General features: G+C 40.3%; 1 protein-coding gene across 2 annotated transcripts; it reads right to left on the bottom strand.

The window, feature by feature from the left end:
- Nucleotides 1-7,581: 7,581 nt before the first annotated feature.
- Nucleotides 7,582-45,526, bottom strand: Ahcyl1 (adenosylhomocysteinase like 1). 2 transcript variants are annotated; one of them, XM_005338110.2, is made up of 17 exons: nucleotides 45,133-45,526; nucleotides 21,817-21,928; nucleotides 20,014-20,157; nucleotides 18,938-19,038; nucleotides 18,209-18,311; nucleotides 16,694-16,788; nucleotides 15,948-16,054; nucleotides 15,000-15,116; nucleotides 14,702-14,765; nucleotides 13,658-13,746; nucleotides 13,266-13,336; nucleotides 12,800-12,894; nucleotides 12,620-12,718; nucleotides 12,166-12,234; nucleotides 11,578-11,656; nucleotides 10,376-10,496; nucleotides 7,582-9,625 (listed from the first exon to the last, which is right to left on the bottom strand). In XM_005338110.2, exons 1-17 carry the CDS (start codon nucleotides 45,250-45,252, stop codon nucleotides 9,619-9,621), a joined length of 1,593 nt encoding a protein of 530 aa, XP_005338167.1. In that variant the 5' UTR covers nucleotides 45,253-45,526; the 3' UTR covers nucleotides 7,582-9,618. The 2 variants fall into 2 exon arrangements, with proteins under 2 accessions (XP_005338167.1, XP_077883091.1); XM_078026965.1 differs by lacking the exon at nucleotides 7,582-9,625 and having other exon boundaries at nucleotides 10,372-10,496.
- Between the last annotated feature and the right edge of the window lie 15,422 nt (nucleotides 45,527-60,948).

The following is a 60,948-nucleotide window of genomic DNA, read 5'->3' as shown; positions in this document are numbered from 1 at the left end:
CAGTATTGCAGTCAGTTTAACTCAGTCCCAGATCAAATTAATTTATAGCCTCCCAACTTTCTTACATATAATATGAAGTAGTCAAAAAAAAAAAAAGAAAAAAAAGGACCCACAAGTACATCCAATGGCTCATTTAGCCTCTTGCTGACATGTCTAAAAGGCATTTCAAACTTAGCATGTTACTAACTCTGGTTTCTCTCTTGCCCTAAACTTGCTCTTTAGCTCTTCCATGTTTCAATAAATGGTATTACCAAGCACCTATTTTTCTCAAGCCAAAGCATAGGATATATCCTTAATTTCTTTATTCATCCTTCATATCTAATCCACCAAGACTCTCACAGAGCTGACCTCTTCATGACCATTACCACTCTAGTCTTTACCACTTCCTCTCCTGCTGCCTTATAATGGATCTCCCAGCAGCCTGAGTTAGCTTTGAAACCAGGTATCAACTTAAGTTACCACAATAATGTGAAATACATATTTAGTCTTTGTCCTGTTTCCTGGCAGAAAACTCCTAAAATCTTAGCATCTTTAAAGCATTAGTGCCTTTTTATAAGCAAATGAATTGACTGTTGGCTGGCAGCCCCTAGGTAGCTTCAGGGTTGGGACAAGTCACCAAGTCCTCTGAGGCAGAGAGGGGTGAGACTTTCAGTTCCACTCACTAACCTCCAGGTAGGGGACAGGATTAAAGGTAGAGATGATCTCTAACAGTATGATTTAATTAATCATGTTTATGTAATGAAGCCTTCATAAAAGCCCAAAGGACAGGGTTCCTGAGCTTTTGGAGATGTGAACACGTGGAGATTCCTGGAGGACAGAATGTCTGGAGAGGGCATGGTTACTCTAGAAAATTGGTCAAACTCAAAGACAGGGAACACTACTGGTTGTCCAGAAGCACAGGTGAAATAACTTAGGCCTTTTGCATGGCATTGGAAGTAGGAGGCAATCTCATGGGACGGAGCCCTCAACCTGTGGGATCTAATGCTATCTCCTGGAAGATAGCATCAGAATTGAATTAACGAGTGGACACTCAGCTAGAGTCTCTGTATTGCAGCATTGCTTACTGAAGTGGGTGGGCTCACACACATCTGGTGTCAGAGCATGTTGTAAGAGAACAGTAGGAGAAACCGAGTCTGTTTTTTTTTCTTTCTATCCAGTCACTTGATCCCAACCCACCATAGTTGCCCACCTCACTTAGTTCTAAATGGGCCCAAGAGGGTTCTGCCTGAATCTTTGGCTTCATCTCCTACCACTGTCCTTTAGCTCACTGACCTCTGACCTCTGTTGTGTTGAAGTGTGACACAGTTGCAACAGGCTCTAGAGCCAAGATGACCCTTCAGAGTTGCCCATGCTGGAGGCGGGGCCAGGTCTTCACACTTCTATATGGCCTAGTCCTTGGATGGCAGGTTGTCCCTGGGGAAGGAGCCTATCTTTGGGCAAGGTAGCTCCTTTCCCAGAGGTAGTAATTGGAGAAGGATGTAGCTGCCAAGTACTAGCAGCAGCGAGTGGGAGAACAGGCAGGTCCTGGAGGGGAACCGGCTACACACCGAGTATCCAGCATACACTGTGTATTAACTTCTGTTTTGATGTAACAAATTACCCTAGAGGCTTAAAACAACAACAGTTATCATCTTAACTTCTGTAGGTCAAGAATTTGGGATTGACTTGCTGGGTACCTCAAGCTCAAGATTGTTAAAGAGAAAAATCATGCCAACAGGTTTTTTGTTTTGTTTTGTATTTTGGTATTGGGGATTGATCCCAGGGCTGCTTTACCATTGAGCCACATCTATGGGTCTATGGGTCAGAGGAGCCCAAGTTTATCAAGCTGTTGACCAGGGCAGTGGTTTCATTTGAAGGCATGACCTGGGGAAAGGAAGTTGATGGGACAGATTCAAATAATATTTTAAAGGTAAAATAGTTGGGGTTGCAGCATCTTCATTTTCACATATTTAGTGATATTTTCATATAATTCATTTAGATTTGAGAGAAAAATTAAAAAGGTTATGAGCTTGTTTACTAGTCATTAGCAAACCCACAGCACAGGTGGGAAAAATCTATAAGTACAGGTTTACTCCCCATTGTATGTGAAAAAGACAAATCCCTCTTTACCACATCTTTCCATTAGATGAAGATAAAGCAGGCTTTCAAAAGAATGACACAGACCTATCCTTTCTGTTGACAAATTGGAATGATAGCATGCAGTAAGCACTACTGGCCTTTGAAAGGTCTCCTAGAGCGTGGCACCCAGCCCAGCTCATTACCCCGTCCCCTGAGCAGGAAACACCTCTAGATGACCCTTCAACAATCATTTACTCAGATCGAAAAACAAAGGCAAGAGAGTCATCAAAAAGAATGAGCCCTTCATTTGGTCCTCTGCCCCCCACGCACTAAAGTAGTGGAATTGGTAATGAATATGTGAGAAGTTTTGTAATTAAAAAAATAATCGATTGTAGAGTTTCAGGGCCCAGATGCTCTTGGAGGAGTCTTTGGGGCCCCAAGTGTGGTATATTTGATCTAGTTTGGCCTTGGCTTGGAGAAGCAGAACTTGGTGCAGGGGAAGAGGGCAGGTTCCCCAAGGTTGTCTGGGTTTGCATTCAGAAAAGGCATAGCAATTACTGTTTGGGGACTTTGCCCACAGCCAAGTTTCTTCTGCTTAGGAAATCTTTGCTGGGAAATGAGAACCAAGGGGCAAGTACCACCCTTTGGGACCCTCAAGAATGACTCAGGAGAAAGGCCACGGGAGCCAGAAAGATGGGGGCTAAATCCTAGCTCAATTATACTGACTATCCTGGAAAGATACTGACTCCCTCAGTCCTTGTTTCCTCATGGTCCTGAGTGTGTTTCAGTAGGTCTGGGATAGGCTCCAGGAATTTTATTTTTTTGTGCTGCTGAGGATCAAACCCAGGGTCTTACACATGTTAGGCAAGTGCCCTACTACTGAGCTACATCTCAGCCCTTTTACTTATCTTTTATTTTTAACAAGCTCCACATGTGTGTGACTCATGCATAGCCTACTTTGGGCATCACTAGAACCCTGGTTTTGTGCTGTTTCCTAGAGGCCATATTGCCTAGTGTCAAGCATGGATCACTGAGCCAGTCTTAGGGTAATTCCAGTTCTTTCAACTTACTGGTTAGATAGCCTTGGGCAAGCTACTTCTTACTGCCTCAAATTCCCCATCAGTAAAATGGGGGTAATAATAGTACCTATCTCATAGGTTAGTGTGAGCATCAGGTCTGTTAATTGTGTTAAGTATTTAGCATGGGGCCAGATATACAGCAAACACTAAATATGTGTTACTATTATTATTCCAGAGCTACAATCCTTTACTCACAACTTCAAAATTCAAAAAATTTGTAAAAATCAAGTTTTCCCTCCATAAGATTGACACAAGTTAATTTGACAACAAATCCTGATTTGAACTGATGGGAAACTATCAATAGTTTTTATTGTATCTTATCCTGTAAATATTCATAAATGCAAAACTATCAACATGTTTAATCATGTAAAGAATGCTGCTCCACCCCATAGATAATAGAAAATTTTCTTTATATTAAGATATTTTCTAACACCTGAAAATTCTCAACACTTAGGTTTCAGGTAACGGGTTGTGGTATTTCACTGTGTAATCATCACCACCACATTAATGAGTGTTCCATGCATCCAGATCTTGTATTAAAGGGTTTAGTAATAGATCATGAGAACACTTGCCCTCTAGTGGTTGCAGTGGGGAACCACACCAGAAGACATCAGGTCAGGGGAGAAATGTCTGGATAAGAGGTACCTCACAATTCAGAACAATTCTTTTTAAAGGGCACTTAAAAAGGTGCACTAGGGATGCAGAGATATTACTTCAGTTAAAAAAATTAACATTAAATTTATTAAAGAAGTAAACATTGCTTAAGCTTTTAAAAGTTCTGCTTATATAGATCTTATTGTATTTATATTCCTAGCAAATGTTAATCACTTTAAAAGGGACTGTGAATAGGCTATTTATGAACTTGAGGTTTTTTAAACGTTTTCAAATTCATTTATACACTTAATATGTTCAATTTTCCTTTTAGAGCACTTAAATAGCAAACAAAACACAAGCAAGACTATTTTTATTTATTTTAAATATTTTTTTAGTTGCAGTTGGACACAATGCCTTTATTTTATTTATTGTTATGCGGTGCTGAGGATCGAATCCAGTGCCTCGCATGTGCTAGGTGAGTGCTCTACTGCTAAGCCACAACCCCAGCCCCAAGACTATTTTAAAAATTTCCTATTCTTTATATAAATTTCCAATCTTGTATGTAAAAAGAAAGAAAAAGATGTGTTAAAAGGCATTTATTTGCATTCCATTCCAAACTATTAACTGTAATGTAAATTGCAAGTTTAAATTAATTACTCTCTACACATTCTAAGTTGAAATAAAAATTTACCTTCCTGAGTAATTTTTATGTTGTTCTCTGTGATCCTTTAATCTCAGAGTGAATTTTGGCTGGGTTACAGGTAGATTTAGCATCTACTATTCAGATCCGAATATTTTTAACTTAGTATTATGTTAGTCAGCTTTCTACTGCTGTGACAAAATGCCTGAGATAAACAACTTAAAAGGAGGAAAGGTTTATTTCGGCTCATGGTTTAAAAGGTGGCTTGCCTTTATTGTCTCTGGGCCTATGGCAAGGAAATACGGTGGCAGGAGTATGTGGCAGAAAAGGCAGCTTACTTTATAGTGTCCAGGAAGCCTTAAAGGGAAGGGGCACACCCATAATGATCTAACTTCTTCCAACTTGGCCCCATCTCCTAATTTCCACCACCTCCCAATATCACCTCAGCCAAAGACCAAGGACCAAGGACCAAGGACCAAAGACCAAGGACCAATACATGAGCTTTTGGGACATTTAAGATTCCAAAATATAACAAATAACCATTCCTTCTAATGCTTTCATTCTGTCAGTTTCTACTCTGATCTAGAAACTCCTTCTTCCTGCCTAATGGAATGCAAATTAAATGCCTTCCAACACATCTTTTCCTTTCTAACACAACCTTTGTGCCTGGGATCAGCAAACCTTTTCTGTTAAAGGCCAGATAGTAAATACTTCAGGTTTTGTGGGGCATTTGGTTGCAACTATTCAATTCCATTGTGGCATAAAATTAGCCAGACATTACATAAATGAATGAGTGTGGCTGTGTACAAAACCTCCATTTTTAGGGGCTGGAGATGTGGCTTAAGTGGTAGCGTGCTCACCTGGCATGCGTGTGGCCAGGGTTCGATCCTCAGCACCACATACAAACAAAGATGTTGTGTCCGCCGAAAATAAACATTAAAAAAATTCTCTCTTAAAAAACAAAACAAAAAACCTCCATTTATGGGCAATAAAATTGGAAATTCATGTAGTTTTCATGTGTCACAAACTATCAGTCATTTTTCCTAATCATTAAAAATTTGTAAAAGAACATTCTTAGCCTGTGAGCCATACAGAAACAGGTAGTGGGCCACATGCAGCTCCTGAGAGGGCTATAGTTGCAGATTCCTGCTCCTACCCCGAGTTTCATAACCCATTAGCAGGGAGTACTGGTCTTATTTTACATTCTTTTAAAACTGTATGAATTTCTCTCTGAGTTTCCTTAATTCCTAAGTTATTTGGCAGGTAAAGGTTTATTTAGTACCTACTGCCAGGAGCACTCAGGAAGGGATACACCATGTTGCACCACCCCCCTCCTCAAAGCTTTGAGGGACAAACTTCCATCTCAATGTATCTGGAAGGTGGAACATGCAGTCAACGATCATTCTGGGGCCTTAAGATTTAATGTTTACTTTGTTGGGTTTCATCTGTAACTCCGTTTCTTCCCAATTTTCCTTTTACAGAACAAAAATGTCTATCCTATACCTGTTGATCATTGTGTTTTGGAAATCCATTAACTTGTTTAATTTCAGATTTACAGTTGGACAGCAATTGATCTCAGGATGAATCTAACCTTGAGCATGATCCATGTCTGATTTAAATGAGATCCTGGGCTTTAGACTTCTGAGTTGGTGCTGCGAGCTAAGACTAAAGGAGCTGGGATGTAACAATTTTTTTTTCATATATAAGGACATACATATTGGGAGCTCAGGTAGAATGCTATGGCCTCAATGTATTCCCCTAAATTCATCATTTGAAACTTAATCACCAATTATAGTACTAAGAGGTGGAGACTTTAAGTGATTAAATTCAAAGAAAAGAGCCTTCACCAATGGGATGAACTTCTGTCTTTATAATAGAATTAGAGGGAACTCACTAGGCTCTGTTTGGCCTTCTACTCTATGAAGATGTAAAAAAAGGTGCTATCTTAGAAGCAGAGAGCAGACTGCTCCAGACACCAAATCTACTGTTGTCTTAACTTTGGACTTCCATCTCCAGAGCAGTGCAAAATGAAATTTTGGTTACTTTATAGAATACGGAGTTTTGATTTTTTTTTAAGTGGCAGCAAGAACAAACTAAGACACATACTTTGTTGTATCAAGAGGCACCAATGCAACTTCAGAGATTGAAGCTTATACTTTGGGGGCATCCTTTATAGAAAAAGATTAAGGTATAAGGTCTCAGAAGGTGACTATGCAAATGAGGATCTCTGAAGTTTACATAGCAATTTGTTTCTTTAAAGAGAAAAAGTGCCTAGGCCTGATGCTTGGGATAGAGCAGGCATATAAAACTAAGGTATTAGTAAGTTTCCCATTACTATAATAAAATACCTGAGATGATTAACTTACACAGAGAAAAGGTTTATTTTGGCTCAGTTTTGGAGGAAGTTTCAGTTCATGATCAATTGGCCTGCTTTGGGCCTTTGGTCAGGCAATAAACACATCACGATGGGAATGCATTGTATAGCAAAACTGCTCATCTCATCAGCCAGGGAGCAAAAAGGAGAAAGGAGCCAAGGTTCCATAATCTCCTTCTCGGGCACACCTCCAGTGACCCACCTACTACGCCCCAAAGTCTGTACTACACCTCCCAGTATTGTCACCCTAGGGAACTAACTTTTAATATATGGACCTTTAGGGGACATTCACCATCTAAACTATAGCAGGACCTGGGCCACCTCCCTCCAGCAGAGCCAACCCAATGGATACTGTTGGCCAGGTTATGACCCCTAATGGATATGGTGTTCTGATTGGCTGGTTACGAGCCCTAGGAACAAGGGCTTCAACTGTTAGCATCTACAGAGAAGAAAAGCATGGTCACACTGGCAAGGAGTAGGAAGGGACTGGGTGGGGGAGAAATGGAAAAGGAAGAGGAAAAAATTTGGCAAGATAATTGTCTCCTGCTAGATATATCTTAAGATATAATAGACAGAGTGGGCATGGTGGTGAATGACTGTAATCGAGCGGCTTAGGAAGCTGAGGCAGGAGGATTGCAAATTCAAAGCCAGCCTCAGCAAAAGCGAGGTGCTAAGCAATTCAGCAAGACCTTGTCTCTAAACAAAATACAAAATAGGGCTGGGGATGTGGCTCAGTGGTTAGGTGCCCCTGAGTTCAATCCCTGGTACAAAAAAATGAGTTGTTCCATTCTAGAAAACCGTTTTGCTGTTTAACCAAGAATAACACAGACTACTAATAATCATTTTAATTGACTTTAATGATTATTGCTCATCTGCAAGGATTAATATTGCATTCATTAAAAATCATTCAATACAAAATGAACTTTTTCCTCCCAAGTTGCTCTCCACACGCTCCCTCTGATGCCAGACATTTTCCACAGTGTCCTTTGTTACATGGCTTGACAGAGACGGAGCCCTTACCTATTATTCCTATGGACACATAATAGCTATAGGATCAGAGGGCCGACCAGAGGGCAGCAGGACCTGGGCCGCCTCCCTCCAGCAGAGCTGACCCAATGGATACACTGTTGGCCAGGTTATGTCCCCTAATGGATATGGTGTTCTGATTGGCTGGTACGAGCCCTAGGAAAAAGGGCTTCAACTGTTAGCATCTACAGAGAAGAAAGCACGGTCACACTGGCAAGGAGTAGGAAGGGACTGGGTGGGGGAGAAATGGGAAAAGAAGGGGGAAAAATTTTGGCAAGATAATTGTCTCCTGCTAGGAAGCTGCAGGGTAAAAACTTTCTTATATTCCTGTTTTTAATGTCTGTTTCTCTGATCACTGGAAACAGAGAAGTGAAATTTCTAGTATCTAGCACTAATGTATGATCCAACTTTAAAGGATCACATGCTAGAACAAGTTAAGGATTTAAAATCCTGGATAATTATATGCTTAAAGCCTATGAGCATAAAGCCCATTTAACCATGCAGAAATGCTGGTAAGCAGGGTGCATGGCATGGGGATACATCTCTCTTGATCTTTGAGGGAGCCTCTCTGGGATTCTTTCAGAGTATGAGTCAGGATGTACTGATTACAATCTGCCCTTTAAGATCTTAGCTCATAAACTTTTTGTGGCATGGTGTCAAACAGAAATGGTACCACTTCTGTGAAACTAACATTATACAGGGCTTATAGTTTCAGACAAATTATATAGAGTAAGATTTCTTTTGCCTTGGCCCAATTTATCATTCTTCCATCCATCCATACCTACTCCCTTTAACTATTTTAGGTTGCAGAAGCACAGCTAACCAGAAATTTGCTCTTAAAGGATAAACCCTAAGGATAGAGCTCAGTGCTTTATACAGAGTAATGGCTCAAGAAGTTGGCCTTCAGCATAAGCTGTATGGGGCAGAGCTGAGAAAATCTGCTTATGGCTCCAGTTCACTGATGCTATAAACTAGGGGCTAGAAACAGAGGGACTTATCAGAGTTTGAGATTAGCTTTTTTCTAGACTCAACTCTGCACTCTTAGCTCCAAAGGTTCAAAAGAAGTTAGTAAAAACTAACCACCCAAGTAGTTCCTCAGTGTCAATACTAAAAACTGTGTTATTAAAAAAAGAAAGAAAGAAAGAAAGAAAGAAAGAAAGAAATGCTAGAGGACAAAATTCAATTTGGTAGAATACAGTTTAAGAACTAGAAAAATGAGAGAGGCTGGTGGGAATGGAGGAAGGGCTGTACTATAAATTCAAGGGGGCCTACTAGATCTTAACAAGCAACACTCACTAGCACACATCTTTGAACCAGACATCCCACCTTTACACAGGAAATAGGGCTTGGAATTTCTAAGGGAAATTAACATGCACCACCTACATCTAACCTACCTGACTGGTAGGTACCATCCCTGCTCCTCTGAGGAAGTGAAAGAGCACTGATTTCAGCAGCTAAGAAATGGGCTCTTTTAAGGCAATTTAGACATTGCAGATATTATCCACATAAAAGGTACCTTAGCATTTCCTATTAATAAAGTACCCAATTAAGACTAGAGTCCCCAGAAACGGTAAAGAAAGAATCACCTTTCTGGGTGGGGAGAGCAAAATCCTTCTTTAGTGACTAGGGTGAGGAACCTTGAACCTCAGTTTCATCTAAAGAGCCAGGAAGCAAGCAAGTCCTTGTATGTTCTGCAGAACTTGGATAATGACATGAGAAAACAAGAATGAAATTATAGAAAAAAAAAATCAAGAGGAAAGAAATAAAAGAAAATAAAAGTTATTTTAAAAAATATTTCTTTTAGAGTTGTGTGGTTCATGTGGACTGGTCATCGGTAATATGGTCCATTAGTATCTGTAAAGAAAGAGATTGACTGGTTAATATTCATGTCTTCCACATATCAAGTTCTTCCATAGATCAAGTTCTAGTCAAAATTACAAATCAAAGTGGACTCCAAAAGAGTCTTGTGTCATTAACATTCATTTAAGAAAAGATCCATAAAGGCCTCAAATCTTAGAGTTTCTTTCTTCCACTGGTACTAGGGACTGAAATCAGGGCCTCCCTTGCATTTTACCATTGAACTACATGCTTACTCCTTTTTAAATTTTATTTTGAGACAGGGTCTCGCTAAGTAGACGAGGCTGGCCTTCAACTTGCGATCCTCCTGCCTCAGCTTCTTGAGTTGCTGGGATAGCAGGCCATGTGCCACCATGCCTGGCTCCATATGAGAGTTTCAAGAAGAATATGAAATGGAACAACTTTTCCCAAGTCTCTCCCTGGGCAGGGTGGGTATCTCCACAGACAATACCCAGGCCATCATCTGCCCGTTTTTCCACATACTTTCTCTGCTCACCCTGTTTATTTTACACACCACTCCACCCCCTAGTTCTGGGCTTGGAACCAAAGTCCCCAAGGCCTCAGGCATGCTAGACAAGTATTCTACCACTGAGCTACATTCCCCAGCCCCAACTTTGTTAATTTGGAGCAGAGTTCTTATACTTTTCAAAATCAGGTATGGTACCTCATCTTTACTAGAGAAAGCTGGCTGGGCTGGTTGGTTTAATACCAGGGAGAAGAGCTTTTCATTGCTTTCCCCTGAGTTACCTGTAATAATTAGGTTTGAATGGCCCATTTTTGTTGAGTCCCAGATATTTTGCTTGGTCATCTGTCAGTTCTGTCAGGTGGGCATCAAATGACGGCAGGTGCAAGCTGGCAACGTACTCATCTAGGAAGAGCAAAGTGGCAGGGGGCAATTTTCTTGTCAAATATGTCTCTCAGGGCATACCCCTTCTCTGCTTTCATTTGAAGCTTTTTGAGGAAGAGGACAGCACCAGAGTAACTTTGAAAGAATCTTGAAACATTTGCTTCATTGTGGCAGGGTACTTCTCGGTCTCTCCAAAAATGCATTTAGAAAACCACTTACTAGGACAAAATGGGTCAACCTCTATCTTTCTATCCTTCTCTGGTAAAAGATTTGGCTTCACCTCAGCAGCCACACATTCCATACTACTCCCACCTTCCTGGATCAAGTTCTAGTCAAAATTACAAATCAAAGTAGACTCCAAAAGAATCTTGTGTCATTAACATTCATTTAGGAAAAGATCCATAAAGGCCTCAAATCTTAGGATCATGGATTTCTAAGATAATTTACTACCTTTCCATAGAAAAGCTTCTCTGACTTTTATGAACCTGAATTTTTGAAAAACCAATCTGAGATAAACTATTGGAGGGGACCAGAGCAAAAAATTTTTTAGCTTTAAGCCATGTATTTGGGGCTAGCCATTAAGTGATGGGAGGTGGGCTCCACTGTGCAGAAAGGCAAAGGATTTGAGATGTATTATATCACATGAACTAAGCACAGGTTGTCCTCTGGAATGACAGGAGGTTGGATAGAAGGCGATTTTCAAACCAAGACAGAAAATAGACCCTAAAACCTGTTTCTGTTTCTCTCATTTTGGTTCTAGGTTATACTCAGTTGTACTGGGACATTTACTGAACTCATAAGGCTACTTGAGAACAAGAGCACTGACCTTAAACTGATGTGCTAACTGCTGATATACTCATTAGATGGAGCTCTTACTACAATTCTGCAATTCTACAAATCTATAATCACTATTATTCTCACTTTACTGGTCAAGAAATGGAGGCTCGTGGGGATTAAAACCTGTCCTGATGTCAAACAACCAGTAAGCACTAGAGAGGAATCAGAACTTTTGACTCTAAATCTAGTGCTCTTCATGATAGTCATTTTACCAAACCATGAAGCTATCTAGGGGTCGGTATTGGTTTCACTGTTTTTCACTCACCCATTTTCTTAGGAAGCAAGTATACATCCTGTTTGTATCGTCCCTCAGGTGCATTATAGAGTTCTATCAGTGCCAAAGCCTAAGGTGGGAAAAGAGGACCAGAAAACAAAAACACTTTAGAACGGGATCTAAAAATAAAACTATGATTAACAGAACCTTAGAATCACCATAATGATCTGCCATCATGATAGCACTTAGGACTCTGCCTGGAATAAAGGCCCATACACATCATAAGAGGATTTGTTGGTGTTTTCATTTAGTACTTGACAAAAGAACACACTAAATACAACTGACCAGACGATACAGAATCACAAACTGACTAATGACTCTTTTAATTTTTTTTAAATACCTTTATTTTATTTACTTTTATGTGGTGGTGAGGATCAAACCCAGTGCCTCACACATGCTAGGCAAGTGTTCTACCACCGAACTACACCCCCAACCCCTAATGACTCTTTTCTATACTTGAGAAAGTTGAAGTCTCCACAATGTATGACGTGGGGAGTGGGGGAGAACAGGGCAGAGCACAGCAAACTTCCCCTGATTCCATAAGTCTCAGTGCAGGAAAAGTGGGCATTTTCCACATACCTGTGTGGTGGCTGTGATGGACAGAACAAAGGTGGGAACTGTGGAGCAGCTCAGATTGAGCAGACGACCCTGGAAGGAAAGAGAGTCCTGGGATGAGCTTTTGCCCCTTTCAGATCCCCATGCTATACAAGTTAAGCAAATGTAGGAAAGGACTTTATACCCCTCCCAACTCAGGTGGTAGAAGAATAATTACAGTTCCAGATCAGGACTCTGGGTTTTATCCTATTTTCTGCAAATCCACCTGAGTGTGAAAGGTTGAAAATTAGCTATGGTCAAGAAATTGTTACTTAGGCTAAATTAGATGTACCTGGAGTGCCTCTATTTTGATGGACTAGACCATTTGAGAAACAAACAAAGACAGAATTCAGGGAAACACAGGTCAAACATTTTTTCCCCACCTCCTTCATCCTATAGATCTAAAAGGACTGCTCTTCTATCAGTCTTCTGTATGTACCTCTGCCAGGAGAACAACTCGTTTGCCATCTGGCCAGATGACATGGTCCACCTGAGAACGTACTCGCTCCCATGTCAATTCCGGAGTTCGGAGGCTGGTCTGAAAAGAAGAAGGCACAGCTGATTGTGGCTGCAACAGAAAACAGAAGAAAGCCCCAGCAACAACTGAGAGAAGCCTCACCACGTCGATTTCTGTGTTGGAGTGGCCCATGTTGCAAACAATGCAACTATTTTTCATGCGGTCCAAGTGTTCCCGTGTCACTACATTCTTATTTCCTGAAAGCAAAGATGGGTGGCTGAGAGAAGAGATGTTAGGCCACAAAGGCACTGACTGGTTTTCAGTCAGAACAAGGGAGACAGAGGAGGTTTGCTGGCATTAAAATGCTTGTATGTGTTATGAGGAAAGTGTACAGCAGCTCCTTCAACATAATTATTTGGTTAAAATCAAGTGGTATGGAAAGGCATCAGGGGAAAAAGGCTCCTTCCTCTAGAAAACTCAAATTACTGTTCTGATAACTTCCTCTAGTTCTGAGACACCATACTGAGCACCGGTCTCACTGACTGTTTCTGAATGCCAGTCAGGTTACTTTCAAGATTTAGCCTTGGAGTGAACACTCCTCTATGAGTACCAAAGCACTGATACGTACCTGTGCAAGTTATTACAACATCAACTTGCCGGATGACTTCATTTAACTTCACCACCCTGAACCCATCCATGCTGGAAGAAAAGAAGAAACACTATGAGCAAATCAAGGAGGCAGTGGGAGGGAAGCTGGTCACAAAATCCCCCTCTGCAGGGATGGCAGGTGATAAGCTGTGCTAAACTACACACTGGCCTCTTCAGAGCCACATCCAGGAATGGAAAGGCCAAGAGGCTCTAGGACAGCCCCAGGATTATAATGAAGGGAACAGAGAAATCCTAGTCTTCTCCTCCCCCTGGAAAATTTCTGTAAAAGACGATTAATATAATCAATCATGAACTCTAAGAAATGTGATGTACCCAGATGAATCTAATGGATCACCATCACTCTGTTCTTACCAGGCCTGCAGAGCACAGATGGGGTCAATTTCTGTGATGTAGACGATGGCACCAAGGGCCTTGAGGGCAGCACAGCAGCCCTTTCCAACCTGCAGAACACAAGAACAGCCAGGTTGCCAGGTACATTAAGGCAGAGACAATGGGGCAGGCAGGGTCTTTGGGAGATAGAAATTAACCTTCCTGAAATCACCAATCATCTAGTGAGCACTTGTAGGGAGGCTCCAACCTCAAGCAGAGCAGAAACAGACAAGATCATGTTGTGAACCTCAGTTAAAGACATAATTAGCAGACATGTCACAGCAAGGGTGAGGGGCTTAGGATAACTGTTACTATTAGGGAAACAAGACCAAGCAAGAGCAACTGCAACTTCTAATTTTTTTTTTCCTTTTTCTTTTTGTGGTGTTGGAGATTGAACTCAGGGCTTCTGGCATGCTGGGGAGCACTCTACCACTGAGCAACATACCTAGCCCTGAAACCTCTTATTTTTGTATTCCAGAAAAACCTGATATGGGCTGAGTGGAGACGCTGCTCAGCAGTAAAACATTTGCCTAGCACACAGAGGCCTACCACTGTGATAAACAAAAACAAAACAAAAATACAAACAAAAAATTCTGATAACTCTTGCTTGCAATGTGTCATTTGGAGGACAGCCTAGCAGCTCAGGAACTTCTATGTGTCACTGCTGAAGACAATAAAATCTCCTGCAACCTATTCTAGTATACAGATTGTCAATGATATGCCACTTCAGATTTCACCTTTCAATGTACTGCAAGTCACCTGTGGGGCCATCTCATAAGAGGTTATTATTATTATGGGAGGATGATAATGAAATTTCATAAGACAAATTGGTGAAATCTGAAAACTCAACTCATTCTGTATGTCTATTCACGAATCTGAATACAGGACTTTTGTTAATGCTTTGATATACATCAAACACATCTGACCCCTGCATCAGTGACTCCGGACTGACAGCACAAGTCTCCTTTACCTGCTATTTCTAGTAAATCTATGAAAAGACAGAGACACTGAGGCCCAGCTATTTACCTCACCATAGCCACACACCACCACTTGTTTCCCACCAAACATCACATCTGTGGTCCTCTTCAGGCTGTGGAAACAGACAAGGGCTCAACTCAGTCCCTCTGCACAAAGTTAAGTGTGGGGCAATGCCCAGGAGAATTTCAATTGGAAGTTGGCTGAGCTCATATGAAATCAGCCCCTCTAACAAACTCTTAAAGGCAAAGGAAGACCAGGGGACAAGACTGCAATAACACCAGACTAACACTACAACCCAATCCAGATCTATCCCCTTTAAGTGTGACATGTATATATTTCAACCTACCCATCCAAAATGGACTCTCGGCAGCAGTACAAGTTATCAAACTTCTGTTTAGTAACAGAATCGTTGACATTCATGGCAGGAACACAGAGCTTCCCAGCTTTGGAGAGCTGATATAGCCTAAAGGGAGAAGAGGCCACAAAAACAAACAAAAACCAAGTTAGCTGGTAAAACATAACAAACGGCAAAATCTGCCTAATTCTGTTCAAGTTCCATGGTACCCTCCCCAGTCTTATTTATTGCCCAAGAATATGAATAAACATAATTATTTTCTTGTCATTTCTCCCCACTTATTTCATTTTCTTCTCTCTCCACCCATTAGTTTTGGAAGGAAAATTAAATTAAAAGCTTTCCGTTGAATAAATTTACTTCTCTTCCATAAAGGGGACATTATATCCTTAAATCAACATTTTTCCATGCCTATTTTTGATAAATAAAGATTATAATGATTCTGATACGGTTTCCTGTGTGTGTATGTATATGAGAGAGAAAGAGAGCGAGAGAGCGAGAGTGAGAGAGAGCAAGGATGTACAATGTGCCCCCAACAGAGAAACACTTCTTTTAGGTATTTCCAACAAGTTGAGAATATTTGGCAGTTTTACTTTTTGCTGTGTATATAAGATGTAGTTTTACAGATTTTTATTTTCATATTTCAAATATAAAATTGCAATACAATATTGATTACAGTTTTTCAAGATACATTCATCCCCTGCTCCCTTTCCCCAAACATTATTTTGAGAATTACTCAATGGAGTAAATGGGAGAGAAAAACGTTTGAACTAGAACCTGGAAAAATCTTCCTTCTAGGGTCACCTTGATTTTTTGAAAGTGAAAATTCAGTTTTATCCCATTTAGTTAATTCAAGTCTGAAACAGTCCTAAAGCCTAACAAGAGACCAGAAGAATTTGCTGAGGCAAGGACACAAGGGGCAGCTACTCCAGAATCTGTTACCTGTGAACACCAGTCACGCTCTCTTCCACAATGCCTCGGATCTTCTTAAACACGTTTGGATACTTCTTATAAACCCAGTGGGTTAAGTCTCCCCCATCATCCAGGATCTACAGAACAGCCAGAAGACTTCTATGGGCATTCAGGCTGCTAGAGCTAGGGGGAACTTTGAGCCCACTTTCTGCACTAGTAAGAGAGCCCTGTATATTTTGGAAGAGCATGTCTTAGAGCTCCATATAGTAGGCTTAGACAGTGGAAACAGAGTCAATTTATTGGTGTAAAATGGTTAAAAGGATCCTTAGCTTTGTTCTAGGCTACAGTGAAGAGTATTAGACTAATCACAGATTCATTTTTAGTCCAGAGTCTTGAAATACACAGCCCTTTGAACACAAAAGGAGAGCTGGGGCAGAAAGGTAAGAACCAGAATCCTACAAAGTGGGACAATGTCACTTGTTTCAATTTCGTTCTGCCACGTTTGAGCCATGTGTTTGAGCTAGTCTTGCCCTTCCCCCACCTTTCCATTCAGTACTCAGACACATTCTTCTTTTTTTTTTTTTTGGTGCTGGGGATTGAACCCAGGGCCTCGTGCTTCTCAAACCCATTGTGAATAGGTATCAAGCTAAACACTTTAGTGACAAAGTCAGTGTATAAGACCAAACATCCAAAACATGTTTAGGGAACCATGCTTTTGAGGGAAAAAAAGGAAATAAATCTATAGTCAGAAGTGTGGGATAAACATGCATTATTACCATGTTGGCCTGCCACCCATCCATGTTCACACAGCGGTCAATACACCACCAGAAGTCATCTTCTGACTCGCCCTTCCAAGCGAACACTGCAACTCCTACAGAGGCAGACATAAATCAGCTAATTCTTCTTTTGGAGAGTGACCTATACTAGCATCAATTTCTGAGATTTATATGAAGAGAAAAAGGCAAGAGAACCTATTCTGGAGAGGGAAATAGAGTAAAAGGTCAAAGTCAAAATAGTACTTTTAGTTCAGAAATTAAAAAAATTAAGAGATTTAAAAATATATTTAGAATCATAGAATGTTATTCTCTTTAAACTTAGAACTCTAAGACAACAAAATGAAGTGGAAATTAATACAAAGTTGTTCCTTAGAACATTATTTATATTAGTAAACATTTTGAAAAAACCTAAATGCTCACTATTAAGAAAGTAATGAGGTAAAATCACATGAACATATGAAAGAGTATTATATATGATGTTAAGTTTAGTGATATCAAAACTACTTTTGAAAATGCTGTATTTAGATTATAAAACTGCATACATACTAACATTTATTTCATAAACATAAAGAAAAAGAAAAGAAAGATTAGTCAAACATCTGTAAAAAAGGATTATGAATTTTTTTTGAACTTCCTAAATTTCTCCAATAAACACTTAACAGACAAGAATAAACAAGAAAGTGTTATAAAGTTACATTCTGAAGACCCTAGGAACAAAAGAGATCCCCAAAGAAACTTCATGATTTTCTTTTGAATATTTTAACAATAAAAATTATTCAATGTTTATTTTTAAGCTCACCAGTAGTTCATATATTTACATAGCAAAAATCTTTCGTGGGGAACGGTAACTTGGGATTGAAACAGTCTTAATTTTTGAGATGGTGTCTCACTATGTTGTGAGGTTGGCCTCAAACCTGGAACCCTTCTGCCTCAGTTTCTTGAGATGCTGGGATTACAGGACTAGATCATTGTGCCTGGCTTCAGTGCAATACTGAATACCAAGTAATCTAATGAACTATGAATATGAAAAGTACTACTTACTTGTATTGCTTAAAATTGATGAGACTTCTGATGAAAAGAGATTGGCTGAGCTTATACAGTTTAATAATCTTCCTCATTCATTTAGCATTAGAATTGGGCATTTCCTCAATATCCTTAGATTCTTGCTATCATTTTTAAAAAGTATTTATTTTTTAGTTATAGGTGGATACAATATCTTTTTATTTTATTTTTTTAATGTGGTGCTGAGGATGAAACCCAGTGTCTCGTATATGCTAGGCGAGTGCTCTACCTGTGAGACATAACCCCAGCCCCTTTATGTCATTTTTAATGACTATATAATATTCCATCATGCATATTAACCTTGACTTTATTATCCATTTTCTTGCTGCTGTTTTTATTATTGCCCAAATTTTAGAGTCCTTAGACATATGACAGTGTAATGATAATTTTGATATAAAAAGTTATGTTTAGATAATTAATTTGAAGCAAAGCTGGTGAAAAAGCTGAACTTACCAGCCTCAGCCAGTGCTGCAGCAACTTCATTCTGAGTTGAGTAGATGTTGCAAGCAGACCAGCGGCACTGAGCCCCCAGAGCACAAAGAGTCTCAATCAACACCTGTATGGATGTACAGGAAGATAGGGTGAGGAAGAAGGGCTACCCAGACACAGAGAGCAAACCAGTAAGAACACAATACCATAACTCTGTAGCAACAGAAGTGTTACACTGGAGAATTAGCAAAGGGTGTAGTCTATCTAGGGGTGGCAGGGCACACGAGATTTAACTATACTCAAAAGACATGTTCCTAAGTTTTGGGGTTTTTTTGGGGGGGGTATTAGGGATTGAATCTAGGGATGCTTTACCACGAATTACAACCCCAGCCCTTTTTATTTTTTATTTTGAGACATAGTCTCATGAAGTTGTTAAGGCTAATTAGTCTTAAACTTGCAATCCCTGTCTTAGCCTCCAGGTTTCCTGGGATTATAGGCGCATGGTCCTGAACCCAACCTAAAAGCCTTAATAGCACTTTAAAACAATCCTATTTTAGATCTTCCTAAGTCAGGTTTATTTTTAGCATTAAAAATGGGTTTACTTATTCAAAAAGAAGGTAAAAAATCCTATTATAGTTTCACAGGGAGGTCCCATCTAATAGCATTTGGAGGTTGGTTAGTTGGGAGAGGAAAAAAATCTGTTTCTTTCTTCCCCTTATGAAAAGTCCCTCTATTTTCTTTTAACAAACTCACCGCGGTCTGGGCCGTGATGTGTGTACAGCCCACTATTTTAGCACCAGCCAAGGGCTTCTCCCCCTGAGCACGTTTCCTGAGTGAAATCAGAGCAGACATGTCTGTGAAAGAACAGAGGATTTGAGCTAGGGCTTCACTAGCAGTACCATCCGTTCCTGCTCAGCCACATCCATGGCTGTCTGGGTCTGCTGAGACACGGCGAGGTAAGGCAGGAAAGCTTTAGGCATATTCCTTGATGACTGACAGCTTTGCTGGCAAAATAACAGTGGAGAGTTGTCATGGCATATCTCTCTTCCTCTGTTGCTTCTGCTTTATATCCAAAGGGCTGAACAGAGAATTAAGTAAATTCCCCAAACTGACTAAAATGGAGAGTGAGTCTCATCAGTCATTTGGGAGAGAGAAATAGTTTGGCACATGGACAATCACCAGACCCTGAAGAATGACTTGACCTTTAGCAGAAGCCACTTGATATCCTACCCTATCCTGTTTGGGTTCAGTCAGTCTGTTTGGGTTCCTCCATTCTCAATATAGAACTTGTCTTTAATATGAAAACAACGGAAGACTAAAGAGACCTTCCCAGGAGTGCGGCAAGGAAGAACAACTAAGACTTGACTATTGTCAGTCACTTTTACTCTGCTCCAGCAGAGGGTGCTCAGGACCAAATGAGACCCTCGGTCACCATATCCTTAGCTTAGAACCCTCCCACACCAGCTGTTTCTGAGAAATCTGGGTCTCTGGGATTGGCAGCAACAGTAAAATCCCACATAACTAACCAGTATGTAGTGCTCCAGCTTGTGCTGACTCTGCATTGTAGATCTTGGAATATGGTGTCACAGGGGAGGAAAACAGAAACTACTCTGTTTGTAATAACCACATGCTGAGTTTAGGAAGAAGGGAAAACAAGATCAAGAATTCTGAGGCTCAAGCTCCTTAGATAGAGAAGTGTTTACCCAAAAGTCCAGGAAACTGTCTTTTCCCAAGACATTTTAGGGTAGCTTTTAAGCCTTAAGTTGTCTGTGGATTCTGATGACCAGGAAGAGGGTTGCTTCTGACCTCTACCCACTCCCTTCCTTTACCTTGCTCTGCAATCTCAATCTCCCGGCGTCCAAATTCTGCCTGCTTGATGTTCTTCACACAGAAATTGCTGCTGCCCTTGGAGTTGGTTTGCTGTTTCTCCCGGGGGGAAACCTCATCATCAGAGCTATCTGTGTAAGACGCAGCTAAAGCCAGTAAAGAAAGAAACAAGGGGAGAAAAACTTCAATGGCCCCAACTCTATAGAGTGTGGCCCCAAGGGACTTTAAGTGAAGCAAATGCTGTTAATTGGAGCTCCTTTTTGTCAACTCTCAATTCTACTCTTCCAAGGTCTAATAGCTGGCGTGAATGAAATGGCTGTGGACCTCACAGTGTTGCAGTTCCTGTATCCACCATAACGAGACTCTCTCATTAGTCTGTCATTAGGGCCTGTAATTAGGAGCCACTGATCCTAATCCTGTACCACCTGCAGTGATCCCAGGTAATAACAAAGGTACTTGGTCCCAATCCAGATTGAAATGAGACCTGGCAAAAAATGGAAGAATAACTTAAGGGAGATGAGGAATGTTATTTCTACATGTCACTGGTTTTCACACTTAAAGCATCTATCAGAATCACATAGTCTGTTAAAACACAGATTGCTAAGGCCCCATGGCCAAAGTTTCCTAGTTTGTAGGTATCATGAGGCACCCAAGAACTGGCATTTCTAATGAATTCCCAGATGCTGCTGATGCTACTGGTCATTCTGAAAACCACCAATACGGAAAAAAAAAAACAGTAAGAGAGGCTTAAAACGGATTTTACTCTAGACTATGGGAAAGGAAAAAAAGTGACACAGAAGGCGAACAGATCTGGTTCTATTGCCAGCCTTGGGAAAGTCTGTTAAGATGATCAACTTTAAATAGTAACTTCATATAAAAGCTATTTATAAATTTATTTATAATTGTTTTTCTTTTCTTAAAAACATTCCTTATATGTTAAGCCTAGCTCTTAATGTTAGTAACACAATGCAAACAATATTTTGGCAAAGGACAATGAATGGCTTTTGGTACTAATCTCTTTGTTGACATTAACAGCAACTGGTGACCTTGCACAAGCCTCTTAATCTTTTAACAATGATTCTTCAGCTGAACAATGAAGAGGTTATATTAGATGTCACTAATGTTTCTTTTAGAACTCAATTTGTAAGATCTGATCTTCTCTTCCATTCTCTTCTAAACACCCTGTCTAGAGTTGGCAAGGGCATGATTCAGTAGAAACAGACTTTACTTATTATAGATGGCTAAGATTAGAGGAGAGAACTGAAAAGAAACAGCTGTAATCACTGTATAGTAGTCTGTATTTTTCCCACTCCAGAGGTTATCAGGGAAGTATACTTCAACATAAGGCAATCTAGTTAATGAAAAGAGCAGAAATACTAATTGTCATCATTACAATTTAAGCAGTCTTGGATAAGAAAGAAAGAGATAAGTGACAGTGTGTATTTTATACAAAGAAGTTATTCTTCCAAATAGTTCTTTTCAAGGCCAATTCTGTCAGCCAAAATTACATTGATTCTCTCTCTTTGCAATGTGGGTGGACAAATGTGGGAATCAAAATTGGCCCAGTACTACCAACCAGGCACTGGCCACAGACCACACACAGAGACAGCCAGGGGAAGAAAGTCTCAAGATGACAAAAGCTTCCCTAGCTACAAGCTTGGCTGGGCACATTCCCATTGCCTAATTACTAATTAACAGTTGACAGGAAGTCTTGGTATAAAGTATGTTTTCAGATTCTAGTTAAGTGAAGAGCACTGGGTACAGAACAGGGAAGAGATCAGAGTGAACATGAAGTTCACACCTACCTGAACTGTAGCTGTCAGTGGAGGACTGTGAGATGGAGCGAGACAAAGATCTTCGGCCAGTCTTTGTAGGGAATTTGGTGAATTCCTGCATGTCATCAGCAAACTGGATTTGCTGAAAGAGAAAGAAAAAATGTTGAGGAAATTCTACATATCTCTGTACCTGAGAATTCTAAGGCCATATATTATCTTCCCTAAAAGTCAATGTTACCACATGGTTCCTAATAAACTCTCCCAGTCTTCCAAGTATCCTTCAAATAGTCATCTAATTCTGAGCAGCTGAGGCTGCTCTCTGATTTCTCCCAAAATGCTAATTACTGCTCCTCCCCAAATGTTTCAACAAAATTTGGGGTTAGGGGAAAAGCTTACGGGCCAACTTTCTTTAGCATTTGCCCAATTTTATCCATCTCTCTCCATTCTATTTTCTTTCCTTGACACATTAACTTTTTACCCTCCCTCACAACTCTATCAGAAGACAGATCTCATAGTACTTCTGTTTTTTTTTTTTCACCAGAATATTCTCTTGTAGCATATTATTAATGTGAAGTTGGCTATGGTCTTGCTTTTTGAAGAATTATGAAAAGATGCCTAGAAACAGTGACTGGCATTAGATTGCCAATACTCAGAGCCCAGTCATGTGTCTATATATCTAAAGTTAATATAGTATCCCCAGAACCTTCTATAAGCAGTAAAAATTTAAAATACCAGAATATACCGATGAAAGAGAGATGAATTTAAGGAGAGAATAATGACTTGGCAAACTATTAAAAGTTTCCTTAAATAAATCAGAATTAGATGACTATTTGAAGGATACTTGGAAGACTGGCTTTAATAAATAGCTTGCAGTTATCTATAATTTATACACAAATTAATGGATGTTTCTAAAATATTTGAAAATACTAACTTATATCATGTGATTTAAACATTTCCCACGAATTCCTGTTTAAACTTTGAGGAACCCTTTCTTCAAAATCTAAAAAAGAAAAAAAAAAAAAAGAAAAAGAAAAAGAAAATTCCAAAACTTCATTTTCCTGAAATAACAGAATGGTTTGAGAAACTGAATTAAGATTCTCCTAACAATGTAACTCTTTTAAAAAAAGTTCCCATGGAGAATCCACTAAGCCAAGTCTTTAGCAAACATTCCTGTACATGTACACCCACCATTTCCAATTAAAATCTTCGATGCATAATGCAAGCAACATGGTTACAGCCACTTTTGAGACAGGAACAGTAAACTAACTATTCTTCAGTTACAGTTGTATGATCTTGCCCTCCTGCAGCTGGAGGAGCATCAACCTCTAGTGTAAGACTCAAGCTTAAATGTGCAGCCTAGGTGCAGGCAGCCATTATGAACAAATTGAAAAGTGAATTGTTGAGACTTCACAGGTCATAACATAGAAATCAGAGGAATACAGGCTCATGCTTTCAACTTTCTATCATCAATGATTCACATGAACAATGAAAGGAGAGAATGCAGTTGGACAACAGGCCAGCAAGAAAAACCTCAGTGTATTTTTAATTAAAGCTTATCTTGCTCAATATCTAACTGGGCAAGCTTTCCCCTTAGGTAACCATGTGTGAAACACCAAGGGGGCAAAGTCTGCAGCCTGTTTTATTAAGTCTAAAGATAGATTCTATGACACGGAGCAGGGTAAAGCCACTTATTGTGGTATTCAGCTCAGGGTCTTATACATGTAAGAAAGCATTCAGAAAATTTCTGTATAATGAGTAAACATTTCAAAATCCTTTCTTGTATAAGGCCAATTGAGTCTCAAAGATAAATGATAACCACAGAGACTCAAGATGAACCACATACTTTACCAGAACATGATTAACAAGTATCTTTGTCTATCCAAAGCAGAATTTTTAGTTTAGGTGCTAAAACTTTAATTTTAAATACCTTAAATGTCAAAAGCACAATAGCTTTTCAAAGAAAAAGAAAAAACCCCAACCGACCAATCAAACAAGAAAAACCTCATCTAGAGGGCCACAGGTTAGCATTTGCCCTTCTAGACAGGATTGTCTACTGCACATTCATATGACTTCTGCAGTTGGCAAAGCTATTTGACTGAAGAGATTAATCCAACACTAAGGTAATGACTTTCAATCCAGTATGAAGTTATTTTGGTAGTAGAAAAAATACACAGTGGAGAGACCACCAGTGCCTCTTAACAGTCTACAGAGGCAGCCCTTCCTCCACCAGTCTCCCTACTGTTGGCATGGGCAGCCGTTTGGAAGCTCTCTCCTCTCCGGCTGTTATGATTCCCTCTCTTATTCATTTTTTTAAAAAAGGTTCTGGGCATGTTCCCAGACACTACCTATGTGGGGGGTAAGGGTAGGGGAGGGAAGTGCAATAACATTTGCAGATTTTTAGATAAAAAAAATAAAAGAAGTGTATGTGGCAAGTTAGAAATGTCTCTTCAGCAACTTAAGAATTGAATCAATACTCCTAATCTCCCCTTGCATTAATAAGCTCATCAGCAGCCTAAAGCTTAGCAAAATCCTCCCCTCTAAAATATTAGACTGTGGCAAGCAGTGATGCTCCTGCCACCCCACCTCTCAAGTAATGATATGGTCCATATCTGAAGAGGGCAGAACATGAACCCAGGCTCTGATGTAGATGGGTGGCTGTCTATTCCTGCAGCTCTTACAGCCCAGCAACACACAGGTTCATGATAACCTTGTCTCTCTCTCAGCCCAACTATACACTGCACACAGCCCATATCCCAGCTGATGCTGCTGAGTGTCTGCTCTGCCAGTTTCCTCCAGGCCTCCTAGCTGCACCAGTTGCCTTCCCAGCTAGCAGCTCTGTTTTCCCCTAAGAGAAGAGCGTTCTAGTGTTCTTCACCTTTACATTGTAAATGAAGACCCTGCTGCCCAAAGCAACTTTTGGATGTCAGTTTCCTCTCCATTGAAATGAGACCTCAAGAATAGACCACTGATTGAGTTGGACTCAATTTGACTGCATTTAAGTCAAATATGGTTTTGGAAAAGAAAACCAAACGATGCCTGCAAAGTTGTGCTGTTTATATTACTTCCTATCACCATGATTTCTTCCACACATTGTCTTAAAGTTGTGCTTTAGAGTTTCTTCAAATCTATATCTGTAAGAAATACTAGACCTAAATACAACAGCACGGGGAAGAAGAGGAAAAGTAGATAAAGTGTCAAAAAGTACCTTGAAGTAAAAATGTCTGTTAAATATTGTTGTGTGTGTAGTTGCTCACCATCCAGTTTACAACTGAACAAGCACACTAGCGTTCCACTCTAGAACTAGTAACACATCTGAGAAAGGCTAGAAGGTCAGATTGACTCATTCTTCAAATAGCACATCCAAATACAGAAGTCTACTTGCTGTGTCTTAAAAACCCAATTAAATATCAGGCCAGTTTAATGTGCTATTTTAAAGTACCTCTTCAAATAGCTTAGCAGGTATGGTGGTTGACTTTCTTCTATGTCATACTGAGAATGTTAAAGAAAAGCTCTACTGAAGAAATAATTTGGGGTACTTTAAATCCACCATCTAGTGGTAAGCCTGCTAACAGGTGAGCCTAAAGAACTGTTATATAGAACTTACCAAATCAAAGGAATCACAGGCAATCTAAAAAAGTTCTAAACCTCAAGAGAAAAACAACTGTTGTATATTACTTGCTTAGTTGACATTAATTAATATTTGTTTTCCCATCAGAAATTCTGAGTGTACTTTCACAAACACATATCCTAAATACTCAAATGTTAACAGCTCAGCCTCCCTCCTTCCCAGGTCCTATCCAATTTTGCCTTCTCTCTCTTGATTCAGACAGAATTAAAAACTACCACATGTGGTTAACCATGTGGACTCTATGGCTAAGGAATGCTGATCACGGTAATACCCATGGTACATTATATTTTAGTCATCACATTTGTTGACTAAAGTACACTAACTTTAGGAAAGATTTATTCAAGGAAATATGGTCCCTTAAAAATCTGTAGATGTGTTTTGACTCAAAGTGTAATGATAATGCAAATGGCTTTGCCATGGAATTTCACTGCTCCTTTAGGAACATGCTAGATACTGTAGTCGTCACTGTCTTATCTGGATATTAACTTAAGCCTCCAAAAATTAGGTTAGGCCAGACATCTTATTAAACTTGTTATTTCACACGCTTATCAAAAGCTTTTAGCTTTCTCAAAAGGGTTTCCTCCTAAGGGTGAAGAACTAGACTCTAAGGTAAACATCAATTACTAGGAAACAAATCATTAAGAAAGCATACCTTAAACATGCATGGATCAGTCTTTCTTACTGCTGAGGATAATTTGAAGGACTAGTATTCCTCTTCTGGTACACTATCAGTTTTCTGGGACACTTCTAAATTCATATATTCTGTTCCATTGTCCCCCCTAGGATTCTATGCTCAGAGACTTTTTCCTGTTTAGAAATTATGGTCAGCATATTTCTTAGCTAACACTTAGCATTGAGCAAAAAAGTGACTATCAGAAGCTAGAGATTTTAACAAGGTCAATTCCTAAGCAACATGCTACAACACCTTCCAGGATTCTTACACCTTTTCAAGTTCCCTTTTCATACATCTTTCTGCTAATTTATTCTTTATTATAGATTCTATTTTCACCTACTCCTTTTTAAGAGGAAAGGAAAGGGGTCTCCAGCCAGCCTAACCAAGTGCAATACCTTTTCATGATACTTACCACCAATCAGTCTGGTTCTCATTTCGATGAATCCCAAAGAAACAGCAATAAACACCAACCTTCTTGGTACAAGAAATATGTAAGTCTGAGTATCTTTCATGTCAGGTAAAGAAGTTCCCCAAAAGGACATCCCCTTCCCAACACAGTGCTCCCACTATTAAAGAACTGAACTTAAGAGAATCAATCTCAGGCCACAGAGTCAACCCACAACCACCTTCAGCAACTTTTTCCATTCCCTGGTGCGGAAATCAGTCTTCTGAGATTGAGCAGGTTTTGGCTGTTCCCTGCCCTGGTTCCCAGTCTCAAGTTTCTTGTTCTCAGTCTCCCCATATGGAGCCTGAGTTTCTAGGGGGGAGGGAGATGGGAGGCTGACTAATCACAGCATGTATCTCCCTCCCCCACTCCACCCTTGTGTGTCTGTCTCAATAGTAACTGGATATAACACACACACACACAGCTGGAATCCAATTCCACAGTCAGAAGAAATACTCTTTTCAAAATGGGATTCAACTTGATCTTCTGTCAATGCTGATGGGAGGAAGGGATGAGGCAGTATCAGGCCCCACACTGCTGAGTCACTTAAAATTGAGAAAAAAGTTTGAAAAACTCTCTCAAAAAGCCAGGACTTTTATCTTTTCAGCAACTCTTCTCTTCATAGGAGACAAAACACTTCAGTGGCTTTCTACCATCTCCTAAAGTGCTCCAGTCAGTACAAGTAGTACTAGAACTACAGGCAAAATTAAGAGGTTTTAAAAAAATAGCATCAAGAGACTAGGGAAGGGCTTCTTAAAATTTCCCAAACCACAATTTTACAACAGAACATAACATACACCCAGACTGGTTCAATACCTGTTTAGCCATCTACCTGCTCAGGAGCCACAACTGTCCATACTTCTCTCACTCTCAATCCCAGTACCAATATTATTTAAAAATGTGCCAGTCATTTCCTCTTTTCTCACCACAATGTTTTTAAAAGGAAACCAGCAGAGGTGACAGAAGAAGTCCTGGTTCCTGGAACATACTCATTATTTTAGTGATACTGAAGTCTTCTTCCACCCCTACCCACTGCACCACTGCTGTAATAATACTTCTTTTTTGACTTTAGTATGATTATTTTTCAACATAGAAAAAAATTAAAAAGTAGTAGAATGGACACCTGTATACCCTCCACCTAGTCATTCATAGTTGCTACATTACACTCAATTATACATGAAGTGTACCCAATGCTCATATTGTCCCAAGTGGGGCCAGTGGGTACCTCTTACATAGTCTTCTATGTTCCATTTTACGTTTCTTTGTATACACACGTACATCATACTTTCATATGGTCCTAAAAAAAAAAAAAAGTAGCAAACACAAAAATTCACTAATAAATTCTTCAGAAAGCATCTTCAAAGAATAAGAATACTCTTCCTACAGAACTTTGATAGTATTATCACACTTGAGAAAATTGACAGTAATCCTATATTATCTAATGTCCATACTATCCAAACTTCCTCCATTTTCTCAAGGTTTTTTTTCACAGTTGAGGACCAACTGCCTCCCCAATCTTTCAACACAGGATGGAATAAAGGTTCATTAAATACAATAGGTTCCTTGAGCCTCCACTAATCTAAAATATTCTGCTTTTCCAGCTCATGAGTCCAGGCCAGCTCTCTCATAGAATCTCCCATTTCCTTAATTTTTCAGGTTGTTTCCTTCCTGTAAACTACAAATTCAGTTTGATTAGAGAGATTAAAATTTTGGCAATTTTAACGGTATGATATATAGATGATGTCATATATTTCCCCTTGTAGGAGGCACAGTGTCAGGTTGTTGCACCATTAGTGACACTAACATTAAACCTTGGCTAGAGCAAGACCATCAGATCTCTTCCTTGAAAGATACATTTTCTCTTCAGCAAGTAAAGGTTAATTTGTGGGGCGAAATAACATCATGGTGAATATCTTATTGTCTAGTGACTTCACTATCTGTTAATAATTCTTGCACGAACCAATTAATGACAGGGTATTATAAAATAATAATTGTTCATTTCTTCCACACACATTAGCTGGCATTCTTTTATGAAGACAGCCTTTGCATTTCCTTTTTTAGTAGTCATTCATAGTCAATGTTACACGCAATTATACATTAAGTGTACCAAATGCTCATACTGACCCCCAAGCTGGGCCAGTGGGTGCTTCCTACAAGCCAGATCTTCTGTCCTTCTGACATTCCATTTAAGCACTTCCCTCCTTTTTGACAAAAGAAGATGTACTGGGCTATAGTTGTGGTTCAGTGGTAGAGGGCTTGCCCAGTTTGTGTGAGGCACTGGGTTCGATTCTCAGCACCACATATAAATAAATTAAAGGTTCATCAACCTCTAAAAAAATATTTTTTTAAAAAAGAAGATATACCAAGTTGACTGTTCTTTCAGCCATTTCTCCAAGCTTTATTTCTTTCAGTGGGAAACTAATATCTGGATACAAGGTATGATATTTGCTATCAAAGGTCTCAAAGCTTTTAGGTTCATTTAGTAGAGAAATAAATCTTTGTTTTATTCATTAGTTCATGCTGATTTTTTATATTGATATTTATATTTCAAACTTAAAATTATCTTAAAAACTTAAATTTCCTATTTGTATTTCTTTTATGTTGAAAATCTTGGTCCCTAGTAACACTAATATATTTACTTATTTGCTATATTCTATAATTAATACATAAAATAGATTTAAAAGGACAAAACTAATCTCATTACTAACAGTCTCTTCAGTGATCAAGATTTCACTGAAATTCTTTTTGTCCTTAGACTATATTTCAGAAAGAATATATAGTCAAAGTACTAGAATACTGTATAATCAATTTGATATAGTATGCTAGATTTGATACTTTAAACTTACTTTATAAATAACTTTAAGATTTCCTTTTTTTCTCTTTGATTTAATCTTATTTCTGACATATAAAAATATTTTCATGAATCAGAAATTTTAAAGGTATACTCAGAGAAGTCTCATTTCTAGTCCTACTCCTGTAATTGTTCATGCCACATTTTCATTGGCTTCTTATTCTTTTTTTGGTGGGGGTGGTACCAGGTCTTGAGCTCAGGGGTACTCAGCCCAGCCCTATTTTGTATTTTATTTAGAGACAGGATCTCAATGAGTTGCTTAGCGCCTTGATTTTACTGAGGCTGGCTTTGAACTTGCAATCCTCCTGCCTCAGCCTCCCAAGCCTCTGGGATTACAGGTATGGGCTACCTCGCAGCTTCTTTATTCTTCCTTTGGCTTTTATAGAGGCAAATAAATATTTATTTTCCCTCTCTTTGGGAAAGACAAAGCCAGATTCCTAGGTTCACTTTGTAAGTTTGTAATAAGGAGTCATCATTAGCCTTAATCTGTGCTTCTCTTTAAAGTCAATCTTGATTTTAAATGAAGCTCTCAAGAAGTTAAACTGGCAAACCTTACTGCAAGGTATGCTGGGATGTTCTTTTTTAAGAACATCAATTCCTTATTAATAGGCAAACCTGTACTCTTCAAACGAATGTCTATGAGAAGAAAATTTAACACTGAAAGCAAACAATCCATGTATGGCACTAGAATGAAGATGGGATATCTGGCATTTTGGAAGGTAGTCACATGAATTGAGCAAATGTCATCTGTAATTTCTTAGCTTGTTATGATGGAAGAAGATTAGCAATGTACAAGAATAATTCTGCTAGGTGTGGTGGCACACAGTTGTAATCTCAGTGACTTGGGAGATTGAAGCAAGAGGACTGCAAGTTTTTATTTTTCCCTAGAGAGAGAAAGAGAGAGAGAGAGAGAGAGAGAGAGAGAGAGAGAGAGAGAGAGAGAGAGAGAGAGAGAGAGAGAGAATTTTTTTAAATATTTATTTTTTAGTTTTTGGCAGACACAACATCTTTGTTTATATGTGGTACTGAGGATCAAACCCGGGCCGCACGCATGCCAGGCGAGCATGCTACTGCTTGAGCCACATCCCCAGCCTCAGCAACTTAGTGAGGCCCTAAGCAAGGAGGAAAAAAAAAAAAAAAAAAACAAGAGGAAAAAAAAAAAAAAGGGACAGACATATGGCTCAGTGGTTCAGTGCCCCTGGGTTCAGTCCCGGGCATCAAAGTAACAAACCAAATCTGAGAGTCTAATCTAAATGAGGTCTATTTTGTTTTAAATTCATATATTTGCTTAAGTGAGCAAACCCAGTTGTGAGTCAGCACAGTATTTGGGAAGGCTAAGCTATGTCTAACTAGAGGCAAAAGAAATGGAAGTCCTTGCCAAGTAGTACATGGATAGCAGAAAAACTATAAGTAGTTCCCAATATGTGGCAGCTGAGTCTATGAAAGTCAGTGTTCTGAAACCTAGGCTAACATCCAACAAAGGCAAATGAGATAGAAACCACTTAAATTTTTAGTCACCATCCAGTTTTCCATAAAGCATAGTCTCAGGGAAGGGAAAAGTCATCAAATCTCAACAAAATACAAATCTAACTTTAAGGACCTAATGTTAAATAGCTGCTATTTAGTAACAGGTGTTGTTTCCAGAGTGGGTCAACAGGACCCTTCAGAATCCATCCTGTAGTTAGACTGCATATTTTCAAGTTCAAAGGACAAAGAGAAAGCCTTTTAAAGATCATATGCAGCTGATTTTATCCTCCATGGTTCTTCAAAACAAAACAAAAAAACATTAAGTCTCTAGAAGGAAAGACCAGACACAACATATACACAATAATCTATCAGTCAGTCACATCAAACTGATATTAAAAAATATTTTGAGTTGTAGATGGACATGATACTTTCTGTTTTTTAATGTGGTGCTGAGGATGGAACCCAGTGCCTCACACGTGGAAGGCAAGCGCTCTACCACTGGGCCACAACCTTAGCCCCACATCAAACCATTTTAAAAACACAATGGTGGGCTGGAGATGTGGCTCAATCGGTATCGCGCTCGCCTGGCATGCGTGCGGCCTGGGTTCGATCCTCAGCACCACATACCAACAAAGATGTTGTGTCCGCCGAGAACTAAAAAATAAATATTAAAAATTCTCTCTCTGTCCTCTCTCACTCTCTCTTTTAAAAAAAAAAAAAACAAAAAAAAAACCACAATGGTATTTTTCATTCCAGAGAGGTGATATTTGCCATTCTTCTTGATTCTCTACCTACCCTGGGAAGTATATATTCAATTTTAGATAAAAGACTCAGTATAAAATCACTACTTGCAAAAAAAATGCTGACTGAAAGAACTGCTAGCTGCAGCTTCTCTGGAGCTATTTAAAAACAAGAGTTCTCTACTGTTCCACGATGAATACTATACAATTCTCCATCCTGTCTACCTCCAGACCCAAATACAAAATCTGAGTTTTCCTGATCCATGAGTTTTTGAACAGCCATTTTCTAAGCAAAGTGGTCAGAAGCACAAAGCCAAAGATCTTTTGGCTCTACCTGGATGGCAAACCAGAAGTCAGAATTGTTTGTTTGTTTAAGAAAGGTTATGTGGCAAATTTTATCCATGACATTGCAAGACTATTACTGATCTAAATAGTTTTCAAATCATTTTTGTTTAACTCTTGGTATATAAAAAATAAACCTTACAACCTGAAAGCACTAGATCAGGATTTTTACTTAAAGCTGATTAGAAAAGAAGTTTAAAATCTAGACTTATAGGTATAGTAAACAAGATTCTGAATGCCGAGATTTCCCTTTTTTTAGTTTAAGTTCTGTCTCGATCTTAGTGGCTTAAGGTTTAGGGAGAATTTGTATTTTCAGAACATTCTGGAATCTTAAGTGTTGTATCTATACTTCACAGATGAGAAAACTGTACAGGGCTGGGGGTTAAGTGACTTGCTTACAGCAATTTTCCATCAACAGATTTAAAAAAGGGGGGAAAAAATCCACAAGTCTATTACTATTTTCCTTCTTTTGGCTGGGGAAATAGCTTTTCCCTGACTTTTCCAGGGGTCAGTTTACAGAACAGTCCACATTTCATTAAAGCGTTCTGCGCTTACAATATCAGAGAACATTTGTGAGCTTTAGAAAAGGAAAAGAATTCCCAAATCTTGATTAACTTTGTAAGAAGCCAAATGGTCCGGATAAAGAAGTATAATATTCTAAAGTTGCTAATGAATTGCTACTGAGAGGTACTGCTGCTTAGACTTGAAAAAGGGTGAAGGGAGAATGACAGAGTCCAAACTTGATAGGAGCAAAAAGCTGCACACTAGCACTTATTTCCATGGTCTTCTGTGGATGAAGTGGGAAGGAAGAGTTTGCACCAGCAATCTACTGCCAACTGTGTTACTACCCAAAACAAATCTACTCAGAAGTTCCTTTTTGCATTATTCTATTTGTATTTATACAAGGAGTTTTTCAATTTGGCATGGCTAAAACTGACCAATATTTTTAAAAATAAAACAGATGCCTAGGAAACTCATTGGTTGTTTTCACAAGAATTTACCATTTATTAAATGTACAATAAATAATATATTTTAAATATGTTTTAAAAAGGGGTTTATTTAATTTGTGGTGAATGGTGATGAGGAAACTTCTTTCACACACTAAAGTTAACACAATCAGAAAACATGTACTTAAGTTGAAAATATTTTACTAAGTTCTCTCTGCACCTATAGTAGCTACCTTAGATCTTACATGACATCTCCAAAACATCATACTGAATACAATGAAATAAAACACAATTTTAATTTGTCGATTATATATATATATTTTTTGAGAGAGAGAAAAAGAGAGAATTTTTTAATATTTATTTTTCAGTTTTTGGTGAACACAACGTCTTTTATTTTTATGTGGTGCTGAGGATCGAACCCAGCGCCCCACGCATGCCAGGCGAGTGTGCTACTGCTTGAGCTACATCCCCAGCCCTGTCAATTATATTTTTAAAAAGCTGAAAAATGGCCAGACACGCCTGTAATCCCAGTGACTTGGGAGGCTGGGGCAGGAGCACGCAAGTTCGAGGCCAGGCTCAGCAGTTCAGTGAGACCTTGTCTCAAAATAAAATGAAAATAGCTAGTGATGTAGCTCAGTGGTAGAACACCCCTGAGCTCAATCCTAGTTTAAAAAAAAAAAATCAACTAATGAAAAAAAAACTCCATATTTAATTTTTAAGAAATAGACCTTTCCAAAAACTGAGTAGCAGGTTTTAACCGTACAGCTTTACAAGCTTAACAGAACCGCAAAATGTTTCTACATAGTCCCATGAAGTGAGGTCTGAAATTAAGTCTGGTCATTTTAAATAGCTTCTTTAAAAACAGAAAATAAAGATAATTAGTATGTGATTATAGTTCCCTCAGCTTTAATGTATCACTTAGCATACATAAGATGTCCTTATATTAATAGCAGGATGGCAGGTTTCCTAACACAGGTTCTTCCACATGCTGGTGAGCAGTTAGAACTGGAACCACCTGGAGCTAACTTCTCAGAGGAGGGCTAGGGGCTCTGCTTGCTACTGGAATCTGACAAGGTTAGCCTGGAACAGTCTAAATACAGTCCTTATTTGGCAATCTTTTGGTACAGGTATGGAAAACTTCCCTAAGACCTTAGGCAGAACAATGAATATTCCTGTTAAGAATACAGTAAAGAGTTTTACCCTACAGTAAAGAGTTGTGGACCTGTGGTTATTTTGAGATTAGCTTTCTGAGAGGAAAAGGCAGAACTGGGCACTCACTGTGATCCAGCTTTCACACTGGCCCTGCTTTCTACATAATTCTCTCTCCCCAAGTTCCCTCTGAGCTTTCATTCATGTTTCTATAGTACACATCACACCCTGTACTAACCCTAGGAGGTCTGGCCATTCTTTCCAGTCAAACACCAACTTTTCTAGGGAAAGAGACATATTAACATTGGGTCTTATTTGACAATAAAGCAATAGCAACAGACCCTTCAAGAGTAAAAAGAGTCTTTTTTTTTTTTTGTTTGAGTCTCAAATCTGCTCTTTGGCTGGCTATCTGGCTCACTAACTTAGTCAAAGCTATCTTTCTGCAGTATGGAGATTCCTCAGAAAACTTGGAATAGAACCACCATTTGATGCAGCTATCCCACCCCTCAGGTTTATACCCTAAGGTATAAAATCAGTACACTACAATGATGCAGCCACATCAATGTTTACAGCAGATCAATTCACAATAGCTAAACTATGGAACCAGCCTAAGTACCCTTCAGCAGATCAGCAGATGAATGGATAAAGAAAATGTGTGTGTATGTGCTTGTGTGTAGAGAGTATATATAATGGAATATTACCCACCCATAAAGAAGGAAATTATGGCATTTGCCAGCAAATGGATGACACCAGAGAATACCATGCTAAGTGAAATAAGCCAACCCCCAAAACCAAAGACTGAATGTTCTCTCAGTGGATACTGACTCACAATAAGGAGACAGGGGTAGGGAAGAATAAAAGTACTTTGGATTAGACAAAAGAGAATGAAGGGAAGGGAAGGGGAATGAGAATAGGAAAGATAGTAGAATGAAATCAGACATTATTTTCCCATATGCATATATAAATACATGACCAATGTAATTCCATATCATATACAACCAGAAGAAACAGTTATACTCTATTTATGTATAGTATGTCAAAATACATTCTACTGTCATGTACAAGTAAAAAAGCAGCAGTTTTAACAGTCTAAGTCATCCCACATGGGTTGAAGCTGCATTCCCAGATTTCATAATAATTTTGGTCAGCTTTTCTAGATCATGTAAGAGTGGTTCTAAATCTGAAATCTTTTAAGTTTATCTGGAGAAGCTGTTTCAAAATGTCAACCCATTCTCCATATGCACCGTTACTCTCAGCCTCTTTGCCATTCTGATTAAGTAAGCCCAGTTTAGGTAATTACTATTTTGAAAAAAAACTCCTTAGGTGATGGATACTTTCCATTCCTCCCCACCCCATAAGAAGTGATTTAAGAAACATTCTAAGCAGGACCTGAAGAAATAAACACAAGCCCATTGAGTTTACCAGGCTCTTGATAAACTGACTCAAGGAACACGGAGAACAAATGGGTTAGACATGCCTTGTTCAGAATCAAACAAATAAGGCAAAGGAAGTAGGGATTTAAACCAATTCCATCTTGTCAGACCATCTGTCTGATGGGTCCACAAGGGGTCAGGAAAATATGACAAAGAGCCAGTCTGAGGAAAACAGACTGCATTTTTACCAAATTTTAGTTCAAATTCAGTAAAAACTGGCAATATGCTCTCATTCCAAACATGCCCAGCACTCAGCTAATCCCCTCCCTAAGGAGTCAGAAAAGAATGTACATTATTAAGAGCCCCATGCTCCCCCAACAGAAGTTCTAGTTCTTGAATGTAAGGGCTAAAATTAATCCCATCAAATATCCACACCCAGAGGCTGAGGTTGTGGCCCAATGATAGAAGAGCACTTGCCTAGCACGTGTGAGGCACTGGGTTTAATTCTCAGCACCACATATAAATAAATATAAAAAAGTTCATTAACAACTAAAAAAATATTTTAAAAAGTAAATAAATCAAGGTTCCAAATTACAAGCTAGTAGAGAAATAAAGTGCTTCTTAACACAGGTATTCTCCTTCTATGCTTTATGATTTTTAAATATTCTTTACCCCACCTCCAAAAAGAACCAAGCCTTTGCCAATCTTGATTCATTCTCAACTGGCAAAAAAGAACAGAAACCACTTCCAGAGTAAAGTTCCCAATGGGAAATCCTGGGGAAGGGGTGCAGCAATTTCAGTCCCTACAAGATGCATTTTTCTTGGACTTACAATACAGCTTATTACAGTGAGAACACCATGTCCCCAACCAACTTGGTCTCTTTTCTGTTACAAACCTGAAGTAAACAGATTCTACAGCAGCTACAAGTCTGTTACCAAGGCCACTGTATTGATCAGTATAATTAACATTCACAATTCATTTTAGTCCAGCATGACAAGCCAGCTGGGCTACTCTCCCCATAAGTGAGCACTGGAAATCTTGTCTTGCTTGCTAAGAAGTCTGGTGCTGAGAAGTGAGGTACTAAAAACTAAAGGATTAAATCAGAAGTTGGAACCACCTGGCCATCAACCGGAAACTGAATTAGTTGCCTTAACAACTGTATACATTTTCCTTCTCTACAAAGAACATATTTCATCCCAAACAGCCAAATTCTGAAAGTCTCCCTTTCCTCAATTCCCGCTGGTCATGTACTTTAAGGAAACACAAAATTTAGTGTCAACTAGAGACAGAAATTTTGTTTAGGACAGCTTTGGCCCAATTCCTAAATGGTATTTAAAAGACAAGAGCACATATGGCATTTAAGTGCCAAGTTTAGCCTCTGGATCACAAGGGGCCGTCAGGGTTGTAGGATAAGTTGACACAGAAATTTGCTTAGTACTGCCAGGCAGAGCAATTCATCCATTACTTTCAGGTCCCAACATTTATTCCAAAATCAAAGTGTTCATCATTGGCCCCCAAGGCTCAAACCCCTAGGTAAATATCTCCTGTTCCTTAAATCCAAAGCATGTGTAAACCAGAACACCAATTTCACCTTTTGTCAAAGTGTCCCCAATGCAAAGAATTTAAAATTTCTTTCCACGGTGAGGAATTTAAATCACCTTCCTCATTATGTGTAAAGAGACCTGAGCTCACTGCCTTGTGTTCTGTGCTACTGTGCTAACAGGCTGAAGGCCATGTGTCTAGTGCCCTTTCCTCCCTCACCTCTGTTTCTGGCATTATCAAGGACTAAACTGTTGGAAATTCTCAATAATTTCTCACTTGTAATTCTTGGTATTCCCTTATCCACCCATTAGGAAGGGGACTGAAGTTAGAAAAACAGCCTCAGTCTAATAAAAGGGCAAGTGAGTCCAAGTCACCAAAAGATTTCAAGTTCATTCATTTTCTCTCAGGGATGATCCTCTCATAGTATTTTATTCAATAAACTTTAATGACAACATTATAGGCAGACACAACATATAAGACGTGTGAAATTTAGTCCTAAACTTCAGTAGGTTCCATCTAAAGAAACCAAATGAGTAAGATTCAGGTATCATCAGCTCAGTTTTAAAACAGTGAGTGCTCCACCTGAAATCAAACCTATTTTTGAGAGATAAAGGAAAGCAAACTACTATTTTTTTAATTTAACATCTAGTCTAGGAAATGAGCTTCTTATTCCAAATACTCCTATGGAAGCAGCTTTAGAACTTTAGGGACATTCACATTGCATATAAACAGCAGTAGGGCTAAGAAGTTTCAAAAAAAAAAAAGTTGCTGAAATTCTGGTTTCAGTATGTGAAAGTTCCTGAGTTAAACCCTCAAGGCATTTATAATGAGTCTCTTGGGCAGCTGAGGAGCATCTCAAGGAGGAGGGTGACAACACAGTCTCAGCTTTGTTCCAAGCCACAAGGACAAACTGTATGCTGGAAACAATCTTTTTGAAGTTTCAGGACCTGCTAGAAGCCTGACAATCTAAATCAGGGTTTTTCAAACCTAGGATCCATGACTGAGTTTCAGGGAGTTCCAAATACCTTCTGAAAGTGCATACAAATTTTGGGGGCGGAATCCTGAATGTTCCTAAAGAAAGAAACAATAACTTTCATGAAATTCTTAAAGGGATCTATGACTCAAAAGATTAAGAACCACTATTCTAAAGTCTAATCCAGGACTCTGCAAGCATTCCCTTAAACATGCAAAAGTGAAGCCTATTTCAATTCTCTACCTTCCACACAAATATGCCTATTCATTTCTCTTCTGAAATTGAGAGAGAGGGAGGGAGGGAGGGAGAGAGGGGGAGAGAGAGAGAGAGAGAGAGAGAGAGAGAGAGAGAGAGAGAGAGAGAGAGATAGATAGATAGATAGATAGATAGATATGGGAGATGTGCATTTTGAAAATTCAAGACAATCGTCTCTTCCACATCTCCAAAAAAAGTTAACTATCATGAAGAGTCCAGATGAGTTTTTCTTAAAGGTTTTTGAGGAAGGAGACAAGGTAGAACTGGTCAAAGAAGGCAGATCAGAATCTCTGCCCTATTAACATTCCTAATAGGTCTCTCTTTAAAATTTCAGGCTCCTGGGACTATAAGGGAAACAGGTCACAGCCCAAAAGCTTGGACTTGAGGTCAAACCAGTTCTGAGAGGTAGGGTTAAAGTAATTCCTATTACCCTTATGAAAACATGTACCCTAAAGGTTCACCTTAAAACAGAGCTGTAGCAAGAGCTGCAGCCGTTTATTAAAAATAGAACTTTCAAAATCCTGTCATTGCTCATAACAGTTTGAACAGCTTATTAAGGAGGACTAAGTCAATAAAGCAGTTACTCTCATCTCTTCCAGGCCTTTAGTCCCTTCATTCTGCCATTCACCAATTCACTATCTAGCTCACAGAGAGCTGTGCACATTACAGATGAGCATAGCATTTTCCTTGGCACTTTAAGCACATAGCTCAGTGGATTCTAGTGGTATTATGACACACTCACAGGTTCAGAAGAGAAAAACATAGAAACAAGAGGGCATGCTCTTGCTGGGCAAGTCTTCAGACTATAAAGAATTAGGCTTGAGATAGGTCCAAGATGTACAGTGTGGTACAGTGAGCAGTTCCAAATGCCTCCTGCTTATGCCTCATTTCTATCTACAACTGAGCACAGGGTGAACTGGCTCAGGCTGATAGAGGGAAACATGCTAATAAGTCCATTAAGCCCCATAGGTAATATATGTTAACTGAGAGGCTGGGACTTTCATGGCAAGAAAGCAGGAGCATGCTCAGATAGCCTTACATTTGTGGTTCTGCCAAAGTTCTTTTCCTAAACTGTGTCCAGTTTGGGTAGTAAATGATTAAGCCCCACTGTATACTGCCAGGCAGTACCAATCATTATATATATTCTGAAATTAAAGCACCAGGCTGATTCTTCTTAGAAAAATTTAACAGAGATAAGAAAATGAAACAAGAGTTTCAACAAAGGCATGGACATTCCACCTAGTTCTGTAATTGTTGTGGAGCAAAGGGCACATACTGCTGCAGGATAAAATCAGTTATACATAACCAGGAACAGGCCATGGGGAGCAGGGAGAAACATGACTTCAGAGAGGGAAGTTGAGTATGTAAGGATGGGTGAAGGTCATCGATGATGAAGTCACAGTTCAAAAAAGTCTTTGGAATTGTTTCACATAACTCAAAGATTCTAGTTTGAGAAGACCCCCAAAACTGCTGAAATTTGAGGAAAGAAAGTTTTGGACTCAGGTTAGCCCAGGGCCTGACAAATAACCATATACTATGGGTGCATTTCATGTTATGAGGGATGGAGGTGAGGAAAGGTGAGGTAGAGCACAGCTCACTCCTATCACAAGCTCTAAACTCTCATGGTCCAGGTAATCAACAAACATTGTGTTCAACAAGTTAAAGCTCTACACAAAATAACCTGTTTGTTAGAAAAAAAAATTATTTCCCCCTTTGAAAAGACATTCCAACAGAAACATTTTGATTTTGGGGGCTCTTTGATAATAATTCTCATGGAATTATTAGGTTCTCACTTGAACTCTCATGCCGCAGTGCCCAGAGTTATCAATAGGGTAACCACATAAACCAGCATACTTTTCCAGGTGTAAGGAGGCACTGACTGAATGGCATGCAAGGATAATAAGACCATAAATATGCAGGTAAACCAGAATATACAGACACTAGGCATAAAGGAGCAAACACAGTAATTTACTAAGTGCTAATCCTCTCAACAAATCTATATAGGTCATACTACTGTTACTTCCTGGTTTACAGATGAGAGAAGATAGGCTCAGTGAAGTTAAATCCCTTGTTCAAGGTCCTATTGCTCTCAATGGTAGAGATCAAAACTAAACTTGACTCCAAAAATCAAGTGCTTAGCTTACATGTAATGCCATTCAGTTTTTGGAACAAAAAGGGGAAGTTAACAGGCCTTATGTAATAGCCAAACAACAGTGGGGATAAGAGAACTACCTGAGTCAAAGGGAAATAGGGAATCACAAGAGAAAAAGTGACCAAAATCCTAAGTGAATTTTCATTAACTGCTTACCACACATAAGGCACTGATAGTGGTGACAAGAAGTGGAAGGAAAATTTGAAAGAATCTCTTCAACTTTGGATTCTCAGATTTCAGGTTGGAAAAAACTCTGGTCTATGCAAATGTGTTGTCCTCTGTACATGATGAAGATGCTTCTGACCCACCTAAGAAGGATGTGTTTGGAATTATTATTCAGTTTGGAATCATGCTAATTTACACGTTGAGTGTAAAAATGGTGGCCCATCTTTTAAAAAATTTAATATTCACATTCCCAAATTTAAGAATCAGAGACATATAAATTATTCTCCTTTACCAGCCAATTCCTTGAAATAGCCCCAAGAGGGCATTAAAGTGCTTGTTTACAGATTATTAACTACTACAGGTAGCAGAATAAACATCAGGAGTCACAGGCAACTGTGGATCTACAGGATTCTGTGTCAAAACATCCTTTACAGGCAACTTCACAAGACATATTAGGTAACACACTAGACCCAAATGATACCTTCCTGATAAGACAAAAGGTAGACACTTGTGATCTTGCCAGCAAAGGACCTAGACAATGAACAGATTTCTCTGTTACAAGTTAAATGTCTAAAAGAACTTAAAAATAATTTGGAAACTAGAGTGTAACTAAATCAAACCAGGTAAGAGGAGGAGGAAATCAGTATCTGTGGAGAAATCTAAAAAAAGATCTGAGCTGGGAATAGCACCTACTGAGCATGCTCAAGGTCCCAGATCAAAAAACTAAGCCCACCAAAAAAAAAAAAAAAAAAGACCTCCTTACATTTTTGACTCCTGTTCAAAGACTGCCACTAAAACAGGAGCTGTCCTAGAGAGTAAGGCTGTAAAGAAGAAACAGCAACAGCAGCCCATCTCTTCTCAGTGATTTTTGGTGTACATTCTATGAAATTGTTCCAAAAATTTGCTCTAAGACAATTCCAAAGAGAAAATGAATATCCGGAATGTTAACTGGCTATCAAGTTAACACCTAAGCAGGGCTTGATGGGGCTCTGCTTGGTGTGCTTCCTATTCCTTCTGATGAACCAGTGACACATAACCTATAAGCAAAAGTAGTTTCTTTAGCATTCTTTTCCTTTCCTATATTTTGCTAATGGTAAAAGTCTGACTGCACAGGTCCTAGGTCCAATGACTAAAGTATCACTTGGGAAAGTCCTCCCCCCAAAATGTTCAGAAGTTCAGAAAACATCTAGTGTTCTGAGATAGGCATTTCAGAGAAACATGTCGATGGCAGGAAATTTCATCAACAAACTGGAGATATGGATTTATTCTATGAAAAAAAGAATCAATTTGACACAGTGTCATTTTCAAATGGTCCAAGGACAGTTATTGCCTCTGCAGCACAAAGTAGCAGAAAAAGAGGGACAAACATCCAGTGATCATGGGGAACTAGATGACTTAATTGGTTTGACTACAACTGCCAACATTAAAACTGGGATCTGCCTCAGCTGTGGTAGTATACACTTATCATTAGCACTCAAATATTCGTTTCTCATCTCAAATTTTCCTAGCTATACCATCTGAAATCATCACAAGTCTTGAACAATCTTTACCATATGAACAATAACATAGCTATCAATGTGGTCTCATGAGAATTTCCTTTAGAATTTTGTGTCAGGAAAAGTTGTCTTCCTGAAGAATTAGCATGTATTCTTTCCAGTGCCTGCTAAGGTTACTATAACTCTGTGATCCCTTCATCCTCAGCTAGGGGGATGTTTATGGTGTTGCCTGTGATAATCAAATCCATCTTAGCCCTGAGGGTTAACAATATTTTCCCTTATTTCTATAGTTTTGACTTCATATTTATATTGTAGTTATTCTGTTATAACCCACCGCAAATGATCACTAAAAAGAAGGAATAAGAGTTTTAAAAAGTTACTTTTGCCATTTTAATTTCCAACATGCCTCCATTTCTACATGTCTGAACAATAGGCATGGATGTGGTAGATGCAGAAACTGAGGCATAGAAGCCTCAAGAACCAATTTAGTTGGCTTCTTGACAGCCAGACATTTCAAGTCTTGAATCAAATTCACAAACCCTATTATGGACTGGTAGACCCCAGAGCATAAAAAACTAAGTAAGTCATGATCATAGTTAGAGAATTCAAGTACCTATGCTTTTTTCATTGATGGGCACCCATTCTTACCTCTAAGTGAATAAAAGCTGACCAGAAAATTACACTAGATTGTGATCTGACTGAGGACCACTAAGGTCACCCTGAAGTCACCTCTATCCTTCTGGCATCAGAAATGTCCTCAATTCCCAAGGGCCTCAGGGATTGGAATGATCCAAGGATTAATTGGTCCAGAGCCAGGCTGGAATCCTCGTAAAAGACCGCACCATTTGAAAAAGCCTTTTTCTTAAACACCATTCAGGACTATGCCACAGAACTTTTTCCTCTTACTTTTCTTATGCTTTCTTTCTCATATTATCAACACATGGCAGAGGTACAAGAGTGACTTTAGTCATAATGTCCAATTCAGTTGAAATTCTGAGAAATGGATTACTTAGGACTTGCTTTGTGACCTTGACTAGTCCTCAACTGATCCATTAACTAAATAAATGCCTTTTATCATCACTAGAAGATGGGTAATTAGTCATCATAAAGCATTTTAATACAAGTGCTACGTAAATGCTACACAATAACGCTCAAAAAGAACAAAATTAATAACATGGGGTCACATTTACCAGCAAATGGAAACTTACAAGAGGGTCTTCCCATACTCCTGGCAGAGGCTTGCTTCTTTTAGCTAATGGAATATGAGTCTCTAAAGTCATTAGCACTTGGCCTCATAATAATACACATTAGTAATATTCCTCCCGGGAAGAAAAGGGGAAAAGGAATATTCTTGGTGCAGTCATTTGGATACCTGTGACTGGTTAGCCAGGTGGGTAATTAATATCTGAGTACCTACTATATGCAAGGTACAGAGCCAGGCACAATAGATACAATTGTGAACAAGATTCCTGACTTTCTGGCAGTTTACAATCTACAAGCTTTGGCTTATCAGTACTGATGCTTCCAAGAATACAGGTTTACTAAAATAAAGGCAAGTAACAATAAAGATGCCTAATACTCTGAAGCAACTATACAAAAGAGGACGGGCTAAGGAGGACAGAAAGAGTTGAGGGAATTAGGCTATCAGGGATTTCCATTCTTTCCCCTAATTCATTGTGAAGTATTACCTTTAAGCATTATGCTTATAAGGACTAACTATTTGTTCAAAGAATAGCAGATTACAGTTATGGCCCCCAACAAAGCAGTCAGTTGAACTGAGAGCACTAAAACTAAGGTTAATCATACTCCTTAGAATCCAGGGATCTTTCACAATCTTTAAAGGCATTATCAGTAAAACCTTAATTTTATAAGAAAGCAGAACTAAAACATACAAGGGTGACTTGTCCTTTGAATCGTGCACTTGATTTCTGGAGAGGCAGATTAACTGCTTAAAAAAACCCTAAAAAAACAAACAAAACAACCAAAAGCCATCTCACCCACTTAGCTTAAGTATTAAGTAGTTCAGGTATAGGAGCCTCAAGGACAAGTGACTATTCCTGCAAACCTTTGTTCAGCTTATACAAGCTCTGCATCCCATTCAACACTGCAAACAGCGACAGCTCTGAAACACTCTCTTTACACTGGAGGAAAATATTTGTCCGCGTTCTCACTGGTTTCAGAAAGGTCACCCTTTGCAAAGCTTCTCTGGTCTGTTAACTGGTATGTGGAAAGTCAAGATGTGGTTGGCATTAAATGAGAACACAATCCCAGCACTCAAAGAGCTAGTTAGACTAAAATCTCCAAAGGTTGCCATTTCCAAGAGAACTGGAAGGATGTCTTGAGCTCAACCCACAGCACAATAGACTAAACTTGTTCTGCCTCCGTAAGTGCAGTAAAAGAATGAGCAATCTTTCCTTACCACCCACCCCTTCATCCCACCCAAGCTCCTTTCTGGAGCAATATCTAAGTAATCTATTCACATGACTCTAGGATCAACCTGCATCCATGACAATTTCTGCTGTCACTAACCTTTAAATATCCGTTTCTTACATATATTGGAGCAACTGGAGGACTGAAGAAGGTGAAAAACCATAGTTTGCTTTTCAATCTTACGCTGCCCTCATTGCCTTCACCTGCACTAAAGACCTCGTTCCACGCATTCTTTTCTCTTGCCTGTAAGCTATCACGCAGTTGTTGGGTAAAACGGCCACGGCTCCCAAGGATTTGCCTGAAGAAGCTCAGCTAGATTTACCCACTCACCTGGGTGGAGATCTTCTGTCCACCCTCATCCCCTGCACAAGTCACAGGGGTCAGCTGAGTTGGCTCACCCCCTCCCACTCTCGTCTTCCAAGGCCCTCCATCCAGCAAAGTCAGCCGCAAATTTAAGGCCTGGCCCTGCTGGATTTCAAAAAGATCCCCGAGGGCTCGGGCTGAGGGACAAAGGAAAGCGAGGTCAGGGGCGGCCTCTTCAGCTCGGGATAGGCCTGGGGCCGCTCACCTGCCATCCCCTCCACCACCCCTGCCGTCCCCGACCACCCGAAACCCTAGCTTCGAAGTCCCGAACTACCCGAGCCCCGGCCCAGGGTGCTCGCGCCCCTTCCGCGAGGCTGGAGCCCTGGTCCCCGCCGCCACCCAGAGCTCCCGCACCTTCTTGGGCGCCTTGGTGACAGTGGCCATGAAGGAGTACTTCTCAGCGTCCTCGATCTCCTTGGCCTGTTTCAGCTCCTCCCCGACCCCGGGCAGCGGCATCGCGTCAGGCATCGACATCCCCCGGCCGGCCCGGCCCGCGGCTGACCCGCCGCCCCCGCCTCTTTCCCTCGCTGGCGCCCGCTCGCCCGCGCGGCGCTCTCCGACACGCGCTAGCCCACTCTCCCGCCAGGCCCAGGGCTGAGCTGCGTGGGCTTCTCGTTGCTCCGACCCGCGCCTCCTCTGTTCGGCAGCCCAAGACTGCCGGACAGCGATGGCAGCCACAGCAACACCAGAAGCAGCAGCGCGCAGCTCCGACCTGCCCGCGCCGCCACCTCCGCTGCACGCAAGCACGCAAGCACGCACGCAAGGTAAGGGTAGAGGGCGGTGACGCCACGTCAAGTACTGGCAGTTCCAAGGAAGGGAAAGAGGCGGGGAGAATCAGCGTTCTGTCATGACGTCACCACGCTGGGCCGGGCCGCATATGCTGCTCCTCCTTCTTTCCTACTCGAGGATGTTGAGGGTCCGAGGGTGAGCCCTATCCTTAGAGCCACCAGGTGGCGCCATCAGCCCTGTGAGCAGCGCAAGGTTTCTGCAAGGATGCCGTGGAACTGAGGGGTCTTTGGGCTTCTGGATTCTCGGCAATGCCTCACCGGGGCATAAGAGCGATGCTTGTAGAAAAGGGCACGGCGCCCCACATAACACATCCTACAGCCATTCTTAGGAAAAATCCACGGCCCGAGACAGCCCACTCACTGCCCCCGCCTCGGACCCTTGGGACCAAAAGCCCCTTCCCAAAGGATAGTGTTTGCCTTTTTGACTTCATGGGGGATGGAACAGAGTGAGAGCAGTCAGGTTTCTGCACAACCCTTTGTGACCTCCTTCACCACCATCTCCTCCTGGGTCTTGCCTGTTTACAAGACCTTCAGGCTGCAGTCATTGGGATAGAACTGATAGGTCAGAAGGTGGAGAGCCAGAGGCAGAGAAGCCCTGGCCAGATTGCCTTTCCAACTCCTTGCTCCGCCTAGGCAATAGCCCTGAGGAGCGTCCAGTGAGCATGGGGACCTTCATTGATTGCTCATACACTTCCTGAGCCCTAGTATGTGTTGTCTCCGTGCTAAGGCCCTGGGATGGCAAAGGTGCATGTGACACATTTTATATTTTGCAAGGCTTAGTTTAGCTGGAGAAGCAAAACCTGTTTGTCACCTAATGTCAGCAGAAGTAGCTTTTCCTTTGAGGTTCAAATGACATTGGCACCAATTCTCTTGTCCTGTGGAAAGTCCAGTGCCCTCCCTAGGATTTCTGTTAATTACTGGGGGGATTTAGATTTTCATGGTCCCTTCGGCTCTAGTTTTCTGCCTCGTCTGGATTTTTACTCACTATTCGGGTCTTATGACTGTTTCTTTAGCTCTTGCTGTCACTCAGTCCCTTTTCCTTTCAACCCCCACCTCTGTTCCAAAGCAACCACAAAAATGAAGCTGTAACACGTAACAGAACTTTTATTGAAGGTTCACGGGTCACATTGGAGAGGTTATGTCACACAATGAACAATTTAAAATCACATTTCTGAAATGCTGTGGAAAGTCGTTTTGGCTGTTACCAGGGGGGATTTCTCGATGGCCAGGCCACCTCACAAAGCCCCTAACTTGCTGCCCACATAGCTTCCTCTTCCTCTTTTCCCATTCTTGGACCTTACCTTTCCCTCCTTGGTGGAGAACAGATTCTTCTCTACTGTGCTGAGCCATTCAAAGCTTTCCAAGGGCCCTTTCCCCAATTTCTCTCCAAGCCCACACACCTTTTTATATCCAGAAACTCATCAGGGTTTTAACAAGTCAACCCTGGCCAGAAAGAAGCTGTGGTTTGAAATGACACCCCCCCCCCATCACTGGTTTATGTTCAAGGTTGGGGAGGGTGTGAAAGAGTCACTGTGGGAGCCCCAGATGTCTTAGTATGAGAAGGCTATGTCCCAACCACCCAGCCTCATGAAGCTTTGTGTTTGATGAGGGCTGTGGAAGTGCCTGGAAGGAAGGAAGCATACTTTCAGCTCCTGATCTTGAACTATTAGAATTCTCTCATCTGCCCCCTCTTGTGAACATTCAGACTTCCCTCTGGGGCATTCCTGTAGCAAAAGGGGCAGAGAGATGGAGACAAGAATACCAGATTCATCCATCCTGATACCACACTGGTCCCTTTCTCAGATGGGGATCAGGAATTATACCTGGCCCACTCAGAACTCTTTGGAGTTTTCATCCTTATGGATTTGCTAGAGTCTACACATCAGAGCTGCCTACTCAGGGGGCCAGGGTGTAGTTAGGTGGTAGAGCAGTTGCCCAGCAGAGACCCTGGTTTGGATATCCAGCACGTTATGTATAAATAAATAAATGGGACACTAAAAAAAAAAAATACTGCCTGCTCAAAGACCAGAGGTAGAACCTGTTAGAACTACGGATGAAAATTCTTAAGTAACTCGAATAGAAAAACACACCTTGTGAGAATTTAGGATTGTAAAGAAGTTTTTTAAAGCACAGGTATGTCTATCTTTGGATCTGATTTTGTAAACTTCCATTGTCTGAGTGCTTTGTCTCGCAGTCCCCCGTTCTCTGTGCATTTTAGCATCCAGGCTGTGAACTTGCTGGACCTGGGAGTGTTTCTCTTCTATTCTTTCAGGACCAGGATCACTCTGGCTCCAGGCCCACAGTGCTGGTGGTCTTGCTACTTGGTCTTGCTAGCAAGGAGGATGAGGACAGGGTCAGATCTAGAGAGAATGGGACCTTAGTGGTTTGGGCCAAGAAAAAAGACCAGCAGGTTAGATTCCACTTAGCTGAGTGCCTGTCTGGGAGGAGGCTGATGAGCTGGACTGGTACTTGACTGAGGACAGGAGAGCCGGCACCCATTGTCTGGCGGAGAGGCAGTAGGCCTCTGTGGTTCATGTCAGACCTGAGCCTGGGCATTCCCGGAAATCAGCCACTGCAGAGGGCATGGGTGGCTGCCACCCCCCACCAGGGATTGGCTAGAGATCAAAGGGCTTATCAAGGCAGGAAGTGTGACAATATAATATTCATGAGAACCTTGGAGGCTGCCCACCTCCTGCCCAATCCTCAAATGGTTTCACATGGGCTGCCTCTCATGGATGCCAAGAAATGTCTTCATCCCTCTTGATAGTCCCTCTGCTAGCAAGCCTACCCCACTGAACACACGATCCACATAGACGAGAGAACCATCCCAGGGGCCAGTATTTAAGAGCAGGGACCTACAGGGATGACTACTGTGTGTGGTAGTAGGAAGTCTCCAAAGGGCCTGAAGACAAGAGAACCCTTGCTCTAGAAAGGAGTGGCCTGAAAGTGAAGGTGAATTGGAAGGCTTCCCCCACCCCGAAATGTGGCATTGGGGTTCCACGTATAGGCTTGGTCCAGTTAACCAGATTCACTCTTTGTTCATCCCCAATTTATCCTAGACATTCATTCATTTATTCTTCCATTCACAAAATACACAGTTATGTGCTACATAATCTTTCATTCAATGACTAAATATCCAGTAGTAATCCCATGAGATTATAATGGAGTTGAAACATTCCTATCACTTTGTGATGTATTAGCCATTATAATGTTCTAGTGCAGTGCATTCTCGTGTGTTTATGGTGGTTTGAATACATCTGTTTTGTTATGCTTAGGTACATAAATTCCATTGTGTAGCAGTCACCTAGTGTTCAGTACAGGTTTGCAGCTTAGATGCAATAGGCTATACCTTACAGTCTAGGTGTGTTGTGGGTTATATCACCTAGGTTTGTGTAAGTGCACTCTGTGGTTTTCAGACAATGATGAAACTGCCTGGTGATGCAGTTCTGAGAATGTGTCATCGCGTTAAATGATGCATGATGGTGGTATTGAATGCTGCAGATGTGCCAGGAGTAGAGCTAGATATTGGACTTGAGACACAGTAAGAAGAGACACAGTTAGTGCCTCTAGGTAGAAGTTATCTACCTGGGGACAGGTATGGGGGTGGGGTATAAGGAGTGAGGTGCTGTGGAGCTCGGGGAAGACCAGGAAAGATTTCTCAGAGGGAGATGATGCTTGAACTGTCTTGACAGATAAGCAGCTGGGTGAGGTAGGGAAGAGATTCCAGGCTGAAGTATCAGCTTTAGAAAAAGCAAGAGATTGAAGCAGCTTGGGATATCATGGCAACTGTCAATATTTCTGGGCAGGTAGGGCATAAGGTGCAGAGGTAGGGCAGAGTGGAGGCCGAAGCTGGTGCTAGAACCTGTGCTGTTGGGTGCGCTGTGGGTGGGTGGTGGTGATGTGCCCTGTGCTGGGAGCAAAGGAGGAGAATTGGGTCTTTAAGGAGGGGTTGTTGAGATCCAGGGTCAGCTTGAGACATGTGGAAGTCTCTGTCCCTAAGTCTCAGGGAAGCCCAGTTTGTGTCTTTTATACAGACCCACCCCTTGCCAGCATGGCACCCCGCCAGAGAAAGGCTGCGCTTGCCCTGTAGGACTTTCACCCGCTGCCAGTCAGGTCTCACTGTAGGTGCAGTGATCTTGGGTGACAATAGAAATATGAAAGTAGGTGACCAGGGCAGTGGCTCTGCCTTTATCCCTCTAGATGGGCACACACTCCCTGACCACCACCTTCATCTTTATGTCCCCAAAGGGGCCATGTTGCATGGATCTGGGAGGCACCTTGACATGGTAATTGACAAAGGGTGCCCCTGGAGCAGCACTCTAGATTGACAATGTGCCAGCTGGCCCGAGAGACTACCAGGGATAGGGATGCACAGTTCCTGCTTCCCCCTGTGCCCTCTGACTCTCCATACCAGCCTCTGCTCCTTCCCTTTTGGACTCTGGCAAGGAAACACTCCTCCTTCTATGACTCCCTCTCCACTTATTATTATCATCATATTTTACTTTTTATTATTATTTTGAACATTATAGAAAAGAGAAACACAAGGACAGAAAAAAAAAGAAATCTCTTTTCAACTCTCCAGGTTCACTTTTGGTTCTTATTAATTTGCAGAAGCTCATTTTTACACCCCAGTGATCAGTAGGTACCTGGCATTTTGTGTTCCGCTTTGTTCAAATTACAGTATTTGAAGGACACGTTACCACCCACGGAGATCGTTAACATACTTGTCATTGTGTTGCCCAAGTATCCCATCATATTGCTTATGAATTTATGTAATCACTTGCCTATGGTGGGGCATTTGGGTTGTTTCCAACCCCATGCAGTAGATAGAGTGTGGGGTAGGGGAAAGTGGTGGATGGCTTCAAGCAAAACAGGCAAAGTTGGGTCATAGCATCAGGTCCTGCCAGAGAAAGAGAGCAAAAAAATATTAAGCAGCAGGGCCAGTTGTCCTGCGTGTAAACAATGACTGGGTTAAGTGCCTTTTGGCAGTAGGGGGTCTGAGGTCTTGTGCCAGGAACTTGAAAACCCGTGATAACTGACTCCTGGGGGTACCACATCGTGTGCAGAGACCAGGGGATCTGGGTAGATGGAGATGTGGGCTCAAATCTTGCCTCTGCTACCAACTCAGCCACTGAGATCCTCTACCTTTCTGGACCTCTGTTTTCTCGTGCAAAACAGGGTGATCGCTCTCTCTCTGGGGCTTGCCGTGACCTAATTCAATCAGGTGACAAATACAAAAGTGCTCTGAACAAATCACAAACATTGTGTAAACCCAAGTTTCTAAGATGTGGGTCCCAAATAAAAATCAGGAGGGTAAAGGAGTTATTGTCCAGAATTTGACATTCTCTCTGTGCCATGCTCTCAGAATGAGAGGAATAAGCAGAAACCTGCCTGCCGACAGGAGTGTTGGTATTGGGTACTTGTTTGTGCTTTCTTGAAAAGGAAGGCTGTACTGGCCAAGCAAGGACAACTGCCACTTCCCTGGGTCAGCCTGGCCCCAGTATCTAGCCACTGTGTGTCGGCAGCCCCTGGAGACTTCCTCAAATGCTTTCTTCTGGGTTGGACCAGAGATCCTGATGTATTTTTCTTCAGTTCTCAAAGCTGCGGCCCATTAACATCAAGGCTGGAAAGACCTGGACATTGTAAACAATGTTCAAAGAATCTGTTTGGTGATTCTTTGTGCTTCTGTGTGTGTGTGTGTGTGTGTGTGTGTGTGTGTCTGTGTGTGTGTGTGTGTGTGTTTTGAGGAATTACCATAAAATCAGAAATTGTGAAACTGGACTTGGACTTCAGCCTTTGATCACTTATTTTGTTGAGCCTTGGCTGTGAGTCAGAAGCTGTGCTAGGTGGTGTCAATGATCCAGCAGGAAACAAGATAGTCACAGTTCCTGTCCTCATGGGGCTTAAAGTCAAGAGCAGGACTTTTTCAGAATATCTGGATCCCCCAGGACCTTCTCAGAGAGGGCACTTCCTCCTATCTCCATGGGCCCCACACTGAGATGTCTTTCTACAGAGTAAGTGGCATGCTAATTCTTCCCGTTCCCAAGATGATGTCGGATCCCAGGGTAGGAAGAGAACAGCAGCCTGTCTCCAGAATTTAGAGGTACTTGCTCACTCCTGAAGCTTCCCTAAGTCTTTAGATGCTTCTGGGATCTGTTTCCCAGGCAGATATGCTCTCCCAGGTGGATGGTGAGTGGACTACAGGGTGGAGGTGACAGCTTGCTGGTTTCAGAGACTGTGTTGCCTGTTTGTGCCTTTCAGTCGCAGGCCCTCTATCCTCTACCTGCCACCTGCCCTTATGGCTAGAAATGGTCCTGAAATTGGAAGAGACATGATTGGCCAGGCTGGTTAGCTACCCTGGTGGGTACTCCCTCAAGATGGCTCCTGGTGGGTAGAAGAGGGGTTTGCTTTGTCTGGAAAAGCACTGAGGCCAGATGGAATGGGGCAGGCAGAAGCTGCAACTTCTCAAAGCTTAGGTGGTTGGGGTCTTACCCTTTTAATTCCAAAGTTCCAGCCCTGTGGCTGGTTTGTTGAAGCCAGAGGAGAGAGAATGGTGGGCTGCTGGTGGTTGGAGGCTGTTGCTGGGTGGGATCCTGCCTTCCTCACCCTCTCTGGTGTGCAGGGCGGGCCCATTGCATCACCCTTGGAGCCTCTGCTCCTGGCTTTGCAGCCAACTGGGCCCCTGGAGGAGGGACTCTCCCTGTTTTTCAAAAAAACCATTAACCATTTCATTCTCCTAGAACTCCCTACAACAAACGTGGAGTTCCAAGATTGTTCCTCATGCCTCTTGGCCCTGATTTTGAAAACCCTCCTCCTGCTCCATGGCACCCATGGGGCTCTGCCTGGGCAGCCTTTTAACAGTTGAAGTCTCCACCATTCCCAGTGCGAGCCTGACCTCTCATTCAGGAAAAGAGTTAACCTTCTTCATCCCCACCCTCAGTATTTGTCCCATTCTGCAGTGGTGAGGACAGAGCTCCTTAGCCTCCAGCATGATCTCATGCCACTTTCACACTCCAAACAGAGTCCCGGCAAGGGGTCAACACCATGTTTGAGGCGGAAAGCAAGAGTACAGCTCAAGCCAGAGACCGGAAGCTCAGACCCTGATCTGTCCCTAGAGCCCCTCCAACCATTTCCAACAGAGCTGCTCAGGCCTTTGCCCTCTTTGTAGAAGCTCAGGGAGAGAATGGGTAGACTGAGTGTCCGAAAGGGCCCAAGGGACCATATGGGGAGAGATGCAAGAACACAGTGTTTCCCTGTTGCCGGATGAGGAGGCATCATGGGGGCGGGGGCAGAGGGGCTATTCCAGTCAGTGAAACTCAGGCCACATTCCGGCTCAGAACTTTTATCTCCCAGCGCCAGCATTCCCCTCGGCACCCCACCCGTTGCAGGGCCTGAAATAGCCTGGAACTCTATCCAAGCCTAGGCCTAGGTCCCAATTTTAGTTCCACAAACATTTGGCTGCACCATCACACTCAGAATCTGGAGCTGGGTCCTGTGGGGAATGTGGAGACAAATGAGGCCCAGCCCCTGCCTTCAGGGAGCTTGCAAAATGGATCCTGATAGGTGTTCACAGGCACAAGATGCCTGTGGAAGAAGAAAGAAAGAAGGCTTCTAGGGAAGGGATGGGGGCAGCCTTGCAAAAGAGAGCTGTTTTGCTGAATCTTAAAGAATGACTAGGACTTCCATGGGCAGAAATGAGGGACACTCATCCTAAAAGGAAGGAAAAGCAAGAGCAAATGTGTGAAGGAATGAAGTTTAGGGAATTTTCTGGAACATGGCCAGCAATCTGTTTTGATTGGAGCACATGGGAATATATGGAACTGTTTTCGTGGGTGTGTGAGTTTGTCCTGATTTCCTACAGGCTGAGGACGGCCCAGTGGCAAAGACATGTTGGTTCAGAGCTTTACAGATGTACTAATGGAGGCAAAGACAGTTGAAGAAACTTGCCAACTAGGGCTGTTGCTCAGTGGTAGAGGGCTTGCCTGGCATGTGTGAGGCACTGGGTTCGATTCTCAGCAACACACATAAATAAATTAATTAAATAAAGGTCTATTGACAACTAAAGAAATTTTTCAAAAAGTTGAAGAAACTTGCTCAGAGCTATAAAGTATGTTTGTGACAGAGCAAGAATTAGACTTAGGTTATCTCACCCTTATCTGTCTTGGCCCACTTCAGGTCCCCTAATTCAGGAGGCTTCACCCATGGAGCTGGCTGACCTAACAGACCTTGCTACTCCTTAGGGCTCAAGAAGATGTGAAAGCAGCGAGCACAGGTGAAAACAAAGATTCAGTCACTTAAATGTTCTTCATGATGTTGCATTTTTAACAAGTAATGGATAGCTCCATGACATCCAATGGGAAAGAAAGATCCATGTTCTTTATTTCCCCAAATTTATTTAAATCTGGTGCCAAATTCCATTCACTGTTGGTGAGAAGCTTAATATTATTAGGGCTTCTTCCTTTAATTCATTGGATTTTCCAAAAAATAAAACAAAATAAAATCCCCAACCCAGTAAATAATCTTGCCTTGATCTGATGGAATTGGGACACATTTAACCGCTGCTCCTTGGGCTACCTGTGGGATGTTGGTCCTCCTTGTCTGTGGGTACTGCTTCTCCAGGCAAACTGGTGGGCTGCCTACACACCCTGGCCTCTCCCAGAAGCTGGCCTTCTCTTTCCTCATGGCCATCTGTACACCAGGTTTTGCCAACCCTATGGCAGGGGAGGGGAGCGTCCAGTTGGATCTCAACTTCTACATATGTGAACACTCATGGTGTCCCTCCTTCTCCTCAGGGGCTGGAAGCCACTGCCCACAGGTAAGCTGAATCTTACTTCCCAGCTGGAAAACCACCTCGAAACCTCTTTGACCTCCCAGGCTTGCAGCCTGGCCATCCTCTTGGGAGGATGTGGGGAAAATATTTCACATTCTTTTCTGAAGAATCCACAGCCAAGAAAAGCAGATACAACTAGTTTCTCAATCAGGTTATTCTGCCACATTAGATGTTTAATTAATCACCTTGTTATACTTCCAAAAGCAAAAGATTCAGCAATAAATGACTAAACTTTTGGTACAGCCATAAGAAAGGTACTACTGTGTTGTCAGCCAGAAGAGTATTTAATGGCATGGAATGATGATTTTGCTAGCTGAAAAGAAGCAGCTTTTAAAATAGCGTCATAGTGTGACGGAACTTTTTGGCAAATATAAAACTACATATTCATACAGAGAAAGAAGAATTGAAAGGTAAACATCAAACACTTATTTTCAAAAATGAGTTAGTTTTTTCTCATTTTTGCTTGTTTTTATTGTCTAAAAATTCTACAATGAATATGTATTATCTTCCTTGAGTAAGTAATTTGAAGAAAATTTTAATTAAAAATTCTTAATTTAATTCATTCATTGTTAAAAATCTAAACAGCTGGGTGAGATGGTGGAAACTGTAATCCTAGCAATTGGGAGGCTGAGGCAGGACAATTGTGAGTTCAAAACCAGCCTCAGCAAATTAGCGAGGCCCTAAGCAACTTAGCAAGACCCTTTCTCAAAATAAAAAGTTCTAGGGATGTAGCTCAGTGGGAAAGCCCCCTGGGTTCAATCTCCAGTACCAAAATCTAAAAACTAAAAATAAATGAAACAGGACATGAATAACTTCTCATGTATTCCTCCCACCACTTAGAGAGGGACTTCCTGGTGGAATTTCCTCCCTTTGTCTGCTTTCCTCTGCCCCAGCTGAGGACCTGGGTTGGCCTTTACCTGAATGACCAAAGGCCTCAGAGGGTCAGTTTGTGCCGTTGAATCCCAGAGGCCTGAGTTATCTGAGCTGTGGACTTTTCTGAAGAAGACAGCCAACATTTCCAGATCGCTCTGAAATCCACATAGTCGTGAACTGCAGAAAGGTTTTGGACCTGGTTGGTAGGTTTTTTCTGGGCTGTGGCTGCAAAACAGAACAAGAGATTGGGTCCACAGTGTGCAAGAAAATGTAATTTGTTGCATCAGTCACTGAAAATATTTAATCTGGAAAGACCAGTTTTTACAATTGGCAGATAGACCATGAGAATCTGAAGCTAGTTATCACTGAGAATAACATGACTCCTGACTGCATTTGGGATTCAGGAGCAAAACATAAAGTTGTATCAAATTCACTGACCAGAAAATGCTACCAACCCCAAATCCAGAGTGTCTTCTATGGGAAGTTTGGAGAATTCTTGTCATTTTCAAAGTTCAATCCTGAAAATAAAAGGATTGATACATTAATTAGATATCATTATACCCCAAAAAGACATGACAAGAAAACTACAGAGCAATATCTCATAGACACAAAAATGTTCAACAGAATATTTAAAAATAAAAATCCAAAAATGTATTTTAAAATAATAATATACCATGACCAAGTAGTTTTTATCTAGGTAATGCAAAGTCTTGTTTACCACTTGAAAAACGAATCAATGTAATTGCCATATTTGCCATTTAAACAACAAAAGAAGCATGAATCCAGCAATTAATGTATAAAATGCCTTTGGCAAAATTTGACATCTGTTTCTGGTAAAAAAAAAAAGAAATAGAAGGCAAAAAGACTGGAAAGAAAGAAATGAAACTGTCCCTATTTATAGATGACATGATATCTGTCCAGAAAAGCCCAAAGAATGTACACACATGAAATACCTAGGACTAATATAAACGTTTAGCAAGATTGTAGGATGTAAACTCAACATATGGGAAACCATGTCTCCATATGCTAACAGTAAAAGTTGAAATGCAAAATTAAAAAAAAAGTCAATATCATTTAAAATAGCTAAAAATTTGGGCGGGGGTTGTAATTCTGTGGCAGAGAACTTGCCTAGCATGTACAAGGCACCGGGTTTAATCCCCAGCACCACCAAAAATAAATAAATAAATAAAAGCTAAAGATTAAATATATGTCCAGGATCTGTATGCTGAAAACTATAAAGCATTGATGAAAGAAATCAAAGAAGCCCTGAATAAATGGAGAGATAATAGCATGTTCAGAATTGGAAGATTCAATAGAATATAGATTTCTTTCCAAGTTTATAAATACATTTAACTTAATTCCAGTCAAACCATTAGTAGACCTGGACAAGTTAATTCTGAAGTTTAGAGAAAAGAACAAAGGAGATAGAATAGCTAAAACAATTTTGAAATGGAAGAACAAAGTTGAACAAATCACACTACCTGATTATAAGACTTGCTACAAAGCTACAATCACCCCAAACAGTATGATATTGGCAACAGGAGAAACACATAGATGAAATGGAATAAAGTTTAGAAATAGGCACACACAGATATGGCCAATTAATATTTTATAAAGATGCAGAGACAGCTCACTCAAGAATGAATTGTCCCCAATAAATTGTGTTGGAGCAATTGGATATCCATATGAAGAAAAACAAACCTCCAACAAAACCTTACCCCCTCATACAAATATTAACTCAGAATGGATCATGGATTTAAGTATAAAACATAAAGCTGAAAAACATTTAGGAGAAATCACAGGAAAAAAATATTAATGACCTGCAATTAGGCAAAGAATTCCAAGGCACAACAAGAAAAGCCTGATTCATAATATAAAAATATGACTGTATTGGACTTCATCCAAGCTAAAATACAGCTGCAAAATATACAATTAAGAATGAAAAGACAAGCTATAGACTGGGAGAAAATATTTACAAATCATATGCCCAACAAAGGACTTGAGACTATATCAAGAACTCTCAAAACTTGACAGTAAGAAAGCAAACAATCAATCCAATAAAAAATGAGTAAGACTGAGACACTTTACTAAAGAGGATATACAAAATATTCAACTTCTTTAGCTATTAAGAAAACACAAATTAAAAGCCCAATAAGATACCACAACACACACATTAGAATGGCTAGAATTAAAATACTGACAGTACCAAGTGCCAATGAGGATGTGCTCACACAGTGAAACTCACATTGCTGTTGGGAACGCAAAGTTGCACATCCCCTGGAAAAGTTGGAAAACTTCTTAAAAAAATGAAATATAGATTACCCATATGACCTAGCAGTTACACTTCTGTGTAATTACCCTAGAGAAATGAAAATTTATGTTTGCACAAAAATTTCTACAGAAATATTTATAGCAGCTCTATTTGTAATTGCCAAAAATGGAAACAATTCAAATGTTCTCCAGTAAGTAAATGGATAAACAAACTGGTTCATCCACACAATGGATTACCAAGGAACAAACTATTGAGACATAAAACAACATTGGTGTATCCCAAAGGTATTTTGCTGAGTGAAAGAAGCCTAGTGTTAAAAATTACATGCTGTCTGATTCCAATTCTATGACATACTCCATGATGGGGAACAGATCAGAAGTTGGCAAGGGTTAGAAGTAGGGAGAAGGTGTCATTATGAGAATCAGCATGAGGGAATTTGGGGGGTGATGGAATGGTTCTGTGTCCTGATTACGGTGTTGGTTACACAAGTCTCTACATGTATTATAATTTCTAGATCTCTTCATGCACTCGCATGCACACACACACACATACACACACATCAATTCAACTTAGTGTTAACTTAAAAAAAAAGATTAGTTTTTAGAGCAGTTTTTGGTTCACAGAACAGTTGAAGAGATTTGGAGATTTCTTATATAATTGGAATTATGCTGAATTTATAGATCAAGTTGGAAAGAATTTATGAAAATACTGAGTGTTCCTGTCCATGAACATGGAATATCTCTCCATTTATTTAGTTCTTGATTTCTTTCATCAAGGTTGTGTAGTTTTTTTTCATATAGCTTTTGTACATACTTTGTTGGATTTATACCAAAGTATTTCATTCTTAAAGGTGCGAATGAATAGATCATTTTTTAAAATTTTTGAATTTTATTTGTTCATTACTAGCATGTAGAAGAGTAGTTGATTTATATATATATTTATCTTATATCCTACAATATAACTATAATCATTTACTAGATTCAAGAGTTTTTGTTGATTCTTTCAGACTTTCTATATAGACAAACATGTTATCTGTGAACAGGCAGTTTATTTCCTTTTATTTATTTTTCTTACCCTATATCATTAGTGAGGACTTCCAATTCAATGTTGAAAAGGAATGGTGAGAGGGACCATCCTTCTTGTTTCTGATATTAGTGGAAATTTTTTCTTACCATTAAGTATGTTAGCTGTAGGGTTTTTGCAAATGTTTTTTTATCATGTAGAGAAAGTTCCTTTTTATCAATAGTTTGTTGTCAGTTTTTATCCAGAATAGGTATTGGATTTTATAAAATACTTTTTCTGCAGACATTGATATAATTACATGATTTTTTCCTTTAGTCTATTGATGTGATAAATGACATTGATTTTTTAATGTTGAACCTGTCTTGCATACGGTATGTCCCACTTTGTTATAGTATATAATTTTTAATACATTGTAGGATTCAGTTTATTTATATTTCATTGAGGATTTCTGCATGCAAGTCCATGAGAGTTTAGGTCTGTAGTTTTCTTCTCTCGTAATGCCTTTGTCTGATTTTGTAATGTCTTTGGTCTCATAGAGTGAGCGAGGAAGTATTTTCTCTGCTTGTATCTTCTGGAAGAGATTGTAAAGACTTGCTGTACTTATTACTTAAATGATTGGTAGAATTCACCAGTGAATCCATCTAGGCATGGTGCTTTCTGTTTTGGAAAGTTATTAATTATTAATTCAATTTCTTTCGTAGATATAGGCCTATTCAAATAGTCTGTTTCTTTTTGTGTGAGTTTTGGCAGATTGTGTCTTTCACAGAGTTGGTCCATTTCATCAAATTTGTAGGCATAATGGAGTTGCTGAGCTATTCCTTTACAATCCTTTCAATGTCCATAGGACTGGTGATATCAGGACTCTTTCATTCCTGATATTGGTAATTTGTGCCTTATCTAATTTTTTTTTTTTTTTTTGTGTGTGTGTATGTGTTTTTCTTAGCCTGGCTAGAGACTCATCAGTTTTATGGATACTTTCAAAGAAACCAGCTTTGGTTTCAATGATGTTCTCCATTAATTTTCTGTTTTTAATTTTATTGATTTTTTTTCTTTAATTTTTATTATTTCTTTTCTTCTGCTTACTTTTATTTTAATTTGTTTTTCCCTTTTTCTAGTTACCTAAGATGTAAGCTTAGGTTATTGTCTTCGTCATCTTGGGCTGCAATAACAAAATACCATTGGCCGTGCGGCTTTAACAAACATTTACATCTCTCAGTTTTGGAGGATGGAAAGTTCAAGCTCAGGGACCCAGTTCTAGTGAGGGTCCTCTTTCTGGCTTGCAGATGGCTGCCTTCTTCCTGTATCACTGCATAGTAGAGAACAAAAGCTCTGGTATCTCTTCCACTTCATAGAAGGGCACGAATTTCATCATGGAGACTCCACCCTCCTGAATTCATCTAAACCTAATTACTCCCCAAATGCCCCACCTCCTAATACCATCACATTCAATGTTAGGGCTTTGACATATTAATTTTAGGGAGATACAAACATTCATTATGCACAGTTATTAATTTTAGATCTTTGTTCATTGTGACTATGTGCATTCAATGTTATAAATTTCCAAGTATTGTTTTCACTGCATTCCATAAATTTTGATAAGATGTATTTTCATTTTCATTTCATTTGGAATGTCTTAAAAATTCTCTTGAGATTTCTTTTTTTTTTCTTTTCTTTCTTTCTTTTTTTTTTTTTTTTTTGATCTGTGGGTGTTTCTTAGAAATGTATTGTTCAGACTCCAAGTATTTTGGGATTTTCCAGTCATCTTTCTGTTATGAATTCCTGGTTTAATTCCACTGTGGTCTGAGGGCAAATGTATGATTTATATTCTTTTAAATTTTTTAAGGTGTGTTTTCTGGCTCAGAATGTAGAATATCCTATGCTATAGAATATCCATGTGAGCTAGAGCAGAGTACATAGTCTGCTGTTGTTGGGTAAGGTAGTCTATAAATGTTAATTTTATCCAGTTGATTGATAGTGCTTTTGGGTTCCACTGTGTCTTTATTGATTTTCTGCCTGTTGAATCTGTCCATTTCTGATACAGGGATGTTGAAGTCTCCCCTATAATGGTGGGCTCATTTGTTTCCTGTTGAAGTTCAATCCATTTTTGCTTCACATATTTTGATGTTCTGTTTTTAGGTGCATTAAGGACTGTTATGTATTTTTGAAGAATTGACCTTTTTGTCATTATATAATACCCCTCTTCAGCCCTGATATCTTTCCTTTCTCTGAAGTCCTCTATTGAAAGTAATATAGCTATTCACATTCTCTCTCTCTCTCTCTCTCTGTCTCTCTGGTACTGGAGATTGAACTCAAGGGCGTTTAACCACTGAACCACATTCCCAGCCCTTTTAATATTTTATTTAGAGACAGGGTCTCACTAAGTT

Source organism: Ictidomys tridecemlineatus, chromosome 11 (genome assembly GCF_052094955.1).
Source record: "Ictidomys tridecemlineatus isolate mIctTri1 chromosome 11, mIctTri1.hap1, whole genome shotgun sequence".
Classification (NCBI taxonomy): domain Eukaryota; kingdom Metazoa; phylum Chordata; class Mammalia; order Rodentia; family Sciuridae; genus Ictidomys; species Ictidomys tridecemlineatus.
The sequence above is the reverse complement of the archived record's forward strand: the minus strand, read 5'-3'. Positions and strand labels throughout refer to the sequence as shown.

Excerpts from the sequence above, each read along its gene's own strand:
- Ahcyl1 (XM_005338110.2), bottom strand. The coding sequence starts at position 45,252 with ATGTCGATGCCTGACGCGATGCCGCTGCCCGGGGTCGGGGAGGAGCTG. Across the intron at positions 18,312-18,937 it reads ACATCACGGCCCAGACCGCG|GTGTTGATTGAGACTCTTTG; the intron begins GTGAGTTTGTTA and ends ACATCCATACAG. Across the intron at positions 13,337-13,657 it reads ATCTGTGCTCTGCAGGCCTG|CATGGATGGGTTCAGGGTGG; the intron begins GTAAGAACAGAG and ends CTTTTCTTCCAG.